Below are 72089 nucleotides of genomic sequence, written 5' to 3' on the forward strand. Positions count from 1 at the left end.
TGTGGCTGAGTTGACAAGTTTAAATTTTCCACCATAAAAATGGAGGCTACAAAGTTTGTTTCAATTTAATTAAGAGAAATAGAGAAACTTTCATTTCTTCACATAGTCATGTGAAGTGCTATAATTGTGACATTCTTTCTGAGTGTGTAGACTCTCAAGCTAGAAAATGGTATATTAGAAATTATCTCTTCTTTTCTGGTGCTCTGCTACGTATTTGGCATTTCTACACTTTTGTAACATTTTGATCCACTACTGGGGCAGGAACAGGACACTTCTCAGGCACCCACTAATGTCTATCTTTTAATCACATTCTCTAATATTCTTTTTTTAACATTGACTGATTGAATTTTTATTTAATGTTGGTGGAAAAATGGTAGGTACTTACGGCATCACACCTTCCCCCCATTGTATGAATTAAGGCAGGGGTCCCCAAACTACGGCCCGCGGGCCACATGCGGACCCTTGAGGCCATTTATCCGGCTCCCCGCCGCACTTCCGGAAGGGGCACCTCTTTCATTGTTGGTCAGTGAGAGGAGCACATTGACCATCTCCTTAGCCAAAAGCAGGTCTATAGTTCCCATTGAAATACTGGTCAGTTTGTTGATTTAAATTTACTTGTTCTTTATTTTAATTATTGTATTTGTTCCCGTTTTGTTTTCTTACTTTAAAATAAGATATGTGCAGTGTGCATAGGGATTTGTTCATAGTTTTTTTTTATAGTCCGGCCCTCCAATGGTCTGAGGGACAGTGAACTGGCCCCCTGTGTAAAAAGTTTGGGGACCCCTGAATTAAGGTATAAACACTGTGACTAAATGTTAAAAGTTTTCTTTCTTTTATTTATTTATTTATTCATTTTAGAGAGGAGGGAGGGAGAGAGAGAGAGAGAGAGAGACAGAGAGAGAGAGAGACAGAGAAGGGGGAAGAAGCAGGAAGCATCAACTCCCATATGTGCCTTGACCAGACAAATGCAGGGTTTTGAACCGGCAACCTCAGTGTTCCCAGGTCGACGCTTTATCTACTGCGCCACCAGAGGTCAGGCAAAAAAAGTTTTCTTTCTTGATATTAAAACTCAAACTCTTGGGATTGAGAAAAAAATGTCCCCTGTCCACCTCCCAAATACTTGGCTTTTGCCATTGAACTCTATAGCTTTTTAAACTTTCTCTACTATATATTTACAAAATCGATTTAGCCACTGACTTCTTGTCTTTGATTTGGGTCATACGCCCTCCCTGTGAAGCAATGACAATCACATACTTATAGGTGGGTACTACTGGCACCAAGGAAGTGTTGGAGAGAAAATTCCCTGATAGAATCTGAAAACATGTCACCTAATTGACATTAAATGTCCCAGTCTCTTAACCACATTGGCATGTGAATTAGAAAACCCCAAGTGGATGATTCTAACAATTAAAACCTAGTCTTCAATTCTTATGTCTATGTGAGCTTGCTAAGTTTAAGAAAATCCCTTAGGTCAATGGCTCCATTTTCTACTTTGTTTTCTTATGCTCTGAAAGCAGAGCCAGGACAAGGTCAGGGGTAAATGAGGCCAGTCAGTTACTCACCTGGGTATAAAATTTGAAGGGTACCAAAAAATATAGTTATTGAAATAAACCATGACATGACCAGTTAGCTCAGCTGATGAGAGCATCATCTTGAAGCACAGAGGTTGCCTGTTTGATCCACGGTCAGGGCACATACAGGAACAGAGGGATGTTTCTGTCTCCCTCACAAATCAATAAAAGTTAAAAATTAAAAAAAAAGATAACTCAGATTTTAATGCAGTATTTAAAATTAAAATTAATGTGTCTGACCTGTGGTGGCACAGAGGATTAAGCATTGACCTGGAACACTGAGGTTGCCGGTTCGAAACCCTGGGCTTGCCTGGTCAAGGCACATATGGGAGTTGATGCTTCCTGCTCCTTCCCCTCTTCTTTCTCTCTCTCTCTCCTCTCTCTATAAAAATGAATAAATAAAATCTAAAAAAAAGTTGTTTAAAATAAAAGAAAATTTAAATTAATATAAAAAAACTCACCATGAACAAAATATCTCAAGTTTAAATGAAAACACAATTTGTATTACTAATTTTTCCTTTTGCTGGAGGCTCCAGTGGGCCTGGGTAGATAGCATTATAGCTGATCCTGGGACTCTTTTCCCCTCGTATTGTCAAAAAAGCCACCGAAAGTGTTCTTCATGCCTGTGGTGGCGGGGACAGCAGTAAGAAAGCTTCCAACACTGATGTCTGAGTGCACACAATATTTTTTTTCCTTCTAGTTGTCTTTGTGGCTTGACTAGTTTCTAATCTTCTTAAGGAGTAAAAGATTAATGGCATATATATATATATATATATATATATATATATATATATATATATATATATATATTTTACTTGCAATGTGTGCCTGCTTTCTTCATACTCTTTGTCCTATGCAATTTTGGCAACTAAAGATGTTTTTCTATGGGCTTTTCTACCTTATTACTACTGAACAAATGGAACTTTCCCCCTCCTTCTACTTTGTAATAGAAAAAATGGCCTTCTCTTGAAAGGAGAGTGGTATTTCCATGATTCTCTTACCAAGTTAGCAATAAAGAAAACAAACAAACAAAACCATTAATAGCATTGTAATATTAGAAGCCAGTGAGGCAGCTAACATATTGGAGATAATCATGGGGACATTACACTATTTCTTCAAAACTGAAACCAACTTTGGTGGAACTAAGTGTTTTACGACTTGAAAATGGCGCATTCTTTCTTTCCTAAACATGGGCCTTCTAAGAGCATTGAAACTGAAGCTTGGAGTTGGACCACTGAGACTAGAAAAAAGGTAAGTAGGCAGTAATCAATAGGAAATGACATTTTCCCTCCTGTGACTTTGACCCCCGGGACCAAGCCTGAGGACATCAGGAGGTAGGTTGGAGGAAGGGTGCAGAAAGAGAATGTCTCAACTGGGAGCCAGGCTCCTGGCATGACCCTGATCAAGGGTCCCAGATGCCCAGTCTGACAGACAGCAGGGTGGGAAGAGGCTCCGCCCACCTCACCTTTGTCACAATAGCTTTTTTATTCCAGTACCATCAGGGACTGCTATTGAGAGTGTTTGGATAGATGGCATTTTCTGCAGTGTTAGTAGTGGGAGGAGGGGGAGGAGAATCTATTTGCTGCACAGGCAGTTTCTGTGATTTTAACGAGACTCTCCCACCCCCTTCGAACCCAGCCCTGTGAGACAGAACACACACACTCGCTTGTTACCACTTGCCTCTTGGCCTCTGAGATTCCTTTCTCTTTAGCTGTGTTTCTCAATCCTTTGTATCTCTCCAAGGCAGAAGTAGCAAAAACAGCAGGAAAATGGCAAAGGAATACAAGCCTGTGCTGATTCTGGAACACACTGAGCCTGTGTCCACACTCTAGAAGCAGAAATTCTACCTTAGGAAAAATATTCCCCTACAGAGATTGTTGTTGGCTTTCCAAAGCACACAGAAACGGATTCACTTAATAATATGCGGGCACCCAAATGCCTGACATGTAGATGACCCTGCCTAGAATGACGATCCACAAGATCAGGATATAGAGGGGTCCTCTGTAAAGAAGAGTGGTTTATCCACCTCCCCAATCGGGACACATACGTAACACATGGAGGGTTATATTAAAGTTTCTGTTTCTTCTAAGGGTAATTCCTTCCCCTCTTCTCCTATTCATCAAAGCATTTCAGAGTCTAAGTAACGGAGACTCAGATTTTTAAGACTATGCACTTGATTTGGTCAATAGTTTTTAAAAAGTAAATCAGTTGCAATGTTCAGTATTTTTACTATTTGCAGAAAACATTTCTTCTAGCACACCTCGCTTCTAAGGCACACCCTTCAGTGTGTTGAGAGACCCTGTCTTGGGGACTCTACCCAGTATTCTCTTCTCTAATATGTTCGTTCATACACCCATTTGATAATGGGTCATGTGACGCCCATACGTTTGACACTATTTTGAGGGGGCATTGGAAAGCAAGAGATAGGCAATTTTTGAAAAACACATTTTCATCTTTTCTGTGATGTCTTGCAGGACCAGAAATATCTGCCTACTGAAGAGAGAGGGATGGATGGTGCATGTTTTACTCCAATTGCTGAGAACGGATGAGGCTTTTTATTGGGCTACTTGGATTACTCTTCTCTGACAGACGGAGCCCAGTGAGTTTTATTCAAGGCACTAGTGGGTTTTCTTTTTCGAAGACACACAGTACAAAGAGCAATTACAAATTCTCTGAGCGAAAATCTGTATGACCCTTTGCAAATACATTACAAAGGAGTTCCAAGAAAATCACAGGAAATTCACTAAGTGAGCATTACGAGCCTAAGCATGCAATCATCATCTGCTCAGTACTTTTTCTTTTTCAGTAAGAGATTGACATTTGTAGTCTGATGCTTTACTAGAGCAATAGGTTGAAAAGGAAATTGTTTCCTTTCCTATATTTTAAGAATGTTCCCTTTTGGCAGTACATAATCTCTTAAAAATGATCTTGCTTTCAGATAGCTACAAATATATCATTTAGTGCTTTTTGTATGAATGTGGGGCTGATAGATTTAGACACCCCGGATGGATTGCAGGTTTTTCATGACCATAAATCCCGTGTCACATCAGCAACGTGATGGAAGCATTTTGATAGATAACGTAAACTCATTAATCACCACTCTCTTAAACTAAGTACCATAGAAAGAATTTTAGATGTTCCACATTCCAGCCTTCGTGAATGCCTCCCCATTTAAAAATGCCATCCTTTATTAGTTCATGCTGTTTAAAATAGCTTGAGTTAACTCCATGAAAAAAGACTGTATCAGGGAAGAAAGGACTGGAAAGGGGGAGGGGGAAGGGAAAAGAGGCAAGAAGATTAAATTCCGTCTTAAATCCAAACACGGGCTAGATTGCATGCTAGCATTAATGTCTTCGTCCTCTCCCAGAGAATGTTGGCAGACTTCCAGTTTATTAAAACAACAATCCAATGCTGATCTTCTCTTTGTATACACAATTCAAGGATGGATTATTTACTCAAACAGAGCTGTTCACTGAGGTATAAAAGCAAAAATGCATCTTAGGAGAGGTTGTTTATGACTATTGGGTAAAGCACTACACTGCTGTGTTTCATACAAGTAATCCTGATCATTATTAAGTGAAAAGAGAAAGCCACATTGTTATTCTAAAAGCAGTAAGTACAGTTTGTGTCCAGGCATTTAATGATGCTGCTGAAGCATGTGAAACCGTATGAAATACAGGTATGTGTTCCTTTAAGAAAATATTATACCCGCCAAACAGATGCAGTCTGGAATGAGTATTTTTTTCATGAAATGTTCCCCCCTTTGCCTCCTGAAACAACGCATCACAGAATTAATTTCACCGATGAGTTTTCCTACTGCACTTAACACTTAGAGAATATCTGTGAATATTCAACTTTCTTGGCACACATTTAATGATTAAAATGAGGTTTATCTGTTCACGCATTCATTGCCAATATATGGGTGTTTATACAAGAACAGTAATGCATGCCCAGACTTATATCTTAGTGTAAGAACACTGTCATGTTCCTTTTGTCACATAAAATTATGTAATCCAGCCAGCAATTTTCAGGGTTACAGGTTCTGCTGGGTTCCCAAAGAGCAGTGACAAATGTCAGACAAACAGACTTCACACTGGAAGACCCATCTCAGGCAGCAGGGCTGGCCTAGGGGCTAAGAGCCTGTTAAGTGGGCTTTGTTTCCAGGTAGCATTTTGTAAATCCAAATCTTTGATAATGACACAGTGGATTGAATGGTGACTGACTGAATGGTTGTTGAACTTTTAAGATATGATTCAGCACACCACTGTGAGAACAGAGCACAATAACATTAAACACCAGATGGTATTTCAAAGCCCATCAGATACACAGATTCCTCTTTCTTCTCAACAAAAGATCGGCAAGGCCTCTCGTCTAAAAAAAAAAAAAAAATTTTTTTAAAGAAAAAAAGTAAAAAAGGGGGGAAGCCCATTAAGATAAATGGGATGATTTGGTTTTGTCTTGCTTGACTATTATAGGAAAGCCATCTGAATGGGTCACATTACAAACTAGACTCTAGATCAAAGGATAACTACTACAGCGGTGGGTCAAACGGATCTGATCTGTGTCAGCCAGATCAGCATGAAACCCTAAACTGTGGGCCAAGAAAACATGTCTCTCTCAGACTGAGACTCGACCATGCCAATTAACCAAGGCATTTGCCTCTTTGCTTCAGAGGAAATCTGAGAGGGTTTCATTGGTCAGACCACTGTGTGGATCCATATGAGAGAGTAGGATTCCTGTAATGTAGCTAATATTGTTGGGTTCATGAGTCAGATTTAACTGTCCGCCAAAGAAGTCACCCAAGCAGCGGCTGCTCCACCGGTAGCAATGGCGTGAATAAAGAGGTGAATGAAACGTTCTTTGCACACATGTGAAGCTAGAGAACACTGAATTCATGTAGGCAAAAATCAGAGCTTAGGTCATTCTGAGTGTGTAGACAATAGTATAAAAGGGAAGTGTGATTAGTTAATTTTATGTGACAACTTGGTTAGGCCACAGTAGACAGATATTATATCAAATATTTTTCTGGATGGTTCTTAGAAGGTGCTTTTTTTGGATGAGATTAAAATTTAAATTCATGGATGTTAAATGAAGCAGGAAGCCCTCCTTCACTCAGTTGAAGGCTTTAACAGAACAAAGACTGGCCTCCCCACATAAGAAGGAAAGGCCTATGGACTCAAACCATCACTCTTTCATTCATCTCCAGCTTGCTGGCTTTACCGTGTCAGATTTTGGACTTGCAAGCTTCCACAATCCTATGAGCCAATTCCTTAAAATTAATTTCTCTCTCTCTCTTTCAATATATATACCGTATATATATGTCTTCTGATGTTTCTGTTTCTCTGGAAAGCCCTGATTAACAGAGAGAGGTAAATAATGGAAGCTCACGACACTATTGCATTTGAGAAATGAATAAACCAGTCTCAGTGGTCTCAGAGATGTAGGTCTGAGACTCTGGGATAGCTGATGACTGGGGTAGCGCAGTATAGTGTTTAAGGGCTCCGGCTCTGGACGGAGACAGATTTGGGTTGGAATTTTGGCTCTGCCACTTACTAGCCTTGCACACATTCCTCAGAATTTTTAGGCTTCCGTTTCCTTATCTGTAACATAGGACAGTAATCGATACCTCTGGACTCTCTGAAAGGAGGAGGATACAAAGAGAACAAAGATTTCAGAAATTGTAAAACATGGGCAAAGAGATATAAACCACAAATGATTCCCTTCCCCCATCTTTTGTGAGAAGAGGTTTGGTTATGAATTTCAGGTAATCCAACACAAGAAGTTGTCCTAAACTTACAGCTACTTGAGAAATAGAAAACATGCTCAATGCAATGGCTCCACCAGGCCTGGCTCACCCCTGGCTCCCACCAGCAGCGATGGGGATGTGGGAATCTACACGGAGAAGCTGCGGGTTTCTTAGATAATCTGGGCTTAGAAGGGTAGAAAGTTAAGGAACTCAAACAAGATGTTATGGTTTAATGACACAGATCCAAGAAACACTGAGAAACTTGGACTGCTCATGACAGAGTGCTTTTGTCCTAAAGAATTCGTCTCTGATAGTTCATAAATTGGTCACTTATTTGGGTTATCAAATCTCATATTTCTACAATAAAGATACATCTTTGAAGTTCAAGGAACTCTTTTGAAATTCCTTTAGTTGATTGAGGGCACCTAGAGATGGACAGATGAGACTGGGAGATGCAGTATTTTCAGAAAGTAGAGCACTTTGAAGGACTGCAGGGTTGGCCTGGAGTGGTGACCGGGAAGGGGAGGCTGGCGCTCCCACAGGCTAGGGTGTGGTGGGCGTAAGGCGAAGGGAAAGGGGCCTCTGTGGTAGGAAAGACTGATAGAAGGAGCGTAGAGAATGTCCAAACCATATTCTATTTCTTTTTTTTTTAAAATATTTTGCTTATTCATTTTTAGAGAGAGAGAGAAAGTGAGAGAGAGAGAGAGAGAGAGAGAGAGAGAGAAGGGGGAGGAGCAGGAAGCATCAACGCCCATATGTGCTTTGACCCGGCAAGCCCCGGGTTTTGAACCAGTGACCTCAGTGTTTCAGGTTGACACTTATCCACTGTGCCACCACAAGTCAGATGCCACACTCTATTTCAAAGTTCTGCCCAGGACGAGCGCTGGATTCTGTTCTTCCTCCTGGCCGTAGATCAGCCTTGCCACCGGGATCCAGGATGAGGGTGGTATTCACCCAAGACTGTTACATACATTAACATATGATAGAGCAGGGGTCCCCAAACTTTTTACACAGGGGGCCAGTTCACTGTTCCTCAGACTGTTGGAGGGCCGGACTATAAAAAAAACTATGAAAAAATCCCTATGCACACTGCACATATCTTATTTTAAAATAAAAAAAAACTGGAACAAATACAATATTTAAAATAAAGAATAAGTAAATTTAAATCAACAAACTGACCAATAGTTCAATGGGAACTATGGGTCTGCTTTTGGCTAATGAGATGGTCAATGTACTCCTCTCACTGACCACCAATGAAAGAGGTGCCCTTTCCGGAAGTGTGGCAGGGGCCAGATAAATGGCCTCAGGGGGCCGCATGCAGCCCGCGGGGGCCGTAGTTTGGGGACCCCTGTGATAGAGGGTTTGTGGCCAGCGTGGGGCACTCACCACTGCCTTCCAGTTCATCCAATGGAAAACAAGTTCCCAGTGCAATATGGACTTATGACTTTAAAACAACTGCCTGATGGGTATTTACATAAAAATAAGAATTTACCTAACAAAAACCAGAAGGTTAATCACAAAAGGACACTTCAATGCAGGCTTGGATTTATCATAAAACTCACTTAAGAAGCAAATATTTTGAGATTTAAAATGTGATTTATGATTTTTATGAAAGTTTCCACATGGCAATATTCATGATAAAGGAGAAAAATTACAGAGTGGCTTCTAGGAACCAAAGGTTTTATGTTTACTTAATTTAATCTTCACAACAACCTCATTAAGTAGGTATTTTAATCCCTGTTTTACAGATAAGGAAATTGAGGTTCAGAAAAGGTTAGTCATATTATTTCAGGTCACACAAGCAGAAAATGGTGTAGTATACCTCTCCGTCTCCAAAACTTAAGTTATTCTTATTCTACAATTTGTGTCCAAGTAGTTTCCTATAATTGAAAACTCATAGTAACCACAGGTTCCCATTACTTTTTTCCTTTTGTTCCTCAGGGTAGGTAGTGGTTATCCATGCTACTTAAAAATATAAAAATGTGGTGGTGTACAGCCTAACAACAAAAAAGTAAACAACCCAATGGAAATATGGGACAAAGAACTTGAATAGATATTTCTCCAAATAAGATATACAAATAGTCTGACCTGTGGTGGCGCAGTGAGATAAAGCGTCGACCTGAAACACTGAGGTCGCTGGTTCAAAACTCTGGGTTTGCCTGGTCAAGGCACATATGGGAGTTGATGCTTCCTGCTCCTCCCCCTTCTCTCTCTCTCTCCCCCTCTTTTCCTCCCCCTCTCTCTCTCTTCTCTGAAAAAAAATTGAATAAAGTCTTTAAAAAAAAGATATACAAATAGTCAACAAGTACAGGAAAAGATGTGTAACCTCATTAGTCACTAGGAAAAAACAAATCAAAATTACTGTGAGATCCAACTTCACACCCATTAGGACGACTATAACCAAAAGAAAAAAGAAGTCTAGCAAGTACTGGTGAGGATGTGGGGAAGTTGGAACCTACTTACATTGCTGACAGGAATATAAAATAAGGGAGTTCTGTGGAAAACAGTTTGAAGTTTCCTCAAAATGTCAAATATATTTGACCCAGCAATTCCACTCCTAAGTATGTACCCTCAAAGAATTAAAATCAGATACTCAAGCAAATACATGCACATACATATGTATAGCAGCACTACGCACAATAGCCAAAAGGTGGAAACAACCCAAATTCATTAACAGATAAACAGGTATACGAATCATGGTCTATCCTCATCGGGGAACATTATTCAGATATAAAAGGAATGCTACAACATGAATGAAATGCAAACATTATGCTAAGTGAAAGAAGCCAGACACAATAGGTCACATATGATGTCATTCCATTAATATGAAGTATTCAGAATAGGTAAATCCAGAGACCGAATGCAGATTATTGGTTACCAGGGGTTATGGAGAGAGAAGAATGGGGAATAACTGCTGTATTTCTCCATGTATAAGATGCACCTTTAAAAAAAAATTGGGGGTCTAAAAACTAGGTGCATCTTATACAGTAGTTGTAGATGTTTTTTACTTGCATTTCCTGCTTTTTTGGGCTCACTGCTGAAAACAGTGATGCGTTATCAGACACAGATGAGGACAAGCTAATGGATGCGAGTTTTGACAGTGATGAGGAGTTGTATGAATTTTATGATGAATAAAACTTGAGTTCAATAACTTTATGTAATACACTTTTTTTTCCCTCCAAATTTCGGGCCCCAAAATTAAGGTGCGTCTTATACGTGGGAGCATTTTATACTTGGGGAAGGATATACAGTACTTAATGGGTGGGGGGTTTGGTTTTTTATTTGGTGGGGAGGAAAATGCTTTGGTATCAGATAGATGTGACGATGGTTGTACAACATTGTGATGTACTAAATAACACTGAATTGTTAATTTTATGTTATATTATGTTAAATTGAGGTTTATTTTATCTCAATTAAAAAAAAATCTAAACTCTGCTGAATGTCTTGGTTATATGAGGCACAGAACTGGGACAAGAATTATGCGATCAGGGCTCCAGCCAGATGGAGGCAAATAGCCATAGCAAATCTGATGAATTCGCCATCCAAGTGAACCAAAGAAAGCGTGCCTCTGTCCACCTGACCAGAGACCCTGTTTCTACATCTTTCTCTGTAGATAGCCTGAAATAACATCCAGGGTAAAGCCGCTCTAAAACATGAAGTCCTCAGCTCTGCGTGTGTGTTTCTCCCCACACAGCTTGTCCTGTAAAAACTGAACGGGCTTTCTTTGCTGACCACGCCCCTCATTCACCAGCGTCCTCTCCTCAGTAAGGGGCTGGATCTGGTTACCTCTGGGCCTGCTTAGAATGCAAAAGATGCATGTTTTGGTGTTTGATTATATAGCAAGGGCTGCAAGCATTGAAGATTTTCTGTGGGAGCCAGTGGCCCAGTTTGAGGTAAATAATAAGCTTTTTACTTAATGCGGTATCTCTCTTTTCAGCTGCAAACATTCTCCATCCTTTTTTGCCCCCAGGGCTGGGCACACTGAAATGCCACTTTCAGAAAGATGATTCCCCAGTGATTTCTAACGCTTGTGGAGCACATCATGTAGGAGCAATTTAGGTGACAAAAAGAGCTCTCTTCCATCCAGACTACACTGTGTCCCTATTCACCGCCACATCAGCAAACATTAAAAATGCCTTTCCTCAGTAATGAATGGTTTCTGAGTGAGTTTCTGGGCTGGCAGGAGGTTTGAAATTCTATAGAGTCAGGCAGGGAGACGGTGACTGGGGTGGACTTACAGGAAAGGATCAATGGGGGGGGGGTACAGGCTACACATACTGCTCCACTGTTCCCTCAGTCACTCGACTGAGGGCTCACTGGTTTTGCCTCCAGGGCTGTACTTTTATAACTTAGAACAAGCCTCTTTAAACAAATCTCCATCAGGCAATGTGTCAACACTTCATTGGTTTCAATAGAATTAGTTTTCTAAATGCTCTTTTCTGAAGCAATTTTTGTACTTGAAAATGCATTACAAGGAACATTTACTATAACTACAGTACAACGATACAGAATATGACAAGCAGGGTTTTAATCAGTGCGTGCTGCAACACTGATCACGTTCCACCCCGATCGCCCCTCTTCCCTCAGCATCAGTGTTAATAAACCCAGGAACTTGAGGTTATTTTCCCTGGTATTTGCTGTAAATAACAGCCAGGACCTTAATTGTATTTGCCCAGAACGAACTAGGCTAACAGCCTCCTTCCAAAGATGCCCAGGCAAGTTCTGATTTAACAGCCTTACATAACTTGGGTCCTTTATGTGCCCCAACGCCAAATAAACCACAAGACTGTTCTGTTCGCCGAGAGATAACACGCCAGGGCCTGAACAAAGGAGGGGAAACCACACGTCAGCACTCCTTTAGGCCTGCCCCGGTCAAACTCAAAGCACAGCTAGAAGCGGCCAAGAGTTACTAAAAATCTAACACCCCCAATTCCAGCATGTTCTGCAGGACACGCTCTCTTGGTAAGATGCCTATAAATACGTGCCGCATGAGGGCCTGCAAAATGGCAAAATATTTCCTTTATAGATTCTTCTCATTAGCCTCAGCATTTGGTTTGCTGGCCATTAAAGAACATTCTCTAAAAGGGAAATAGAGGAAGAATAGGGCCTTTCAAGTGCTCTAATAGTAAGAGACTGTGGTTCTTTATTTAAAAGAAGTATCTGCCTTTGTTCTACTTCAATCTCACCTCTTTCTAAATGTGGCTGAAATGGGGATGAAAGGGTGGAGGCCACTGTGCCTGTGATGTGTTAGAGTCTGCAGAGAGTGGTGCTGGTGGTAGATGAATCCCTCCTGTGTGTTAGGATGGCCCAAGCATGTGCTCCTGGACTTGCTGCAAACAGTACAGTAGAGACAAATGGCCTCCCTCCTCCTGTTTCCTTCTGAGACATCTTACCTACTTATCTTCAAGGCATGCAGAGGATGTAACCAAAAGTGTAGTTTAGGGTGACACAAGCTTAAGGCAGAATCCTGGCCTTTCCATTTTTGATAGTTGTGTGCACATAGATTAATTATTTAAATCCTCTGAGCCTCAGTTTTCTCATCTGTAAAACCGGCACAGGACCTCACTTGTTAGACTGCTGTGAGGATCACAGATGATGATGCCAGCTACCTAGAATATCAGGTATTCAACAAATGCTAGCAACAAGGGCAAGGTACAGGAAGTGCCTGACCCAAGTCCAAGCCACAAAGAGGAATCCCACCAGCAGCTTGCTTTAAGTGTGGCAGGGAGGGTCACTGGTCCAGGCAGGGCCCCTGCCCGCGGTGCCCACTGAGCCATGCCCTGACTGCAAGCAGCCCGGTCACTGGCAGAGCGATTGCCCCCTTTGGGCAACAGGCTCATCCTCATGCCTCTACATGGAGGACAAGCCACCCAAATGGGAGGCCAGGCCAGCCAGGTGGACCCACCACTCGAACTCCTAGACATCATGAACGACTGACACGGCCTGGACTTGGTGACCCCCTCATCCTCACCCACACTGAACCCAGGGTAATTCTGCAGGTAGTGGGTAAGTCCATCTCATTTCTTGTGGACATGGGGGCAACCTTCTCTGTTTTGCCATCACACTCTGGACCTCTAGTTCCCTCACAGGTCTTGGTTATGGGAGTGGATGGGACCCCTTCTTTTCCTCTTCCCACACCACCCCTGACATGCAGTTTGGACGGAATCCCCTTTTCACACTCGTTCTTAGTCATGCCATCGTGCCCTGTACCCCTTCTGGGTGGAGACATTCTACACAGTCTTGGAGTCACTATCCAGCTGACAGCATCTTCCCACCTACTCCTATCTCTCCTGACTAAAGACTCTCCCATTACCACAGATCACCCTAACCCGGTCACACCTCCTATTCCACCAGATGTTGTCGACCCTCAGGTCTGGGACACTTCTGCCCCTGTGGTAGCAACACACCACCCACCTGTACACATCCGCTTAAAGAATCTCTTCCCTGCCTGCCTCAAGAAGACACATTGCCACCCTTCTTAACTTCCTTGCCATGAAGGGATATCGTGTCTCCCCTACTAAGGCTCAACTTCACTCTCAGTCTGTAGTCTATCTGGGCATTGCCTTAACCCCACCACCCGAAGTCTCACCCTAAATCAAACTCAGACCCTCCGCAGTCTCCAGCCACCTACCACCGCTAGTCAGATTCTTTCTTTCCTCGGTCTGATAGGCTTCCTCAGACACTAGATTCCCAATTTTGCTCTCTTAGCCAAACCCCTCTATGAGGCTGCAAAAGAGACTCCCACGGGACCTCTTACATCCCCTAACACTGTCAAAAGGGCTTTCTGTACCCTTCGAGATGCCCTCATCTCCTCTCCCCCTCTCTTTACCTGACTCCAGATGCCCCTTCCATCTTTTCACTGATGAAAAGCATGATAATACTGTTGGCGTGTTAACTTAACCTGTGGGGTCTATGTACCTTCCCATAGCATACCTCTATAAACAACTGGACACCACTGTAAAAGGCTGGCAGCCCTGCCTCTGGGCACTGGGTGCAGCAGCTGAACTCACCAAGGAGGCTACTAAGCTCACCCTTTCCCAACCCATCACTGTCTTCTCCTCCAACAGGCTCACTGACTTCCTTTCGCACAAATCTCTTTCTCTACTAAGTCCTTCCTGCCTACAAGAATTTCACCTCCTGTTCATCAAAAACACTTCAGTCACTCTTTTGTCCTCTCCCCAACTCAGCCAAGCCACTCTATTGCCAGCTCCAATGACACTTCCGGAACCCACCCACTCTTGTACAGAACTAATAGATTTCCTCAACAGACCTCGAGATGGATGATCAGATTCTCCTTCTAAAAATCCAGATCTAATACTCTTTGTAGATGGGAGTTCTGTACAGGGACCCAACGGACGACTGTACGCCTTTGTGGTGGTCACCATCTCCTCCTCCCTAGAAGCTCAACAGCTGCCAGAGGGCACCACCTCCCAGAAAGCAGAGCTGATTGCCCTCACGTGGGCACTCACTCTGGCCCAGGGAAAACACATAACTACATATATTGACTCTAAATATGCTTTTCTTATCACCCACAGCCACTCTACCCTCTGGAAGAAAAGGGGCTTCCTCACTACCAAGGGTTCCCCCATAATCAATGCTACCCTCATTTGTAAACTTTTGCAGACATTACAGCTTCCCACTGAGGTGGCTGTGGTACATTGTAGGGGCCATCAAACCTCTCAAAATCAGATAGCCTTGGGAAATACTCGGGCCGACGTGACTGCTGAAAACCTCACCTTGGGAGCCTCCCCCTCTCCTCTCATGTTTCTCTCCACCTCCTTAAAACCTTCCTACACTCCCGAGGAAGAGCAGACCCTCCTGTTGCTCCTGTCCCTCCCACCAGGAACCTGCCACCAGAGTGAGCTAAAGCCGGGAGCAATGCTGTTCAGTAAGACTGGCCTGATGAGAGAAGCTTCAATTTCCTCAACTGTCTGCGAGAAAAATTAAGCAAGAATCTCTCCTCCTACAACCCGCTTAACTCCTGATAGCAGCCACCCATTCTTACCTGGGCTGCCCCTATCCTAAATCTTCTTCTAATTATCAGTGTATAACTCATATTTACTCTTCTTTTTTAAATTCTTACAGAACCGCATCCGCAGAATTTCTCAACTCACGGCCAAACAGATGTTCCTTATGACACCCCTCAAAACCACCACCTGCCAATCTCCCCCATCCTACGACACCCCTAATCAGCAGTAAATAGCCAGATGAATGAGCGGCACCCCTAATTAACACAAAAGGTCGGAGTGTAAGGTGGTCAGCAATGGGGTCGGTCACGTGAGGAACCTAGACTCTGGAACTTTGGCTGGAGCCGCCCACATCCAAGCACGCCTAAAGAAACTTCCCAGGAGTCTTTGGAAAAAGAGCGACTGTCCGTCAGCCAGTGAGATTTCGCCACATCATATTAGCTTGACCACCCTAGATGAGACCGTTTAAATATCCCACGCAAGGTTTCATTCGTGCAACTTCATCCAGGAAGCGCTCTGTACTCAATAAAGCCTTTACTATTCCACACTCCGTGGCTACGTCCCTTCCTTCTTCCTTGGTGGGGAAAATACCTTACAATGATCTCACAGCTTTGCTGGGAAAACAGGCAGGTGTGCATGTGGCTTCTGCCAAAAGTGGGAGTGCCACAGTCAAGCTAGGGCACCCATCCTAGTGGAGCAGGTGAACCTGGCCATGTCCTACTTTACAGTTCCTTGACATTGGGGCAGGTAAACTTGAAGGACTTCTTCAAATCAATAGCCTTAAAAAGGACTGTTCTCAGTATGGTGGTTCCTCAAAAAACTGAAAATAGAACTACTTTATGACCCAGCAATCCCTCTACTGGGTATGTACCCCAAAAACTCAGAAACATTAATACGTAAAGACACATGCAGCCCCATGTTCATTGCAGCATTGTTCACAGTGGCCAGGACATGGAAACAACCAAAAAGCTCATCAATAGATGACTGGATAAAGAAGATGTGGCACATATACACTATGGAATACTACTCAGCCATAAGAAATGATGACATCAGATCATTTACAGCAAAATGATGGGATCTTGATAACATTATACGGAATGAAATAAGTAAATCAGAAAAAAAACAAGAACTGCATTATTCCATACGTAGGTGGGACATAAAAATGAGACTAAGAGACATTGACAAGAGTGTGGTGGTTGGGGGGGGGGGAGAGGGGAAAGGGGAGGGGGAGGGGCACAAAGAAAACTAGATGGAAGGTGATGGAGGACAATCTGACTTTGGGTGATGGGTATGCAACATAATTGATTGACAAGATAACCTGGACATGTTTTCTTTGATCATATGTACCCTGATTTATTGATGTCACCCTAGTAAAACTAATAAAAAAAAAATTAATAGGAAAACTAATAGGAAAAAAAAAAAGGACTGTTCTCCATAAATTAGATTTCAACAGATTCAGAGGATTGATTGATTAGTACTTTTCCTCTCAATTTCATTACTTTTTTTTTCAGTACAATTTATTAAAAAAATTTTTTTTTAGAGCAGTTTAAAGTTCACAGAAAAATTGAGAGGAAAGTGCAGGGATTTTAGATATATGCTCCCCCCCCAACCACCACTATCCCCCATTACCAACATCCCCTCCTGGAGTGGAACATTTATTTTAACTGATGAATCTACATATGAGCTGACAAGAAAGAATTAAGGAAAGGGCAGTGGTCACTGTGCTTGTGCCCAGTTACATTAAGAACGAATCCTCCGAGTCTGACCCTTGTGTGAAGTTTGTATTCACGAACATGGTTTTTTCTACGATTTTTTTTTGTGTGTGTGAAAGAGAACACAGTTCCTTTTTTCCCCCTTTCATCTGAAAATTGGACTGAAGTTAGCCTTCCTAGTGGAAGGCAAAGTGGTTATCTGCTATGGTTCAATGACAGCAGTCAAAAGAGAGGACAGAGATCTCCACAGAAACACATGTACTTACCAAAACACTCAAGGTCCCATGCTCCTCTCCAAAAGTCGCACTTGATTTGATAGCTTCTGGTACCGGAGGGCCAGGGATGGGTCAGCTGTCTCCTGATCTGATTCTCATTACCACCTTAAGAACTTTTAATCATTAAGTATCTCTGATTCTTCCTGGAAAAAATAAAATAAAATACCTGCTTAATTTGGACCAAAGTGATCTGGATAGATACTTAGAAGTCAAACATGTAAAACTTAATTATCTGGTTGGACATTCTTGGTCCCTTAATTTTATCATCCCTTTCTCATTGAGGTTTTCTCTGATCCCTCTGTAAAAAATCACACCCCCCTCCTTCCTCTCTTCACTGCTTTATTTTTTTCCATAACATTCTCTGTTTCTCTCATTAGAGTGTAAGCTCCACAAGGGTAGGCATTTTTGTCTCTTTTTAAATGTTATTTTATTGCTGAATCTCTGGTTCCCAGAACAGGAACATTTAGGCACATTGAGCATTTGGGTATTAATGTGTGTCGAATGGTTGAAAAAAGTAGAGATTTATGTTGCGGTTGTAAAAGACTATAAAAAGTTACAAAAGGCAAGGCTCAGAGAATGGTCCTAAATGAGAAGGCTGCATCAGGGGATCTGAATTGCTTTGCATATTTAAGTAAAGGGAAAATTTCAGTTTTCCTGGCAGTTCCAGAGGGTAAAAGAAGAGTGGGGAGATGGGACTTAGGGAAGAAAAGGTTGGGCAACACAATGCCTAGTATGTATTCTCATCCTCAGTCTCTCGCTAGCCTGAGGACTCCTGGGACGTCCCTACTCACAGTGCTCCTGTTCTACAGCATGTGACCCCTAGAGGCAGATTAAGGTCGGTTGAGGCCCTGGGCGCAGAAGAAAATATTGGGCCCCTTAAAAAAAGAGAGAGAGACAGGGAAAATCAAAATACGTGTTTAGCATATTTTTAAATAAATAAAAAATATTATGTACTATTAATGTTAAAATTGCACATATGAAACCAAACTTGGTGTCGTTAGAAAAAAGTGTCAAGTTGGGGTTTTGTGGGGCCCTCTAGAAGTTGGGGCCCAGGGCACGAGCCTGGTGTTCCCGCCATTAAATCCACCTCTGGTGACCTCTTCCATAATCTCTGTCCCCTCTTATTAGACTTGAAAAAGGCACCTGACTTGGGGCATCAAGAAAGAGGCTTTCTGCAACAGAGAATCATCGGCAGACTGATTTCTGAGTTTGAATTTGAAGTTGTACTTTGTACTAGGGTATAATTAGTTAGTCATCTCCATACTTCATTAAATATGGTGGCACACAATAGCTAACTAAAGTTTGAGAAAATTAAGAAATATGTATTTAGAAATGATAGAAATAGAGTTGAGGAAAGAATGTAGAGCAACATTAAAAGGAGAAAGAAAAAAATATTAAAGAAAAAGATGAAACCTGGGAAATAAATTCAGAAGGTTCAATATTTGATTATTAAAGAATAGGGGAAAAGACCAGGAGAGAATTGTCAAAAAATGATGGAAGAAAATTCACTACAGTTGAGAAAATATAAGAGTATTCATTTTAATGGATTTAAGTGTGGACAAATGATCTAGACATTGTGTCATGAAATTTCAGTAAAGCAATGATTATGACAAAACTCTAAATGCTCCTAGAGAGAGAGAGAGGAAAAAAGTCTTGTGAAGTTTAATACTAAACAGATTGGTATCAAGTTCCTCTTTAATAACAATGAGAAAATGAGAGAATACCTTCAAAATTCTGAGAGAAAATTTTTTTTAAAGCTAGAACTATGTATCTAACCAACATTTTGATCTAGCATGAGGCCTAAATAAAGACATTTCAGGCAAGGTCACTGAAAGTTTCCTATTACATAGCCAACTTAAAATATATACTTGATAGTATGCTTTAGAACAGAGTTTCTCAAGAGCCAGTCCGTGGGTGGTGGTGGTGGAGAAAGAGTTAACCACCCCGATGGTGTAAGAAGATTATAAACTGATGATCTTAGTCGAATTCATTTATGCTCACGGTGCTTGCCACTTAGCAGCCTATATCACTGATGAAAATACTATTGAGGTTGTCTTAGATACCTTTGGAACTAGTAGGCTCATTCAAACAATCTTTTACACCATGCAGAGCATTTACAAATCATGAAATCATGAGCAAGAGACAAAAAGCATTCAGACAAACTTATGTAGTGTTCAATGCTACATAGAATGCTATCTAAAGGATGTACAAATGTTTCCAATTTTTCAAGACTTTTAATCGCTGCAGACATCAACTGGAAATTCATATGTAACATGTCAACATTTTTGTGTGTTAGTTCAAAACTTTGATCATTATTACCCTGAAAATGAGGATCCCTGTAAAGCAGTGATTTTCAACCTTTTCTGAGCTGCGGCACATTTTTTACATTTACAAAATCCTATAGTTAATAATATAGTTTCTAAATGTATTTATACTCACACCTGACCATGTCTCACAGCACACTAATGTGCCGCAGCACACTGGTTGAAAAACATTGCTTTAAAGGTAACCTCTGGATCAATAAACCATTCATGACGATATCAACTCCTGCTCCCTTAATCATTGAAAACAAGAAAAACGGATAGATTTATTTCCTGGTGTCACTCTGGTGTCCAAACATAAAATGCCATCATTATCACGATTTGAATATCACTGGAAGAATACCCGTTTCTTAGTTATAAAGTTATTACATTTTAAATCATATTTTCTACTATTTACTTTTGTATGAGAAGACTTTTTTGGCCCTCTCACTAAATACAAACCAAACAGAGAAACCGAGCTGATGTCAATGCAGTACTTCGTCTCGGAAACAAAACTGCAGCCTGGGTTGTCAAGTATCTTACAAAGCAGTATCAGCAAATTGCACACTAGCTTTACTTGAATTAAATATTATTCTCTAGAAATTTTAGTTGTATTCTAATAAAAAAATTATATTTTTAGCTGTTCATCTAGTTATTAAAGAGAATTTTCATTTAATAGTATTATAATTAAAAGATAATGCACAGAATAATAAGAATGGCTTTTTGTTTCTGCCTTAGCAATATCCAAAATAATTCTCTTATTTTCATTGATCGCCAAGATTAAAGAGGTTGAAACCACTGCTCTAGAGAAATGAGGTGGTGGTGGGGGAACCAAGTAATAGAAGACATGAAATAAAAGAAATGGGATGAACCTAAAAGTACACAGGAAAGAAATGTCAGAATGCCAGCTGAGTGGTACTGAAAGTAATGAGTTCTAGTTTGTCCAACATGCAATGGACCCCAAGAATGACATTAGGAACAATGGGATGGGTTTCCTCAATTGCTGCAAAAGCTAGAAGATTTTATTGAAGTAATGAGTAATACATATCTAAATACTGATAGAGGGAAAAATTTTAAAGGAAAATGTTGCCAAACATGAAGCAAACTTGAGATATAGCATAATTTTGCTATATTGATAGAATCTTAAAAAAAGAGAACTCGTCCTGGACAGATAGCTCCGTGGGTTAGAGCATCATCCCAAAGCACTGAAGTTGCCAGTTCAATCCCACTCAGGGCACATACAGGAACAGATTGATGTTCCTGTGTCTTTTTCTCTCTCCTTTCCTCTCTCTTAAATCAATAAAATAAATATTTGATCTTATCACAGAAAAATGTTCCTCAGGTCCCCTAGGATTCATTACATTAGATAAAGTAGAAACATATTACTACCACACAACATGGCTTTTCTGAAAGAAAAAATGTTTACATTGTCATAATACTAATTATATGTTTAAATATTGGTATTGACCTATAAATAGAGCATCAAGGAATTACTTATGATGTGGAGTTTTAATGAAAACAGGTTTTCTGATCTTAGGGCAAAGTATAGCTGAGAGAAGATAGCAGATGGGTACAGAGCAGGAGTATAGAGTGGGGCAGAGTCACAGAACTCCCACTACATATTGAAATTAAAAGACGCCATTGAAAGTTGATGGGAAGAGACGTAGAGTTTTAGGCGTATCATTTGTATTCTCAGCTCTAATGGATAGCCTTCCCTTACCCACCAAAGGCGACAGTTACCAGAAAGAAGGAGGGGAGTGCAACTGGGGGATGTCAATGTGAGCTAATTCTCCTCTGTCACGGTAGAGTACGTATGTATAGAAAAGGTTCAAAATTGATGAATTTTAAAAAAGGCCTATTTGTTACTTACTGCTGCATAACAAATTACCCTATCACTTTGAAGCTTAAAATAATAAACATTTATAATTTCTGTGTATCAGGAATTTGTAGTGGGTTTGGTTGGGGTGTTCTTGCTCAGTTTTTTTATAAGGTCACAGTCATCCTAAGGTTGTAAAATTCACTCCCCAAATGGCTCACCATCCCGGCTGAGGGCAGGAGGCCTCAGTTCCTCTCCACAGTTCCTCTCTGCCTTATTGTCCTCATGACATGAGAGCTGCTCTTGTTGAGGGACCCAAGGTCCCAATTGCTACCTAGCTGCAGAAGTTACGCACTAATCACCTTTGCATAGGTTACTCTTTCTAGAGGGAGACCTCACAGAGCATGAATATCAGGGAGTGAGTGTCACTGATGAGAATCTTGGGAGCTGGCTGCCACAGGAGATGTGAGCCTATTATAAAGAGCTGTCAAGTAACCAGCCAATTTATAAAATATAAAATGCTTAAAAGAAGTTTTGCACTATTTGATTTTTTCTTTATATACATAGTCTATATAAAAATTTACTCTAGAAATTTTTGAAACTATAAATAGATATTACCCCTAATTGTTTGACACAGGAACTGTTAATATTGTTTCTTTTCAGTCTTTGTTTTCTTTTCATGTTAAAGCATATATATATAATATATATATATAATTATATTGGATGTATTATTTAGCATGTCTCTTCCATTCAAAATTATTTTAAACCTTATTTATTCCATTGCATATTCTCTAAAAGTAATTAAAATATTTTATATGAACTAGAATAATAACATTTATTTTGTAATATTTAGAGAATTCCCACAATTCCACACTTACCTAGATCTGTTAACTTTTTGGAGACTATCTCATATTCTTATTCTCAATAGGGACATATATTTTGTTTAAAAGTGGGAGCATTCTGGAAAACCTGATTGTTAACGACTGAATTTTGTTTGAGTATAGCGGTATATCATAATTTAACTATACTGTTATGGGACATTAACTGTTTCTAATTGTTATTATAACAAGTGCTTTATAGCAATCAAAGTGTACATATCTTATGTCTTTCGGGTAAATTCTTTTTTTTGAGGGCGGGTAAATTCTTAAAAGTGAAAACACTGAGACGAAGTTTATGAATAATTTCAAGGCCCTTGAAAAAATACCGGGAACTGTCCCCCTGAAGGCCCGTGCCAACAGCGATACTGCGGCGCACGAGGCCACGTCTCACCGTGCCTTTCTGTCCTGCGTGTTTTTATCAATGCGTATGTATTGGAAAAATGGGTGGTTGCCCAGGACAACTTGGACCAAAATGAAAGAATTAGGTTCCAGCTTTGAGATTTAGTTTGAAGAGGGAAAAGGAAAACAAGCAAAGCAACAAAGAACAAAACTTGACTCTCTTCAGCTGCTCCCCTGGAAATGACCAGAACTACACACAGGGGCATCCATTGGAAGCCTTTTGTGTGATTAGTTCACAATTCCTGCCTTACACAGTAGACTCACAAACTCTTAAATTACATTTACCTTTACCGGGATAGAAAGGTCAGATGTAATTTGCCTAATAGAACAATTGATGGAAATCTATACAGCAGAAGAGATATTAAGCTTGAAAAGCTAAGAACATTTTGTTCCTGCCCGTGTGCTGCTCTCCGCGTGTATTAAACACGACCCAGCATTTGTTAACGGATACCACATGTCACCATCTTTAAATGACCTTATCCATCTTATCACCACAATTTTGAACTAAGCAAAAAAAAAAGAAAAAAGAAAAAGGCACTACCAAATGATCCTGAATGATGCTGCTGTCAGGTTAGCCGTCAGAAGCCTTGACATGGTCAGTAATTCTTGTAGATATTTTATCATTTGCCAGATTACATTGGAAATAAAAATCTCTTGAAAAAATCTCTCTCCTGAATTTTATCGTCTTGGCTCTCTCTATAATGGTAGTGAAAAGAAAGAAGTTATTTGATAAATGTGATCCTTCTAGATAAGCAAATCTAATCATTCACTTCTGGGAATGGACCAGGAAGCCCATGTTGTTCCCAGCGCTGCTTCTCCTGAGTTTTGCCCTTCAGCGGGATCCTGCCTCCCGCTCTCAGCTTCACTGAGCATATGCAGCAGCAAATATCTGTCTTAGCTACTTCTCAGAGTTCCTTTAAGGATTAAATATATTTTAAACTCTCATTTAATATATCATATATTAGGTTGGTGTTGGGAGTTAGAAGCACAATTTTTGCTTCACAGGTTTATTAAAAAGATTTTATTTTTCAAGCTTTAAGTAGCGCAATTGTCTTGAATTGTTAGTCACGTGAAAGGAGGACTAACGCCAGTTTGCTTTATATGACTGGCTTATATCGTTTTACATCTATTCTCTTTGGCAATTTTAAGGATTTTAACACTCACTTGGCCAAGAGTGCAAAATGGCTTAAGTTTACAGTGTTTTATAACGATAAGCATCTTCTTTTCTGGTCTCATGGGTGGTCGTCTCCCTGTCCCCCCTCTAATTTGTTTTATCTACATTTGAGCAACTAAGGACTTTTTAAACAGTTTGATTAAAGAGACTAACAATTTTTTTTTTTTTCTGAAGCTGGAAACGGGGAGAGAGTCAGACAGACTCCCGCATGCGCCTGACCAGGATCCACCCGGCACGCCCACCAGGGGCGACGCTCTGCCCCCCAGGGGGCGATGCTCTGCCCCTCCGGGGCGTCGCTCTGCCACGACTAGAGCCACTCTAGCGCCTGGGGCAGAGGCCAAGGAGCCATCCCCAGCGCCCGGGCCATCTTTGCTCCAATGGAACCTTGGCTGCAGGAGGGGAAGAGAGAGACAGAGAGGAAGAAGGGGGTGGGGGTGGAGAAGCAAATGGGCGCTTCTCCTATGTGCCCTGGCCGGGAATCAAACCCGGGTCCCCGGCACGCCAGGCCGACGCTCTACCGCTGAGCCAACCGGCCAGGGTGAGACTAACAATTTTTAAAATGTTTTTAACAATGAGCATTTATCCAACCTCAGCACTTCATCCAGAATAGATCATTTTTCCAACTCATTTACAAATAACCAAACAACGACACACACGATTATATGCCAATGTTAGCACCCAATACGACCTGCTAGAAGTCTGCCATTGCCTTTCTATCAAAGACAAATTCTAGCAGCCCAATCACTCATTTGATTGTCCAAAGACAGTATCACTGATTTCTCCGTGTGAACATTAACCCTGTCTCCAGTACCTTTTCCGGTGCCTTTAAAAAAGCCAAAATGCTCCAAAAACATTGGTTAACTATGTGCAATTTAGTAGAAATTCTGTAGGATTGATCCCATCAAATTAAACCTCACACCCACAGGTAACAAACCAACCTCCGTGAAAGGCAATTTTGCTTCTTTCTGTTTCTAGAGCTGCCATTTGTCTATCTTACTCACCTGCTCATGGGCCATATTTCCCCATGTATAAGACGCACCCTTTCTTGAAAACTTTGGGGTCTAATAACTGGGTGCATCTTATACAGTGGTTGTAAATGTTTTCACTTGCATTTCCCGCCTTTTTGCGCTTGTTTTTGCACTCATTGTTGAAGGCAGTGATTCGTCATCAGACACAGATGAGGACAAGCTAATGGATGGGAGTTTTGACAGTGGTGAGGAGTTGTATGAATTTTATGATGAATAAAACTTGAGTTCAATAACTTTATGTAATACGTTTTTGTTTTGTTTTTTCTTCAAATTCTGGACCCAAAACTTAAGGTACGACTTATACATGGAGAAATACACTAATCTTACTTTCAACAACTCACTGTACTTCCTCTAAAAAAAGTTCTTCTGTTAAGTTTTATTTACCCTGTGAGAAGTGGGGAGTTTGGGTGTAGAGACTGACCCGCCAGACCTGGTTTGTAAGGTCTCTATACTCAGTGTCCTCCTGGTTCAGCTTTGAAGTCCAAACTGAGCAGAGTCTCCTGTTCTTTCTGCTATAGTCACCCTAATTTTCTCCATGACTAAGGATACCTCTCTTTGAATAGGTAAATACACTGACATATGAGAAAGAAAAGAAGAATACTTTTAAAGAACATTATCATTATTTAGCTGGGATACGAGTAGTTTTATTAGGCAGGAAGTTAAGATGCTCACCCCGGTATACTAGAATTAAGAAGGGGGCCACCTTTCAAGACTTGACTTTCAACCTTAGGCATGACAGTCTGAATCCCCTTGATGAAAGATACTGGAGCTTTTTTGAGATCAGCCTTAACAAAAATTGGTCTTGCTTCTTAAAACAATTAATTGGCAAAGTGGCATGAACTGGAAATGTAGGGAGTAGGTAGAACAGCTAGGAAGGCTTGTAGCAGTCTAGGCTCCAGGTATGAGGAGTCCACAGTAATACTGGAGAGCAAGCGAGCAATAAGGAGAGTGGCAGTGATTCTGTGAGAAGGGGGCCGGGAATAAGATAGAGAGGGAAATCTGCCAGCCTCAAGAAATGACTAGATGGAGGAAAGGGGCACAAAGGGGAAGATAATTAAAAGTGACTGTGAAGGTTTGAAACTGGCCACCTGGCAACAGTGAAAATTGGTAAATTACATGGAACCAAACCGTGTAATGTTTTTGGTTCAGGCATATTGTTTTTCATGTGTCAGTGGGTTATCAAATACCTGTAGCCTATAAATAAAAATTATATTATTTGTATTTAGATTTCAGCTTTTTGCATGAAGGTAATCTACCACTGCATGCTAGAAATGTTCTGATTTTCTTTTCTTTTTTTTTTGCTCTTTCCTGTGCTTATCAGGTTTTCCTGCAAAAATAAAGCATCTGCAGCTTAAGGATACAAGTTGCTCATCTGAAGCAATGTCTGATTTAGGAATGCATGCTTTCCAGAACTGGAGTACTAACATCACCCAGATGTTTTAAAACTGTGGAGTTAAATTCACCCAGATGTCTTTAATTGCATCTAGCTATTGCATCTTAAGTTCTTTGCTCATCTTGTCTGTTCCATTCATTTAATCTGCTATAAATCAGTATAGCTTTGAATTTTTTAGAAGACATTTGCAGAGATCCAAAGATATGAATATGGAGAGAATAGACTTCATAAGGATATTCTTAGAACTCATAATAAAATAAGTCAGTAACTATCAGAAGATCCTAGAACTCTGGGACTGAGAGAATACATAAGTATAACCTAGTTCAGTTCGTTCATTTCACAAAGAGAAAACTTAGGTTCTAAGAATTTGGGAGACTTCATGGAGACACAGAGCAAGATGTTGCAGAACTAGGATTAGACACCAGGAATATTTGGTTTTATATTACATACATGGATTTAGAAAAGCAGGGTTTGTTTTGTTTTGCATCTTAATGAAAACAAAATATAGCAAAAATAGATGGATTCTTCTATTGCCTCTCCTTTGGCATCAACCATTTTCTCTTCTATAGGACCATTTAAATCAGTTTACAAATATACTCTTTTTCTTCTGTTAAAAATGTTTTTTATTTCCACTTGACTCTACATTCTCTATTAGCTACAGTCCTATTTTCTTATTCTCTTTTACAGCAAATCTCATACAGAAGATTTGTGTATATTTACTCTCCCCAACTTCTCTCTACATATTCTTTCTTTTTTTTATTAATGCAATATTCACATAACATAAAATTAAACATTTTAGAAGAATAAAAATAATATGATCATATTATTAGAGGCATGAAAAGCATATGACAAAAATCCAGCACCCATTTATAGTGAAAAACTAGCACAGTGGTAAAAGAGAAAACATATCTCAACATAATGAAGGCCATAAATGACAAACCCATGCTCAATAATGAAAAGGTGAAAGTTTATTCTTTAAAAGCAGGAACAAGACAAGGATGTCCATTTTTTTTTTTTTTTTTCTGAAGCTGGACATGGGAAGAAACAGACTCCCACATGCGCCCGACCGGGATCCACCCGGCACGCCCACCAGGGGCGACGCTCTGCCCACCAGGGGGCGATGCTCTGTCCCTCTGGGGCGTCGCTCTGCCGCGACCAGAACCACTCTAGCGCCTGGGGCAGAGGCCAAGGAGCCATCCCCAGCGCCCGGGCCATCTTTGCTCCAATGGAACCTTGGCTGTGGGAGGGGAAGAGAGAGACAGAGAGGAAGGAGGGGGTGGGGGTGGAGAAGCAAATGGGCGCTTCTCCTATGTGCCCTGGCTGGGAATCGAACCCGGGTCCCCCGCGCGCTAGGCCAATGCTCTACCGCTGAGCCAACCGGCCAGGGCCAAGGATGTCCATTTTTATTCAACATATTATTGATAGCCCTAGTCATAGTAGTCAGATAAGAAGAGAAAATAAAGGGTATCCAAATTGGAAAGGAAGAATTAAAACGTTATTTGCTGATGAAATGATACTGACTATACATAGAGAACCCTAAAGATTCTATAAAAAAAACTATTAGAACGAATCAATGAATTCAGAAAGTGGCAGAAATAAAATTGATATTCAGAAACAGGTTACATTTTTATATGCCAATAATAGCTTTCAGAAAGAGAAAAGAAGAACATAATTCCATTTAAAATTGCAACCAAAAATAAATAAATAAATGAAATACCTCAAAATAGATTTAACCACGGACGTAAAAGTCCTGTACTCAGAAATTATAAGACACTGAAGAAAGAAATTGAAGAAGACACAAATAAATGGAAGTATACACCGAGCTCATGGTTAGGGAGAATTAGTAAGGTTCGTATGTCCATATTATTCATAGCAATCTACAGATTCAATGCAATCCCTATCAAAATTCCAAGGGCTATTTTCACAGAGCTAGAACAACTAATCCTAACATTTATGTGGAACAACAAAAGACTCCAAATAACCAAAGCAATCTTGAGAAAAGATAACAAAGTTGTAGGTATCATGTTGTCTGATATTAAATACATTATAAGGCTATATAGTAATCAAAACAGCATGGCATCAGCATAGAAACAGACACATAGATCAGTGGAACAGAACAGAGAACCCAGAAACAAACCCACATCTATGTGGTCAATTAATCTATGACATAGGAGGCAAGAATATACAATGGGGTAAAAATAGTCTATTCAATAAATGGTGCTAGAAAAACTGGTCAGACACATGTAAAAGAATGACACTGGTCACTTTCTTTCACCATATACAAGAATAAACTCAAAATAGATCAAAGATTTAAATGTAAGACTCCCAACCGTTAAATTTCTAGAAGAAAACATAAGTGGTAAACTCATCATAGTAATTTTTTTTGTCTCCTTGGGCAAGGAAAACAAACAAACAAACAAACAATAAACAAATGGGACTACATCAAACTAAAAAGTTTTTGCACAGTAAATGAAACCATTAACAAAATGGAAAGACAACCCACTGAATGGGAGAATACATTCACTAATGATATATACATGCAATAAGAGTCTAATATTCAAAACCTGTAAGAAACATATAAAACTTAACACCCAAAAAACTAAGTCTGATTAAAAAGTGAACAGGAAACTTGAATAGACATTTCTTCAAAGATGCCATACGGATGCCAAAACACATATGAAAAGATACTTACTGTCATTAATAGACAGAGAAATGCAAATGAAAACCACGATGAGCTTTCACCTCATACCTGTTAGAATGTAAAAAGAGGGACCCCTTGTGCATTGTTAGTGAGTAAATTGGTGCACACTATGGAAAATAGTATAGAAGTTACTAAAAAAAATGGAAAATAAGACTACCTTATGATGTAGTAATTATACTTCTGGGTATTTATTCAAAAAATTCAAAACACTAATTTGAAAAAAATACATACACCCTTATGTACATTATTGCATTATTTATAATAGCCAAGATACGGAAGCAACCTTAATGTCCATAGACAGATCACTATTTTAAGAAGAAGTGGTACATGTATATAATGGAATATTACTCAGCCTTAAAAAAGAATAAAACCTTGCCATTTACAACAACATGAATGGACCTAGAGTATATTATGCTAAGTGAAATAAGCCAGACAAATACTGTATAATTTTACCTATATATAGAATCTAAAAAACAAGATAAATGAACAAACACAACAGTAGCAAACTCATAGATACAGAGAACAAACTGATGGCTGACAGATGAGAGAGGAGTTGGGGGACTAAGTGTAAAAGATGAAGGTATGATATTAAGAAATACAGATCAGCAGTTATAAAAAATTCATGAGAATATAAAGTACAGCAAGGAAAATATAGTCAATAATATTGTAATGACTATGTATGGTGCCAGATGAGTATTAGGTTTATAGTATTTAGATTAATATAATATTGAATGTCAACTGTAATTAAAAAATAGAACATAAAATTCAAGATTAAAAAAAGAAGAAATAGGCTTTATGCAAGCAGAGAATGTGTTGCATAGGTAGCAAAATTAAATAAAGCATGAGAAAAATTAAGTTGTAACAATGTTAAAAATCAACCATTTTAAGGTGTGTAATTCGGTAGTATTTGATACATTCAGAATTTGTGCTAGCACCTCCTCTACCTAGCTCCAAACACATTTATATCAGCCCCAAAGAAAATTATGGTCCCATTAGGAAGTTGTTCCCCATTTCCCCTCTTCCAGCACCTAGTGTTCTGTTTCTCCTAATTTACCTATTCTGGATATTTCATATAAATGGAATAATAACATATTTGATCATTTCTCATCTGACTTATTTTATGTAGCATACTGTTTTCAAAACTTATCCACGTTGTAACATGAGTCAGTACTTTATTCCTTTTTAGGGCTGAATAATTGTCCACTATTCTATCACTAAGCTGCAAATCCAATAATAAAATTTCAGTCTTCATTTTAACTAGGCTAATCAGTAACACATGATATAATTGACACCCTTCTCCTTGAACTGCATTCTTGACTTGGGTTCCAGAAGGACATATTTTCTGGTTTTGTTCTAGGATCCCTGAGCAGTCATATGGTTGCTTCTTATCTCTTAAACCTTAATATGGAATAATGCTTACATGTTCTGTGGACCCTCTTTCTTCTTCATGTATTCTTTTAGTTTTCTCACTCAATACTCATTTTAAAAATTTAACTTTCAAAAGATAAAAATAATGACTTTATTGAAAATATATTATGCATATTATGCTAAGTGAAATAAGTCAGAGAAAGACAAATATTGTATGACTTTATGTTCAATATTTTATTAAATTTATTAATTAATGAGAGAATCAGTAAGATATTAAAATTAGCTTGAAGAACATTTGAGGAGCTATGTCTTTATTGGCAATAATAGTGGAATATGTTGTTTAATAAAGAATTTGTCTGTTTTTTGTCACAGGCTACTGGGAGGGAGCTTTCAAACCCTGGAATTTCCTGAGTGATAGAAGAGTCTTTACTATTCACAGTGAGACCCTGGGACCACATCTGAGTTAATGCTAATGAAGTGACTTTTGAAAGGTCCTTAGATAATTCCAGGATGTGGCTGGACATTCTGGAATGTTGGGGCTTTGAGCCAGATGCTAACAGCCTGACCCCCAGGGAGAGAAAAGGAGATGAAGACTGAGTTCACGGTCAATGATTTGATCAAGCATGCCTATGTAATAAAAATCTCTGGAAACCTAAATTTGGGTGAGCTCTCCTGGTATGCCAGGAGGGTGACGCATCTTGAGGACATGAAAGCTTTGCATTTGAGACACCTTATGTGTCTCTTCATTTGGCTGGTCTTGATTTGCATTCTTTATAATAAGGCTATAATTGTAAGTATAATGTTACCCAAATTTTGTGAGTTGTTGTAGAAAATGATTAAACATGAAGAAGTAGTGGGAACCTCCAAATTTGTAGCCAGTTGGTCATAAGTGTGGGAGGTCTGAGAACCCTGGAGCTTGTAGCGGGGTCTGAAGTGAGAGAAGTCTTGTGGAGGATTGAACTCTCATTCTGTGAAGTATGTGATAACTCAGGTAGTATCTGAATTACATTGCAGAATATTAAGATAAAGTTTTAGGAGCTATGTAAAACAGGTTAATGTCTTATAACATTAAAAAAATTACATCATTTTCCACTAGACAAAAATTATTTGTATTGGTACTAGATAAAAGTGCAAGTTAGTGCACTACTTCTGGGACCTTAATAAAAATCTTAATACCCTCTGTGGAGTCATGGCTCCCACATTGTTTTTTTTCTAGCTTGTACCTGAGTTCCCATGATTAAACTAGTACTACTTGGCTGCCTGATAATCATGAAAACTTAATATATTCAGTATTAAAATTCCAAACTTCTTGCTCTAAATGTACTTATTCTATATTTTTTACCCATCTCTACATGGCCTGTTGATTTTTTTCATTCCTCATTCTTGGCTTTTCTCTTTTTATCCCATTTCATATCCAAATTCTGTTGGGTTCTAACTTCCAATTTCATTCTGAATTTGACCAGTTTTCATCAGCCCCCTCACCTGTTCCCCAGATTATTGTACTGCACTCCCATTTGGACTCCCCGATTCCTGCCTTTTGCATCCTTTAGTCTATTTTTAATGCAGCAGCCACAATGATCCTAATACAACACAAGGCATATCATGTCAAATCCCATAAATGCTTCCTGTCTCACCAGAATAAAGCCATAATCCTTACAATGATCTGTAAGAAGTTAGGTGACCTCACCTCTATTAGCCCTCTAACTTCATTTCCTGCTACTCTCTGCCTTGCCCTCATGACACCAGCTTCTTGACCACTGTGCTGTCCTGAATATGACATGTGTTCATTCTTACTGATCCCTTCCTAAGGCACTCTTCCTGCATGGTTTGTATCCTCTCGTCTTTTAAGTCTTTGCTCAAATGTTACCTTGGTGAGACATCCTCTGACTACCATGTTTAAAACTCTATTCCTGTCTCTACTCTTCCTACCTTGCTTCTTCTCCTGAAGTATTTTTCTTTATTGTACTTGTTACCATGTAAAAAGATATGCAATACACTTATTTTGTTTATTGTGCTTTCATCTATGAAAATATAAGCTTCATGTGGTCAAGCATTTTTAAAATTTGTATGTTTTATTCACCAAAGTATCCCTAGTGCCTAGAACAACAGTTCCTGGAACATAAGAATTCAACAATTATTTGTTGAATAATGAATTGTGACATATTGATAGTATTGAAAAGTAAAGAAATACATCACCAGCAACTTTATATGCAAATAAAAGCTGTCGATCATAGTAGTTTTGGGTGGCTATATAGTTATTTCCATGGTTTGGAATTGATTTAAGAGCCAGCTTGCAAGTCATTAATAATGTCAATTTAATTACTGTACAGTTACAGCTCATTTTGGATCCCAAACTGAATTACCCATCTTGAACACTACCTTATTCATCAGACTTGGCTCTGGTAATGACATGTTGATAACAGCCATTTGTTATTTTCAATAATCTTTTCCTTAGTTAATAATTTTACATTTGTAAGTAGCAATATACACTTATGCTATCAGGCTGATATAGCTTGTTCATATATTAATTTGCATATGTTTTCTTTGTATTTTCCCTTGGCAATTCTAAAAGAAAAAGGTAGTTGGTCTTTTGCTTTCCTCTGCTTTAGCTTGGTTGAAATGCAGGGTCAGAGTTGAAATACCCTAAAGTCAATTCTTTTCCTGCCTTTTTTTTTTTTTTTTTTTTTTGCTTTAGAAAGCCTAAACTCTTGACCCTAACCTCTTAAGGCAGGGTGATCTAGGGTAGGAAGGGTGAGTTGGTGCCACGGAGGAAAGAGTACAGACAGAGAGGTAAGAGAGGGCACACATACTGTTCTTGAGGTTACCTGAGAAAACCATTAAGGCTCCTGTGTTGTTCCCCAAGAAAGTGACGGAACCTTGGAAGACAAAGACTGTATGGTGCTTCTAGGGCTTGTCCTCAGGGAAGGGTTGTCTCGTAAGGTGTCTGTAAGGCCTGTGGCCACTGCCATGGCCGTGCAGGTTGATATCAGATTCAGGCAAATGGTAAATGAACTGTGGAGCCAGAAAATGGTGGGTCATTCTGTTTATTAGTCTCTTAATGGTGGATGAGCAAACAGGCAGGGAAAATGGTGTCCCTTTCTGCCTCCAGACTCACCTGGACTCACAGGCCCCACAAGCAAAACAGCACTGCCCAACCAAAGAGGCTGGGCCAAAATCAGGGCTCCCAAGCCCCTCAACACTCCCTCTCTCTCTCTAGACTCCCCGGCCAAAACAGGCTGGGGGAAAAAAAACCCTTTTCTGGCAAGCAATGGCAAACAATCGCCCTTCCCCACAGTGGTAGGCAGTCTGCAATTTGCAATCTGTAACCCTGAGGGCAAGCACCCACAGCCTTCCATAGACTATACACACATGACATTGCACCACCAATACAAGTGAGCAAACCTAAAAACACTTGTTTACCCAATAGTGTCTCACTAAATCCAATGGAAGTAAACATAGTTGAGCCTCATGAGGAAGTAGAGTTGGAAAGCATAAAAGCTGTCAGACACCAAGGAGAGAGTCAATGCTATCTTTCTTTCTGAAACTGAGTCTTCTCTCCCTCTTTGAAGGCTAGATATGTTTGCTCCAAAAATGTCTGCCCTAAAACTGGATTTATATTCCTGCTCATGCGAAGAACGACTCTGGCAAGAGTCAGTAAAGATTTCTTCTAGCATCAAGGCCTTTGAAATTGCTGTTTCCTCTCAAAGAGAGTTGTGAGCAGGAGCTGAGAGAGAAGATAGCAAGTCAGTGAATTTATTAGTATGTCACGATATTCTGAAAATCTAGTACTCAGGCCCTGTTATGATTGGTTTTTGGTTTCTAGGGCATAAGAAGTTTGGTATTCAAGATAAAACTCTTGTTCACAAAGCCTCTTTGGATGGGAGAGCAAAAATAGGACTAGTAAGATGGGATTGATTGGAATCTTCATCAGCAAAGGAAAATATAATTGTCTACTGATGATACTCTTCAAAGAAATAAGCCAAATTCACTTGTCGATTATTATTGGGAGGGTGTGCGGTCCATTTACAGTTACTTGTGAAAGGCTAAATAAAGCACTCATAACAGCAACCTAAGCATCTTATCTTTAGGTAGCTAAAACGAAAATACTGTCCCAGGGTCATGAATACAGACTCTTTGTAGGTTAGTAAGAGAAGGAAGAGAAGAGTAGACCATTTCTGTCTTTCTGATTTCCAAACACCTGGCTCTCAATTATATTAAGAGAAAAAAGATCAATCTGACTGATCATAATAAGTAGGTTGATTATATAAAAATGAATTGCAAACAAAGAAAGCATAGATGCTAGAACTATAAGAAATAACTGGTATATATAAATATTTACAAATAATTTAGTAGGTTGAAGTTTTATAGATAACTGGTAAATTATTAAGTACAATACATAAATAAACCTGTGTATAGAGTTTTATATTCTGATTGTACAGAATATTTGGGCAAACTTATGGAGATTTGCTCTGAAATTTCATACTTGGGTATAAGTTCTAGAATATTTTTTATAACATGAAATGTCTTAGGAAGCTTATAATCAAAGTGAAAAAGAAGCACAAGAAAGATTATCATAGATTGTTAGGAAAATCAAGAGCTAAAGTGAAGCACACATACAAATTGCTCAACCAATACTTAATAGGAAACAGTGATATTTTCTAAATAATTTGGACTCTTAAATTCTCTTTTAGTAATATCCTGACATATGCTTATGTACATTCAAAAGAAAAATAAAATAAATAATACAGTCTTATGGGGTTTTTTTGTTGTTGTTTCTCCTGCTATTCATTTCTAAAACTCTCATCTTCAAAGCAAGGAGAAATTTTGTTTTTAGATGCTGGGATAGGATATGTTTTCCCATGAGCATTCTGATGTCTGGGGGCAAGAAACCTGATTTAGCTACCCATTGCCATCCATCTTGGTCCCTATTGTAGCTCAGTAGATGAAAGTGCTGGTATTTTCCTCTTCTTGATCTGAGGGACTAAATTTAGTAGATGCATCTTTTTTTTTCTTAATTTTTAAAAAGACTTTATTTATTAATTTTAGACGAGAGAGAGAGAGAGAGAAGGGAGGAGCAGGAAGCATCAACTCCCATATGTGCCTTGACCAGCAAGCCCAGGGTTTTGAACCGGTGACCTCAGCATTTCCAGGTCAATGCTTTATCCACTGCACCACCACAGGTCAGGCAGTAGGTGCATCTTAAATTTAGTAAATAGTGTGCATGAGCAGTATAATTCTTCTAAGTTACGTAGAAGGCATGAAAGACCACTTCATTTGTGTATCTAATACGGAACTTGTTATATCATAACAAGTTATATCATAATATATGTATAAAGTTCCTTACCAGATTTTCAGTTCCCTAAAGATATTCACTGTCTCTTGTTCATCTTTGTATTTCTTGAGGACAGAGCCACACATTTGTGGTTACAAAGAAAATTAAATTAGAAGCAAGTCTCAATGGCACGAGATAAAAGGAATAAGACCTTTTTTGTTCAAAAAGCTATTTTTTTAAACAAGCTATTGTCATAAAAGTATAGCCCAGCTATTGAAGTAAAGTTCTCATTTTTTGCTTTGAACTTAAAAAGACAAGAGGTCCGAAAGAGCCGGTAAAGAGTGCTTCAGGTTCATAAAGGAATGGATATGAGGAGGTGGGCAGTAGACCAGCCCCTTAGAATCGGCAAAATGTGAGGGGAGGAGACGGGAGAGCTACTGAGCACAATCCAAATGTGAAGGCCAGGTTTGATATTCTATCCTTGTCTAAGACTGTATTTGTTTAAGTGAAATTAAGATATGTAATATACTAATACTTTCATATATTGTGGTTGGTTTTCTTCATTCTGTTTGCTCATCTTTCTACTGAAAAATGCCACGCATGGCAATAAATTTCTTAATAAGTTTAATCACTTAATCTGAGCTCATTTCTAGTGTTTAAGTATCAAGTCTAATGTTTAGAGCCAACCTAGTAATTTTCTTTAAAATTATCAAAATATAGCATGACTAGTGGTGGATATGTGGATAAAGCATCAACCAGGGAGGCTGAAGTCCCGCGTAGGAGATCCTGAGGTCACCAGCTTGAGCGCCGGCTCATTCGACTTGAGTGCAGACTCACCAGCTTGAGCACAGGGTTGTTGACTTGAGCGTGGGATCATCAACATGATCCCATAGTCGATGGCTTGAGCTCAAAGGTCATTGGCTTGAAATCCAAGGTTGCTAGCTTAAGCCCAAGGTTGCTGGCTTGAACAAGGGGTCACTGGCTGGGCAGGAACCCTCCTCCCCCACCGTCAAGGCACATATGAGAAGCAATCAATGAACAACTGAAGTGCTGCGATTATGAGTTGATGTTTATCTCCCTTCCTCTCTCTCACGCTAATATATATATATATGAATATATCTATTATAATATATATAAATATATCTTTTCAGATGTGTAAACAGTGCCAGCTAAAATGTATCTGCAAGAATTTTAAGTGCTTGAAAGATAACAGACATTAATAACATGTTGTGCTCATTAATTAAGAGATACATGTGACTTTGTAGTGAAAAAATGTGGCCAAAGGTTAATATAAAATGATATAGTTGCCATAGTCTTATTTTGAAAATTCATTTTTTTTCAACCATCAGTTGCCCAACCATTCTGAATTTTAAAGAATATAATATATATATTTATTCTACAAAGAATTATCAAACAATTCCTCCATTTCAGGTGGCACTATTCTAAGTTCTTGAAACAAATAAATTCCTAAAACATGGTCTTTGCTTTAAGAAATGAAAAGTAAAAAGCTTTGAAAAGCGTACCTGGTTATCCCATTCAATTGAGTTGAGTCACATCTCTTTTGAAGTAATCTTGTTTGAAACAAGAAAAGGCATTCAACTGGGATAAATGGTATTTGGGAATTTTGTCAATTCTGAAAGCTGAGAACACACGTAGTGGGTTTTAAACAAACAAGAGTGCACTTTCCAAACCAGAGACTAATGCTGGACCTTCCAGGCTTCCATCAATTTTTCCCGGGGTTCTTGGCAGTAAAATCATGTGTTGCAACTAGATGAATTTTTACAGCTCCAATAATTCAGTTTTTGTGAAACATTTGATTGACTGAAACTTAATCCTCCCTTTGCAAAGAGACTACATCCATGTAGGCTACTGTCTCAATGCCATCTGAGAACTCAGTCGTCAATACATTTTCCTGACCATTACCACAACTTATTTGGGAGAAAATGGCCTCCCTTAGGCTTTTATTCTCCCATGCATTTGGATCTGTAAGTAAATGTGAAGGTGCCTGGGCCGAGCATGGGAAGCCTCTATTAGACTGCTTCTTTCTGTTTAGGAGAGCGTACTGGAAACTTGACTGGGCTATTGAATAGGTGGCAGGGAGTCTCAGCGATTACTTTGTTTAACAGCTCTGTGGAATAGTTATAATTCTCCTCACTTTTTAGTAAGAGAAAACTGGCTCAGAATTTGCACAAATGGGCCAACTGTGGGTTTGTGTCTGTATACGACCCAATCTAAAGTCTTAAAACCAACACTAAAAGATCAGGACGGAAGAAAAACACTTCGCATTTCTTTTGAGTAAATGAGACTTGAGACATTTGCCTTCGCATGCATATATATGCCTGCATATCTAAGCATAAAAAATTCTAAGATTACTTTTTATATTTAATCTTTGCTTTAGACGATATAATAAAATACAGTTATAGTATATAAAAATTACATCTACCCCTATGCATTTTAACATTTTTGGGGAGAAATTATTCTGTGCATAATAGCTTATCATGATTTGGGTGCTTTGCTGAGGCTTAAGAAATTGTTAGTGCCAATTCCAATTTGCTTAGTTCATTTACTTTGCACCTAAGTTGTAAATTAATCATTGCTGGTAACATCAATTTAGTTGTAATTAATCATAGAGGGAGGAGTGAAGCAGTCGTACTGGTGCCAGCCATATTAACTGCCTTATCTGATTGCTCTTGTTTAATTTTCCAGCACTTTGATGAATATACAAGGCAAGAAATACTTTGGGGACTTCCAAGAATATTCATAGTAATATGTATTTGGAAATAGACGTAAAAGCACTATAAATAGTTGATTGCTGCTTTACCTAAATATATATTTTTTTGTGGCTATTAGGCATATAACTTTTACACACACACACACACACACACACACACACACACTTTGCCCTTGCTTTGGATAAATGATATGTTGATGCTTTCAGACCAGTTGAAGCTAATAATGGAGATTTTATTGGAATCAGGGCTGCATGTTGAAGGTTAAAGAGAAGTGGATCCTAACAAATAGCAAATATTGATGCTTCATATGCAGTTCCTACTTATCAAATAAATATTTAGGGGAAGTATATTTATCATTTGCAAGTATGCAATATTTATTAGCTTTTGACAAAATATTGATTTTTACAACACTACCTTCAAAATGTATGCATATGTTTGTTTATGCTTAACAGAACTTTAGGTTATCTAACAAAAAAAATAAATAATACAATGATTTAAGAGGAATGATATATTAAACTACTGCACTTTACAATCCCCATGCTGTGACTCTCTATCCATTGTATTAAGCCATTCACTATATTAGAGTGAGGACAAATTTCACCTACAACATAGAAGTTATAGTTTAGGATGGAGTGTCAAGATATACTACTTTTCAGTTCACAGCAAAATAATAGTTTTGAAAGCTATTCTCATTAAAGTAGGAACAGGTCTATGTTACAAACTGCCTTCTGGCTTCTTACTGGTCCCCATGGCAGAGTGGTTGATCAGGTCTAATACTGGGTATCCTGGGCTGGTGTTCCCTGCAGGTGACCAATCCTGCCGGGTTCTTTCGGCATGGCATTGGCATCTAATTCTGAGTTCGTGGTCTTTTGCCTTGAGTCTGGTCACACAATCCCTCTGCCCTCCTTGACACTACTTCAGCCTCTTTAGGTTCACAAGTTTACTCTGAACTTTTCTGTTCTCTGATCAGATCATGTAGGACGAGCTGTATCCTGAACATTACATTAACAGGCAGGGGATACGGGTGGTGCTATGTTAACTTAACAGCTTGGATGGGTCTTCGTGTTCAGGTACTATGATTAATATGGGATTTCCTAAGAAACATAAAATTTTCAGGCTATCCCCAAAGAAACTGAACCAAATCAAACCAAACCTAAACAAACAAGAAAATCTAACCTGGAACTTCCCCAATCCCATCTGGATATTTCTATTCATTCTCTTTGGATTTTGACCCCAAGACCATAAAGGACACTCACTTCTGAACTTAACTCTTTATCGTCATCTTCTCGTTAGCGCTTCCTCAAGCCCCATAATAATGTCTTTCTCCTTTTACTTCCTGTATTATAGGAATTTCCCTACTTTACATTCCCCCATGGTCTGCATGATATGGATGACAGTAAAACTTTATGACCTCAGTTTCCCAGGCTTGACATGTCGAGAAAATATTTTAATATTTAGAAAAGCTTATGTTTTTGCATCCAGTTACAAATGTGGGATGTAGGAGCGGAGGGAGTACCCTTGAATGGGAACAATGACCCTTCTTGGGATCCTGCCCTGGGAAAGGGTACAATTCATAATGTAACAGAAGGGTATGGTAAAAGACAGTCTTCCTCTTACCCATGTCCCTTAGGTACTCAGCTATTTTCCACAGAGATAATCACTGTCTCCAGTGTTTTGTACCTACACTCACAGAGGTATCCTATGCCTACTGTGTATGTATACATAGTTTTTTTCTTTTAAAAACAATTTGTAATATACTATGCACACTGTTTTGTATTTTCCATGTTATGCTTTATTAATACACAGTAATATCTAGAGAGCTGGCTTATTCTTTTAGATGGCTATGTAGTATTCAAATATAAAGAAGTAACATAATTAATTAAACTAGGCTCCCCACTTGGGTTGTTTCAATATTTTTCTTTTTGTAAATAACACTGTAACAAATAGCCTTCGATATGTTTTATTTTGAACATGTGCAAAAAATATACATATATATTTATTTTATAAAAGACATGGGCAAATTCTTTGCAATAGCACTGTTCTAACTTACAGTTCTAGCAACATAAATAGGAATGTCTGTTTCCCTTTGTCTTTGCCAACAGATTGTATCAACTTGATATTTGAATATGAAAAGTAAAAAAATGGTGCCTTCCAGGCACCATTTACTTTTTTTTCTTACCAGTGAGGGTGTTATGTAAATTTTAAGTTTTTTAAATATTAATTTGTTTTTACCCTTTTTCCATTTTTTCTATCAATTTGATGATCTTACTGATTTTTAGGAGCTTTTTATGAATTAAGAATATTGGCTCTTAATTCAGGATATGCCCTTTTATACTTTTATTAGTTTATTATTTGTCCTTTGGCTTATGTATGATATATTTTGATATGTAGAAATTTATTATTTTGCTATATAATTAATCACTTTTCTATTTTGTTGTTTCTTAGTTTTGTGGCATATTAGAAAAGCCTACTCCACTCTGAGACTATAAAAATAATTCTCCCATGCTATTAGTACTATTGTTTTATTTTTATGTTGAAATATTTAATTCTTCTGAAATTTATTTTGGTGTAATGTGAGATGAATTGGAATATTTTTCCAGGTGGTTACCTAGAAGTATTACCACCACTTATTAAATAACCCATTTTGTTTAACTTACTCAAAATATGAATTCTATAATATAATAACTATGTTATAATACAAATATATTATTATATAATATAATGATATAAATATATTATATAATATAATATTTATTTATTTCTGTAATTCCTATTTATTTCTTTGATCAGTTTGTTTATTTACTAGTACAGTATGACTTTAAATATTTCAGTAATTAATTAAAAGAAATGGGTTTCTTTTGTTCATGATATTGCATTTTAAGCTTAAGTGATTAAAACACCTAATTAACTAGAGCAAGTAATACTTCATCCAGAGAGAAAAATTACAAATGACAGCAATATCCTTGAAGAATAAAATTATACCACAGAACCAACTTGGAAATTAGTCTCATACATATTTGTCACCACTAACTACTGAGCACGGCTCATGTCAAAAGCCTTCAGAGTAGTCTGACAAATATCAATGTCTAAAGTGACATTTAAGAGAACAGCCACTGGTAATTGACATACTGTTTTAACATGGACATTCTTTTACTTGGAAGTGTGTTCCTGCTATTGAAGGAACAGAATGTTGAATTTTTTTTTTCACCTTAATATTCCTTAAACTAGTTTCTCTTAACTGAATGAAGTCAGAGACCAAGCAACAAGAAGAATTTAGAACTGGCATTAATACTATCTGGAGAACACCAGCTTGAGCCTGACCATTTTTAGGAAACAAGATCAAATCAGTACAACCTATTAACACTGACCAAGGAAAGAAAATAGAGGTTTTCCTGTCTACAAAAAAACAACAACCAATATTAGCACTATAAGCCATACCATAATTATCCCCTTTCTTCAATTACTGTTTTTAATATCACAAAGTAATAGTCAATCAAAGTTACACAGTACAAATGTGTCTTTCAAGTAAAACATGAGTCTTCTTCTCCAGAGTCCCTGGAAACAGTACTGTCATCATTCTGGAGAGCACTAGTTCAAAATTCATCTAAGAGAGTTTCTGTTACTTTGTTATAGCTTTATTGAGTTAAAGTTATATTATTTGTTTTGTTTTTCATCTTGATTTCATTACTTATTGTGGTGGACATATTCCCATGTCAACACATGGCCTAACTCATTCTTTTTTTTGACTTGTGTTAAATTTTGTATTGGCCATGTTCTCTTACAAATGTATTATCATCATTCTTATTTTAAATTATAGAAGTACACTCTTGAAGAATTCAGCAAAGCTGAAATTAATGGAATAGGAAATAACTCAGAAAAACTAAGAGTTAGTTTCACTCATCAAATGTGCAAAAATAAAAGGAGAGTAGAGAGAAATGGACATTCTCATACATTTCGGCATCACTTTTTGAAAGTAAAGTAGCTATACCTTTTGTAAATTAAACATATCCATACTGTTTGACTGAGCAATCCCATTTTAAGCATCCATATTGCATATATCAAAGCCCGAGAATACAAGGACATACGTGCAAGAATTAGTATAGCAAACTTTTCGGTGTAGCCAAAACTGGAAATGACCAGAAGGTCCATCAGGCATGTAATGATTGAACATATCACATGCTAAAATAATGTAGAACATTAAGTTTCTATTTAAAAGTATCTGTTTGAGCTATAGCTACTGAACTGATGTATTTTCAAACTTTTCAATAAAAATATCAAGTTGAGAAATAATGTGGAACAGCATGATTTTTTTTGAGAAAAATATTAATAACTACTCATATGTATACATATAAAAAAGTTTGAAATTATAACCTTCCTATTAAAATTTATATGAATACTGATATGATTATTAATAGTATATGATTTGATGATATAATTATGTTTCCCTTTAAAATTTATATATCATGGTAAACAAATATGAATTACTTTTAGAATTTAAAATAGTGAATAAAGAACTTAAAATGAAAAAAATATATATTTGGATGAATAACTTTTATAGGCAATATCTTTTGATTGTCATATAGGGTCTAATTATTTTAAAAAGATACTTTGGATATCGTTGCAATATTCTAAGTATTAGAAGTAATAATAATGGAATGGTATTAGATGATGCTCAGTAATATACTTTTTTATGGTCCAGAGATTGAAAATCTTTTCCTTCTTTTTACAAGGTACCTGGAAAAGATAAATGTTCAAAGGCTAAGGAAGATATCACTTGATTATTAACAGGGCATCAACCTCAACCCCATTGTAGCATTCCCTGAGCTGACCTCACCCACCCATAGCCTTTCTTTTCTTGATCCTATGGAGGTTAGAGCCAGGAATCAAAGCAGGCAGAAGATAAGGTGTGCTACCCTCTAAATCTTTCCTAGAGGATCAAGACTTAGCACGCCAATAGCACAAAAAGATGTCTCTGCCAAAACAAAGGAAATTGGGCTGGAACAGGGTCCTTTCTAAGTTTATTTGCATTTCCCGTGTTTCATGCATTAGAAAATATGGCTAACAGTGTCTTGATAGTTACCAGATTATCATTTTCTGCTCCTGGAAGATGGGCTTCCTAACCTTGATGTTCATGCATCTTTGAGTAAAAGAGAGGAGAAAGAAGAGAGAAGAAGAAAGGACTCCCCTTCCCTAGATGAACTAGATTAAAAACAAACAAAAAAGATATATTTTATTTAAAATCTAAAGTAACAACTGAAAAGAAATGGAAATTAATCTCCAACTAGTTTTTCAAACTTTGGGGGTTAATGAAAATAAAAGCCATACTTTTTTCCCAAACACTTCTAGGTTTCTCAAACCATCTGTGCTTCAAGGAGAATTTAGTTCATGTGTTTTTAGTTAATTTACACTTAACACTTAACTCATCAAAATGTTGACTTGTTATTCTAGCTATATGATGACTCAGAAATCATACACACATTTAATATATGTTCAAAAGTCTCTCCCCCATTTGGATAAGGAAGTCATCACTAGCCAGCAGTAAACAGAACCTGGAAAAGCTTAAGTCTGGTTCCAAACCAAGAACTAAGGAAATTCCAAGATTGAAACTTGGCAAATTACTTTCCACACACATGGTTACAAAATCTTTAAAGTAATAAACATAAGAAATGACAAAAACACACACGCAGACACACACACACACACCAAAATCATCACAAACATAAATGAAGTCTCTCAACTATGAAGATATTTAGTCAAGGGACATACAATATGTATCATATTAGTTCTATGTTTCTTAAATATAAGACCTTCAAGGTCAACATAAATAGCCTGTACTGACCCTTGTTTACCAAATATCATGCAAAAGCTGACAGGCTAATTTTTTTCACAAAGAAAGGACAAGGATCTTATTTAGAACTTTTGACTTCTTCTTTTAAATGTATTTAACACATATCTATTAAAAACCCTTTTGTGTATTTATGTAAGTGGACTGGAAACAATTTTTCTTCCTAGCAAGCCCCACCATTATTGATTGGACATGTTGCTAGACCAGAATATTTGAGTAAAAGATATCATGGATTAATGTTTGATTGTCTCATTTTACACCCCAGTAAAGCCTCAGTTAAATCTGAACCAGTTTTCATGATATTTACACTCAGAATTTTAGAGGTGTCTGATGCTTTTTGTGACTGAAGACAGAAAGGGGTTCAGAGGCTGAAAACCACAGAAGGTATTTTGGGACCAAATTCCACACAAGTTTAAAAGGAACCAATTCATGTCCAAGAATGGACGGTAGAATGAAGCCAAAGATTCAAGATTCAGAGAAGTGGATCAATAGACACATGAAATAGAAATGAATCAACAGGAACATGAAACAGAAAGTGCATCAATAGGAACACGAAGCAGGAGGGATTGGTGCAGCCAGGAGGTGGAGGCAATGCTCTGGGGCTGTGTGCCGAGTGGGGTGGGGGCGGGGCAGAACTTGAGGCGTAAGAAGGGCTAGAGTGGTACGCTTCTCATGGTCACTGAGCTCTCAGAGTGGCTCGGCTTGCTTTCTTATTTTGGGATAAATTTATAAAATAATAGAAGTATTGGGGCAGAAAGTAAGATAAGAATTGTCTCATCCAACGTTGTCAATTCTAACCCTCTCATTTTCATAATTGTGAATTTCGTTGCCCAGACTGGATGGGTAACACTTGGCCTCGCTTACCCCAGCTAGTGTCCGGTCTGGCGGCTGCTGCATGACCTCCCCTTCCTTATGGTCCAGCATTCTTTCTGTGTACCGCATCTCAAAAAAACCAGTCATTTCATTTTTTATTCCTTTCTTCTTCTTTTTAAGATATTTTCCTTCCCACTTGCCCCATTAACTTGCAGTCTAGTCCCATACTGAAATTACAGTGACCAAATGTCACTCCTAAAGCTTGACCGGAATTATTTTCGGGGTGGGAGTTGGTCAAGCAAAGCATGCTCGTTTTGTGAAGTTTCACGTTGAATCCCAGCATATGGGTTCATAGCTGTGAACCATCTTTGAACCTTGGGAACTGTGAGTCGAAAAGATGGGACTAATATATAAAAAGAAAAAAAAGGTTCGGGAGACTGTTGGATCTCAGTTCTCTTTTTTAAGACAGCATTTTGGTGAGTCGAGTGTAAATGAGTCAGAGACACACGGATTTTATTTCCCTTGCCATATGCACTGGTTTAAAAATTAATGAAAAAAAGCACTCGGCACATGTTTTGAATTTTATTGTTCTCTCCCCCCTTATGATCTCTAAAAGATGGAAGCTGAAGAATGACGAAGACAATGGAATTGAAAGCCATCGTGAGTTTTAAATGTTTATATATATGCTATAACACGTGACACTTGGTTAAACGGAATACTAAGACGATCCATATCCAGTCTGAGAACTCCTGTTCTGAAAGTCTTGTGATACTTTTAGTGTTTGACTTAATTATATTACTAAAAGAATTTTCCAAGCAGGTTTTATCTGAATTTGTAGTCTGAGAATCAGGGAGAGGACTGTGAGGAAGCCATTTTTTTATTTTTATTTTTTTAAGAAGTGTAATACTTAAGAAAAGGAGTATTATTGGGCAATTTGAATAAGAGATAGTAAAGGATTTAAATTTTTGAGGCTTTCCAAAAAAAAATAAAACTATCTATTGGATGACCTTTTATAAACATCATTTATCTGCCTCAGACATTTTACTTTGTATAGAATAATTAGATCTTTGTAGAATTCTGATTTCTATCAAGGAAAATAAACATAAATCTGTTTTTCTTTTTACTCTTTTTGACCAACTCAATAGGGGATATTTGGTAATTTTTCTATTAATATTACTTAAGTCCTTAATCCAATTCTTCTGTTTTGTTGATGAATGTTTATAATTAGCTAAGTAAATCTCAAATCTTCTGTATAGGCAGTGTCTCCAAACATATTTTTTTTTTTTCCTAACTTACATTTGTTCCCTGATTTTCCCAGGAATTTCTAAGAGAACATGCAAGTTTAAATAAACACTTCCTGGTTAGCTTGTGGTTTGGCCTTAAAACACCCTAACATGATTTAAATCAAACCATTTCAGATGCTAGAATTGGATGAAATCACAGCAAAGCTATGCTTGCAATTTTATTAAAATGATAGGTTGGTCACGACAAAAGTACTTAACGCTATCAAGTGCCAAGGTGGAGTATACTCAAATTTGCCTACCTATGTTGATGGAGCCAGGACATGTTATGCAGCAAGAGCACTTCACATATCATCATCACATCTGTCACTAACTATGTGAGTTTTCTCTGTGTGTGTGTTGTTTCATGTATTTTAAATAGAAGAAATACTGGGCTACATTTCAAAATTTAAATATAGTACATGAAAAGGCTTTGTTCACATTTAATTAAATTGATGTTTATGTGCCATATGTTTGATCAGACACTGCTTGTATCCCAGATGGAGGTAATGGGTGTAAAGTTTCTTCTTCCTTTTCTAGAAGTACAACGTACAAATTGAGACAATTTTCGAAGACTTGTCATCCCAGTGACAAACTCCTACGGCCACTGCTGTGACACAAGCTCTTAAATGATCACTTCGTGGCTCATTAACTCTCAGAACCGTAAAGATAACCTCTCTGAAGATAGATAGGACCCTTTGCTCCAGAAGACGTTACTTAAATTATTTTCAGGGCTGTTAGTACAAATTTCCTCAGCTATACTTCTGCCCTGACTTGCCCAAACTGTTTTCTTTAGGATTTCAGATCAGGTTTATTTTTAAATGTTAATAAAATATAAAGAGATACTCACTGTTAATTTAAAAATGTAAACCCAAGTCATGAAAGTATAAATTTAATAATATTTAACGCAACCTGGGTAGATACTTTTTGGATTTCCCTTCATTCTGGAAGCAGAATGCACTTAGCTTGCTCACCAAGCTCACGTGCCCTCTGAAGAGGAGGGGAAGAGACATGTTTACCGTATAAAGTGACACTGGGCTTTTCTTACATTTGCTGCTCTGCTGTTCTGTCGTATTTTTCTGAGTTCAACTCTCTAATCAGTTGGTAGAAATGTAGATTTAATGACATTTATTTTGAAATGCATGTTCTGCTCAAACATTTTGTAGTACTGTCAGCCATTTCATTCTAAAACTGGTGGCTGCTGAAACTAACACTGTGTCCACTTAAGCAGCTACTCAAATGTTTCAGTCAAAAGCATTTTGGGATACCAAAAGCCAGGACAGTATTTCTGGGTCTGCACACTTCTGAAAAGTGAAAGTATTACAGTAAGGGTCTTACCTCCTACCCCCCCCCCCCATACAGGTAGAACCTTAGAAGATGCTAATGTGCCTCTCCTATTGACGTATGTCACTGTAGCTACAAAATGCTCCTCTCTTTTTATTCTTAAGAAGAATAAGTAGAAATAGAAGAAATATAAGGATAAAATTCTTGGCTACTATTACCTGAACTTCTATAGTAGTTTTGTACCTCTGATCTCTAATCTATTCTCCACAGAACCGGCAGGAAAATTGATTTTTTAAAAAAATTTATTGATTTTAGAGAGAGAGAAACATCGAGTTTTTCCTGTATATGCCCTGACTGAGGTTGAACCTGAAAACTTTCTATATCAGGATGATGCTCTAACCAACTGAGCTATCCGGCTAGGGCAAAGGGAAATTTTTTATAATGCATGTCTGATCCCATCAGTCTGCTGCTTGAAATCCTTCAGAGACAGGGTCAAGGCAGACCTCCTCAGCATGGCCTGTGATGCTCTGCATCAGCTGGCCTCGCTTCTCTCTTCACCTTCATCTCGTGTAACTTCCCTTTTCTTCTCTTTAATTCAGCCACCTTGATCTTTTAGTTCCTGTCTCATAGCCTTTGCAAATGCTTTCAGTGGCTGGAGTGTTGCCTCTCAAACCTTCTCTTCTTTACCGAGTCACCTTTAACTTGTCCCTTAGATAGCTTGCCAACCCTCCCCTTCCTCTAGTCAAGTTCCATCTTTCTATTCACACTTCCTTAGTGCCCTGCTCTTTCCTTTAAACATACATAACTTTAGCGATGAAATACTTTTATTTTCTATTTTTCCTCTGTCAGAGCAAAAGCCAAGTGTGCCTCATTCATAACTCTGTGTGCAGCACAGGGCATGGAGCCTTTAATACACTAGGTACCTAATAAATCCTTCTTGGATGATAAAATGAATATTTCCTCTGTCACCTTCAATTAAGGCAAGAGAGGGGGTCATCTTACAACTCTGACAGTAGGTTTCTCTAAGCCAGCCCCTATGCCTTTTATCTTGTTATCCTCCGTGACTGCCACCGTGATTGCACACTATTAACAATGAGCTTACTGAATGCACACATTACATGAATGGTGACTGGGGAGGTCCTTAGCTATTAGGAAGCAGAATAACTTTCCACTACATAAGACCTAATGGTTTCAACTTCTAGGCAGATTAGGGAGCTCCATGAAAGAGCTTCAAATTATCTACATTTCTCTCTCCTTTCTCCAGATAACTAGAACCTATATACGTAATAGTTATTTATTACAAGGAATTGGCTCATGTGATGGTGGAGGTTGAGAAGGCCCACAATCTGCCATCTGCGAGCTGGAGACCCAGGGAAGCTGGTGGTGCGAATGGGAAGCCTGGGAGCTGGAGAGCTGCTGGTGTAGGTTCTAGTCCCAGCTGGAAGGCCTAGGAACCAGGAGCACAGAGGACAGCAGACATCCGTCCCCAGGTCAACAGGTAGGCTGAGAGCGAATGGAAACTTCTTCTACCTTCTTGTTCGATTCAGGCTCTCAATCGATTGGGTGACTGACACCTACCCTCAGTGGAGAGGGCCACCTGCTTTACTCACGTCACCAAAGCAAATGCTAATCTCATCCAGATACAGCCTCACAGACACCCCCCAAAACAAAGTTTAACCAGATATCTGGGCATCCTGTGACCCCGTTAAGGCAACACCAAAAATTAATCATCAAATGATATACATAGACCTATTAATTCTGAATATTTGTGTTTTGCTGTACCTTTTAGAATTCTAGCAACTGAGATTCTCATCTATTCCAAATCTTGTAGATCATTTGTGAGGTTCCAGTTGTTGAAAATCTCATGGAGACAATTCAGTGAATACAATAAATGTCACTCATAGATTTTTCAATGACAGATTTCACATGTATTACTTAAAATTACTCCAGAGATGCTTATAGGTATTACATAAAGCCACAAAAGATGTGTAAAAAGAAAACCAGCAGGCTTTGTAAGATGTTCTAATGTAATAGATTGTCTTTCAAAACACTGTTCATATTGGTTAAAGCTATTTCTAATTTGTTTTTAACCTAGCTGTGAACTCTCTCTCCCTCCTTCCCTTCTCTCTTTTTCTTGATATGAACTTTCAAAATGAAAGCTGTGCTCAGTAAGTTTAGTTATGTGCACAGTCTATCTAACTCTTCAATATCACATCAAAATGCCAGAATTTATTTCAGAGATATTAAATACACTTAGTAATTAGCCTCATCAGTGGAAGTACTGCATGCGAAAACGCACCATAATAAAAAAACAAGTTATACTAAAAAGTGAATAATTGGTATGAAAAGAGATAGTTATGTCTTAGGTTAGGGACATTAATGTGCTTCATCTGTAAATTATTTGCCAAGTAATTGGTGGTTAGAAAAGTTAAAGCATGATATTAGATGTTGGTGGTTTGCTTTGTCAGCCCCAAAGTTAGCCTGTCCCTGTATTTAGAGCAATGGCATAGAAAACAAGATTGGCTGAATCACTTGGTTAAATCCCCTAATTTTCCGTACCATAATTTGCTCTTCTATGTGCTACTGATAAAAACTTTTCATGTACATTTCATAGGCTGGTTATGGCTAACCACTTCCTCTAGTCTATCTAGCACAGTGACAATTCGTGAGAGATGGTGCACTATCAAGAAATGTGAACATCTCCTCCCATAGCATTACATATGCACTATTATTAGGATCATTGTAAATGCAAGTGGGAAAAAATACCACTTCAACTTCATCAAATCTATTGAGGGTTTGCACTTAAAATAAGCAGTTAATGTGGGAAATAGAGATATCACTTTAGTGGAGTCAATATGATGATTTGAAGGTATGGGCTAAATTTTAGATGTCATAGAATCAGTCCTGAAATAAAACCCCAAAATCTAGCCTAACAGAATTACAACTGTTGAGTAACAGTACTCTAGCTTTTGTTAATGAATAATGGAGTATTGTTTGATATACAGATAGTTGCCATTGACAATAATCATTTGTACAGCTTGAAATATAAGAGGAATAGAAGAGTAGAAACAGGTCTTTTTTTATATACATTATATGTTTTTATCTGAAACATTTTCAATATTTTTTATTTAATTAGAAATTACATTTCTTCAATCACCTTCAAGTTCAAGTATTAATCGCTTTAATGAATTAGAGAGATTCTGAGGTTACCAAGCTAGAGGTAGAGTATATAGATTCTACATATTATAATTTTCACTTATAAAACTAGGGACCTTGGTTGAGCTGACATAAGTAGTTACTGTGTTAGAGGAAGGTTCATTTTGCTCCTTTACCTCCACCAACCCTAGCTTCCCCGTGACTGTCAGTATTTCAACTTTGGTTGGTCTTCCATTTGGAAAGGAAGAAAGGTTGATTGTATATCAAAGTGTCCACACAGGATCTTGGAAATCATCAAAGGGCCACAGAGATTTTAGGAGAGGGTCTCAAGTCCAACACCCATTTTTGAGATGCGAACCTGAAAAACCAGGGAAATTTCAAGGCTTGTGAAGAGTCACGTGTCCAAGTACGTGGGAACCCAGTACATTATGGTGACTGTGAAGTAACAGGAGCTCTGAGGCAGTGACTTATTGACACTTGGCACCGATTTCAGTTTGGTGAAGTCACTTGAACTGTGGTTTTGAAATATTGCTTCACTGTTACCTTTCTTTGTGATTCTTGTATCCCCAGGAAAATCAAGCTCTTTGATTTCCTGTAGTCCCCATTATTTCTAGCACAGCGTAAAACACACTCAGTAAAATTTAAATGAATCCATTCAGTACGTTCTATGAATGCTATTAGATTCCCTGAGACTTTTAAATTTAACTTTTTTTGACTTGAAAAATCAATGGACATCTTATTCTTTGCCTTAGCTAGACTTTGCATATTTGCTGATGTTATAAACCCTGTGCACCTTTCATGGATTTCTTATGCCCAGCATTCTACCATTTATTCTATTCTAGCACAATGCCTATTAAAGACAGATGATACAATATGAATAAATATTTGTAAATTCTATCTGGACTCAGAGATTGAAACACTCTTTTTCTTCTCTTGAATCAAGATTACACACAACTGCTTTATTTCCATTCTTCTGATCAGCACCAGGTAAAGCACCTGACTTTTCAGCTAGAGGACAATTAAGTAAGAGATCCCTCATGATGCATTCTGGTGGCTCCAACACTGGCTTGGTTCTGTGCGTTATTTTCCAACGGGGACCTTCTGCAGGGCAGATCCAGGCTCTGGTTCCTATGCCCCTGCCTCCCTTGGCTGCTGTTCGCTGATATGTGGCTGTGGTTTTCTTATGCCATTATTTTCCTGGCTCTGACAAAATGACAACCACTCTTTTGGATTCCTCCACATGCTCAGCTAGCATATCCAAGTTCTGCTGCTTCAACAGGGCTGAGTGATCTGCCACGTTTGGAACTGCATTCAGGCTAATGTCATTTTGAATTTTGAGTCTTTGAGACATTTCAGAGTCGCTGATCCTTACTGGAAACAGGTCCCTGATTATTTCTTTGTGGCTTGCTCCAAAATGACATTTCACAGCCAATGCATGATGATGACTGAAAAAAAGATTCTATTGTCTCTTCCAAGCCTGCCTGCGCTGAGGAAATCGGGCCCTTTGCAAAACATTGGGGATTAAATGTTTTTTCAGCTTTCCCGAATAGAACTTCATGTCATAATCATAAGGTTCTTTTTCTTTTCTAAAGGTGAAGGAATTTAAATTTATGTTTGGCCTCAGGCTTGTTAACATAAACTACGTAACAGCCTGGTTTTTGAGGTCTTTGTGATTGTTCTGAATGAAACTGTCTCCTCTAGTTAGACACCGATGAAAACTGGAGAAAAACAGGTGGCCGAGGACCTGACAGCGCATTGTTAGCCCACGGAAGATTGCGTACAAGGCCCGGGGTCTTCCTCATCTCATAGCAAGAGGCTCTCTGTTCTTTCTTAATCTCTCTTTCCTCTCTCCTCTTATTCCCTCTGTTCTTTCATTTTTGTTGTCTTGCTTTGTATTTTTGCAAGCCCGTAATAGAAGAGGGCTTCTTTTACCACGTTGACTCGGGGTTGCCCAGGCTTACTCCTCAAAAGTCAGAAACTGTGTCTTAACAAAGGAGAGACTTTTTTTTTTCTTGAATAAAGACAAGTACATTGACCCTGTGTTTAAAAATTAATGGTGTATGCGACAACAATTTCTTCACGGGTGAACACAATGGTTTTAATCAGACGAACAGGTTTTTTCTTTTTCTTTTTTTCACTTAGAAAGCTATTCTGTTTAAAAAAAAAAAAAAAAAAAAAAAAAAGAGCCAAAAACCAAAGCTCAGGTAGTTTACTGAACATAGGTTAAAGACATTTTACCAAGACTTCTTTTTCTCCTGCAAAAATAGTTTATTTTGTGAATTTGAGATTCAAGCCATAGTCCTTGCTTTTTCCATTTTTAGTGTGACTGCCCACCTAGGCTGCGTGCCCTCCTGTATAAAGTAACCACATTTTAAAAGATTACAAATGGAGTCCATATCTAAAAGTAATTACAGCAATAAATATAGCTAGAATTCAACCCTTTCTTTTAACCAAAACACCCCTTATAAATCTTATAAGTTTGTGTCTGCGTGTATGCACTAGTTCCAGTTGTCAATCTATGAAGGTGCTTGCCTCTGGCTTTTATGTCGGATGATCAAAACCATATTCACATCCAAGGCCTTATTTTACTTCAATTGTATTCTGAAAAAGAAATTATATAACAATTTTTGTAATTCTAGGTTTTCTTTTTTATTGAATTTATTGAGGTGATACTGTTTAATAAAATTATATAGGTTTCAGGCATACAATTCTATACTATGTACATGATCTGTTTATTGTATTGTGTGTTCACTATCCCAAGATAATTCTGTTTTTTTTAAAAATATTTCTTTAAGAAGAAAAGTATACATATTAACCTTCATGAACTTAACTGATTGCATATATTGTAAATATTGAGCTACAGAGACATTCATACATCACAGAAGGCATATTCACACAACTCTTTTATGAATTCAATATTCTTATTACAATGAGTAAAGATGTTGTGATTGGCAGATATTGGTGCTATAATACACATAGCTCAGTAGCTACAGATGTAGTTTATCATATTCTCCACTACTTTACCACATTTTAGGATTAGAAGATCTGTTACAAAAGATTACTAATAATATCTGCTGTATAAAATTTGCTATCAATATTTTTTTCAACCAGAAAAAAGAAATCATCCACTACATTTCACTCACCACAATTATTTAGAAAGTTTTTTTATCAAAGTATTATTATTTTTTACTATAACTACTTAGCATAATGTGTAGAAAATTTGCAATGTGTATTGGCTTTTACTGTTTTTATTCAAATTAGTTGGTCTCTATTGACAGTATATGATAGAAACCAAGTCAAACTAGGTTCAGAAAAACAAGGCTTTTATTGGCTTGTGGAAAGTCAAGGGCACTGGCTTCAGGCACAATGAATTCAAGCATTAGGAATCTGTCTTTTTTCATATCTTTACTCTTCTTTCTTTTGGGTGGACGTGTTTCTGAGGTAGGCTTTATCTGCTAAGATGTTTGCCAGCATTCCCAGATAAATATCCAATTATCTTTAAGAACAGCAGGCAGTTTCTTTCATCTTGTATTTATTCAAATGTTTCAGGTTGTAGCTCATTGGTTCTGTGTGGCCTGACTTGAGCCACTTAATCATTTATGAGTAATCACAGCTGATTAGGGGATCTAAAATTCCAGTTAGCAAGGCCTGGGCCATGTTTCTGAGCAGCACCAGAACCATAAGGAAAGAGAACATGGGAATCAGAAGGATGAATGCATGTCAGCCTGGCCAAAACAAAGCAACAGATGTCTACTGCCTCATTGCACTCATCCACTAGACATTTCCTGTGTTTCTCCCGCATTCCCTGCACTGTGGGCATGAACACCAGAGTGTGTGTGGCTGCGAGTGGAGCAAGGAGCACAGCAGGAAGGAAGAAATTCATGAGACTTAATCTGTTCCCTCAAAGGAGAGACGGCTGTAGACTCTAAAAAAATGAGAAACAAGGACTCTGTGATGAACTTGTTGATACAGGTGGTAGAAATTCAGAGCAGGAGAAAACACTGTGATTAGAGACTGAGAAAACCCTTAGGGGATGGTCTTGAATGATGGAGCAGTGCAGATAGGTGGGAGGGCTGGCAGGACCTTCCAAAGGCTAGTGGAATGTTGGTGAGGGCTCACCGCTTTGATGCAAGGAGTGCACGGGTGAAACAGCAGAGAACCAGGGCAAGAAGCACCGAGGGGAGGGCTGCTGTGGAGAGGCAGGCCCCGCTGGGCGGGGGAGGATGAACGGGGGCACCTGAATGCCAGGTGGGGCAGAGTAGGCAGGAACTGATAGAGAGAGGCAGAGTTGTAACAGGAAGATGAATCTGGGAACACAGGCATAGAGTAAAGTGATGAGGTCTGAGAAGGACAGGTGGCAGTGGAGGAGAAGAAAAGATGCTAAAAGAAATTTCAAAGGGAAGATCAACAGGACTTTGAGGAGCTAGTGGAAATAGATGAGAAAAGAGAAGGTGTTTCTAAATGATCAAACCGGCAGGCCCAAGTAATGGAAGAATCATTATGGTGTAGTGACAGGAACCATCATTTCCTGGTATTTATAGTACTTTTCTCAGGGACATTTCCGCCTTCTACCATATACTTTAGCTATTTTCATGTATGTATTTCTTCAGGAAAGATTTCTGATTCATCTTTGTCTCTTCAATAGCATGAAGTTTGGTCTTTTGCACATATTTGAATCAATGTATATTTGTTAAATAAATTGCACAGAAGAAGAACAGATTCCTGGGGAGTTTAAACATTTGTCTACCCAGCAAGTTAGCGATAGAAAGGCAGTGAGGGTCATCTTTTCAACCTCTGAGATATTTCATTCTTTGTAAACCTTTTCTGCTACAGTTATTCTTCTTAGGATGTAGGTGCATCTCTCCAATACAAACTGTCTGGCAAAATATTGATGTAGGTATTTAAGTCCTGTCCTAAACAAACTTACAGTGTATTTCCAGATAAATCTAATTTATCCCCAATTTCTTTCAAAGTTAAAGAGCATCAGAAGGAAGTCTCCCTGTGACTTTTCAAAACTCTTGGTGTTTTCCATTTAGTTCTATAATTTTAAAATTTCTAAGACCATGGAGCTCTACCAGGTTGAAAGATCCCATTAGATTTTGCTTGTTTTACATACAAAGTGCAACACTAAGTAATGCTGCAACAGAGTGCAAAGATGTAAGTGATTATATGCCTGCAATGTTTCCCAAAGTGGGCAAATTCTGATACTCTGAAGTTTGAGAACCATTGGTCTTGGGCAACCTCTCCTCAATGACCTTTGGTTTTTAAACTTAACCTGATGGCTTGTTAGGACCCTGATTGCTGAGTCCACTCTTTGAGTTTCTGATTCAGGAGGCTTGGTGTGGGGTCTGAGACTCTGCACTTTAAATAATTTCCCATGTGACACTGATGCCTCTCTTTTGTGGGCCATTCTTGAAGAACCTCTGTTTTAGTATCAGATTACAATAGGAGTCCTCCCATGAAGCTCATATTCCTTTAAGAAAGATTGTTTCTGCCTGATCAGGCGGTGCTACAGTGGACAGAGCATCAGACTGGGATGCGGAGGATCCAGGTTCGAAACCCGAAGGTCGCTGGCTTGAGTATGGACTCATCCGACTTGAGCGCAGGCTCACTAGCTTGAGCATGGGGTTGCTGGCTTGAGCGTGGGATCATAGACATGACCTCATGGTCGCTGGCTTGAGCAAGGGGTCACTCGTTCTGCTGTTGCCCCACAGTCAAGGCACATATGAGAAAGCAATCAGCGACCAACTAAGGGGCTGCAATGAAGAATTGATGCTTCTCATCTCTCTCCCTTCCGTCTGTCCGTCCCTCTCTCTGACTCTCTCTGTCTCTGTTAAAAATAAATTTAAAAAAAAGAAAAAAGAAAGATTATTCCCCTAAATGCCCTTGAAACTCGGTTCTGAAAAAGCTGTAAAATTTCTGTAGAATCCATGTGTGTGTATACAGGACACAAAGACACCATCTGGTGAAATGTGCATTCCTGTGAGATACCAAAGCCATGAGGGTAGTCCCAGGAATATTAGCCAGACAGAGCATACCACTGAAGACTCATACCCCTTCCCTACAAGCACTGATTTGTGCTAAATTGCAAAATTAAGGTTGAAGCAATACTAAGAAATCCAGGGCTGAAAACTCCCTTCTGAATTTCAAATTCAGTTTAATAAAATGCCACAGCAGCACAAAGCTATAATCTGTTTCCACACACCAATTTGTGTATAGCGCAAGATCACATCAGGGAGGAGATGCTGCAACTCCTTATCAGGAAAGCTACAATTAGCTTGGTAGTCAATGCCAGGAATTCTGAATCACAATGACAAGGTAGCCTTCATCAGGTACCATCAGGTCAGGGTGGGCAGTGATGCCACTGGGTAAAAGGGATGGGATTCTTTGCCTGGAAGAACAGAGGCTCTGGAATGTAAATGAGTGCATCTGATAGATTTTTAATAGTTGTGTTTTCCCCTAACTCACTCACACCCCACACTCTAGTTCAAAGATAGCTGAAGTGTGAGATGGAGAGGGAATAGCTGGCAATGTTGGAGTGGCTGGTGACCTTGATGGGCGTGAAACTCTGGCCTCAGTTTTGCATCCTTCTTCGATTAGGCCCCATTGGGATGTGGGCTTAGAGTATGATGATTATAGCTCCAGTGTAATTTGAACTTCCTAGAATGACTTCATTACCCAAAATCCCCTTCGGAAGGTTTACTTCATTGGGAAAAGACATTGGCTCTCCAAGATTTCCATGAACATTCTCACACATGATTAGAATGTTATTTGTGGCCCTGGCCAGTTGGCTCAGTGGTAGAGCGTCGGCCTGGCGTGCAGAAATCCTGGGTTCGATTCCCGGCCAGGGCACACAGGAGAGGTGCCCATCTGCTTCTCCACCCTTCCCTTTCTCCTTCCTCTCTGTCTCTCTCTTCCCCTCTCGCAGCCGAGGCTCCATTGGAGCAAAAGATGGCCCGGGTGCTGGGGATGGCTCCTTGGCCTCTGCCCCAGGCGCTAGAGTGGCTCTGGTTGCGACAGAGCGATGCCCCGGATGGGCAGAGCATCGCCCCTGGTGGGCGTGCCGGGTGGGTCCCGGTCAGGCACATGCAGGAGTCTGTCTGACTGCCTCCCGGTTTCCAGCTTCAGAAAAAAAAAATGTTATTTGTGGTTTTGTTATTTTATTTGCTTACACATGTATTCAGAAAACACTTAGAAGCACTCATTACCTTCCTGATATCATTCTGGGCCAATGAGGAACGGGTTCTCCCTCCAGGGCCATCTTCTGATCATATACAATGGTTAGTGTTGAAACTTGTCATTTCACTTAGATTCTTTCTCTTTAAAAAAACACATGACTTTCCTCATTGTACAATATATCCCTGGTCAAAGATCTACAATATACTTTTCAAATTTTATTTATTTTAAATAATTTATTTATTTTCTATATCTTTCTTGAATTTCTTGGGGTTACGTTGGTTAATAAAATTATACAGATTTCAAATGTATAATTCTATAATGCATCATCTGTATATTGCATTGTCTACAATACTTTAAAAAAGAGTACAACAGTTACCAAAAGATGAAATTTTACCTTTTAAAGGTTGGAAAGAATACTTTGAGAATTGCTATTAATTTTCTGCTTTTAAAGATGAAAATATTTTTTTTAATGTTATTTTTTATTTTTTTTTATTTTTTTTGTATTTTTCTGAAATTGGAAACGGGGAGTCAGTCAGACAGACTCCCGCATGCGCCCGACTGGGATCCACCCGGCATGCCCACCAGGGGGTGATGCCCTGCTCATCTGAGGCATTGCTCTGTTGCCACCAGAGTCATTCCAGCACTTGAGGCAGAGGCCATAGAGCCATCCCCAGCGCCCGGCCAACTTTGCTCCAATGGAGCCTTGGCTGCAGGAGGGGAAGAGAGAGACAGAGAGGAAGGAGAGGGGGAGGAGTGGAGAAGCAGATGGGTGAGGTTCCTGTGTGCCCTGGCCGGGAATCGAACCTGGGACCTCTGCATGCCAGGCCGATGCTCTACCACTGAGCCAACCAGCCAGGGCAAATATGTTCTTTATTTTAACAGAAGTATCAGAATCTGATCTTTTCATCCATTGACTTTAAGAATATATACTGAGAGGCCATTTTCTGTGAAGCATAGCTACAGATCCTTGGGAACAAGACAGACAAGTCTCTTGTCTTGGTGGAGATCACATTCACGATGGAGTAGAGAAGCAATACTCTTAAATAAGTAAATTACGTGGTAGTGGTGATGTTTGCCAAGGGAAGAAAGACATGTATATGGGAGAGGGGATAGGGAGCTGAAGGGCCTGTTGTAGATGTGAATATATAGCATTTAGGGTGGGGCAAAAGCAGGTTTACTGGTGTTCATATGGAAAATAATACAATAGTTAATGCATAATAGCACAAGAATGAACTGTTTCGTGTACTCACGACTGTAAACCTACTTTTGCCCAACCCTGTGTATTCCCCCACTGTTCTTGAATAAAGCTTTGGCATCACCATCACCTTGAGAACAGAGATGAACCTTGCAATGTTATTTTTAGCATTTCAAAGCAGGTATAGCCTCATATGTTGAGACCATTTAAAAATATATATTTCATTTGGACTCACTGTAAAAATGATTGTTTTTGAGGAGATATGTGTGATGCCCCAGTATTGTAGCACGAAGTGTAAGCTCTTCACTCATCCAGAGGAGAGATTGAGGAGGACTCTGGATGGTTTTGGCAGAGACCTGCTTGGACAGGGGAGCATGTCTGGTATGATTCAGCAGAGAGGACCCCAAAGCTTGAGAATGTGCAACTACTGTCATTCCCTCAATGACAGTAGAGATTTGAGTTTCCTACAAAATAATTGAAAGTTCTAGCCTTGGTCAGGAAATGCGCAGGCATCTTATGGGGAGGTAGGGAGGCCGCTTTTCTTTCAGGGGAACATGCAGTTAGGGGCCTGCATTCTGAGCTTCAGGAACACCTTGTGGTATATAATGGTGATATCAGGTCGCAAATCTAGGTAGTAGAATATTACAATATGTTTAAACATGAGAATCTATTTCTGATTAATAGCTAACAGAATGCTTAAATATTAAACATTTGAGGCATTTGTTTATTCTGTAGTATAGTACTCCAAGAATGGTCAGTATTACTATTTCTTGTTCTATTCTGGAAGTTCTCATCTACACAGTAAGACATGAAACAAAAATGAGTGGTGTGACTACCATTAAAGATAATTATTACCTAGACATGTCAAAATAGCTGAAGAATCTTATAACTTTAGACTCAGCAGTATCTAAATACAATGTCATCCAAGTATCTAGAGAGCTCCATTACACAAACATTATACAGTCAGAAAATATGACAAAAAGGAAATTCCATTGATAATAAAAATAAGAACCAGTAACCTTCCAGGAATTGTCTTCCTAAGAACATGTGGAACTTCTATATAAAAAGTGACAAAACGACTCTAAGAAATGTAAAAGAACTAGACGGGAAGCCAAACTTGAGTTCAGGACTTGGGTGAGTGTTGTTGCTAAATGATGTGTATACAGGGGTGGTGAAAAGTAGGTTAATATAATTAATAATAATAATAATAATAATAATAATAAATACAATAATACTAGAACGTATAAGAATGAACTGTGTCATGCACTTACAACTATAAACCTACTTTTGTACATCTCTGTGTATTAGCTCATCTCACATTATCATGTAGGTTTAATGTAATTATTTTCAGGGGATTGCAGTATAAAACTATGTTATAGTACAGGGTACAAAGGGCCTAATCCAGTACAAATGAGTTCTATTTTTAGGAGGCAGAAAATAAACAATAAAGTGGATGCATTTCACATGTCTCTACACTTGTGCCTTTAATAATCACTGAGACAGATCCTGGGATATAGAGCAGTGACCTGAACCTATAGAGTATGTTCTTGAACTAAGAGTCACCCACCAGCTTTCAGAAGCGTGTTTATTTATGAGTTCTTTTGTCTTCCCCACACTGAAGGCAAGTACATCTTTAGTGCTGTTTCATAATAAATATGAGTTTTTGGAATGGTAGCTTCCTTTGATCCCACAAGAATTCTATGCCAATCCAACCCTAGTTGAATTCCATAAAATGATAGCAGCAAGTCAGGAGGAAAGCCGGCTGTAATATTCAATTGTCTGTAACCAATGTGTTAGGAGCCACTGTCTTTTATCCAGACAGTACAGTTCCGTTTAAAAAATGGCATCTATTACCACATAAGAGGCAACCCATAACAGTCCCTTAAAGAATGTTTGTCTCAATTGTGGTTATTTAAAGTCATTATACCAAATTTCAAAGTGTTCTTATGGTAAACAGACATAATAAAATACTAGATGAATAAAAGCTCATTTTCAAGTTCTAAGAAGTCAATGCTCTTTCTCTCTCTCTCTCTTTTTAAATTTATTTTTCATTTAAAAAGTCTCCTCTTTCCTGGACTTATGAGTTACAGAGTTTTCTCCCTAAAGGAAAGGCTTTCTTAAGTCCTATTATTTAAGGAGGTAAAAGTCAACTGACTCCATAACACATTTTCCAATTTTTTGACATAGCTCTTAAATGGCTAAGTTGTCATGCACATATATTTTTAATAAACTTATTGTAAAGAGAAAAAAATATATATATGACTTTCACACACATGCAAAGGCACGCTTATGTTCCTCAGGTTAAAACTCTTTATTACGTTCTGGCTCAGAGCAGATTTAAACAGCTGAGTTATAAATCCACGAATAAAGAGGTCAGACTGCAGATGCTGACAGACTCTTAACGCCAGCAGCACCAGCAGGCATGACTCTCAACATGTAGCAACTACAGGAGACAGCGACGTGTATCTTGGACCTGGTCCTAAGCAGTTAGAAGGGGCTGGGGATTATTTTATTCCAAACTGTGGTTACATTTGTGGTTTCTAGCTATTTGTTAGCTTCTTTTCTATAGTCACAGGGTGCAGTTATAATGATATGCAAACACAATAAAAAATAATTAGCAATATCTTTTATGGTTCTAATTTAACAATATTAAAACGCCACAGTATTGCTTTGGAAGAAAGTGGTAGAAGGCGAATGCTCTTAAATAGAAATTAATACCAATATGCTGGTGGTATTATCCACACAGCTTGGCTAGATTACTTTCTGCATCCCAGCCACCTGGAAGCCATGTATACAATGACTGAAGAAATCTAGAAAAATATCTGATGTTCCTGGAACTGCTTTGACACTTTTAAGAGTTGAAGTCTGAGGAAGTACTCCTACACGGAGCCTTTTACACACCAGGCATTCAATATCTGTTGTTAGGAACTCCAGGTAGGAGAACAAACCAAAGTACTTAAGTACTTTCTTGGAAGAGCATTCAGCAAAACACAAAAGTAACTCTACATAATGACAAATAGTGACTCCAGTGTTGGTGTCAAAAATATGTCACCAACTTCAGCAAAAAAATAAAGGAAAGGACAAAGTAAATGTGTTAAGATAGTGAATAACTGCCAGAAACACTGAGGTTTATTGTACTATTATTTTTACTTGTGTGTATTTTTGAAAAAAAACTTTTAAGATAAAGGTTAATTTTAAAAGTCATCACCTCAAGAATGCATTGTTCGATAATCTCTTCACTTCATATGTATTTGGGGCTGTGTTAAGCCCAGTTCAAACAGAGCTACAAATATCTTCAACAAAATGTCCAGTTTTTCTTTCTTTGCACCTGAGTCTCACTGCATTGCAAACTGCTTGAAGGGAGTGCTTTGCGGATCCTTTCTACAATGGCAATACCCGTGTAGCACTGGGGTTTCCCAGTTTTGATTATGGCCTATGCAAGGAAAACTCCCATCTGTAAATAACCAAGGGGTTCCTTCTTAGAGTGACAAGACCACTTGAAGCTGTCATCACACTCTGAGGAAGTTTAGAATACTGCAAACATTGAGTTGCCCTGGATGTGAGCTAAGCAGAATAGTCAACACAATGGACAGATTTGTAGGAACCTAGGAGAGATGGGAGATTTAGAGATGTCTTTGTAAACTAGACAACGCTATTGAGACCCCGATTTCATCCGGCAGAACCTCTGTTTTTAATCTTCTTAACTCAGAATGAATTATCTTAAAAGTCTGTAGTCATTTTACACTCTTTTTTCTGTACTTGGCACAACCTAGCTGGTTCAAATCCAGCTCATACAAATCCAATTTAAAGCCTTGGCGAGTTGCTTTGTTCCTCTCTTAAACCAGTGAACAGGCAGATGCCCAAATTCCAAGATTCTTTTTTCCCGCTGCTCTACTGCTGGTCTGTACCTGAGGGAGATGGGTCTGTCCCTTCTGGGTGTTGGTTTCTCTCCTTTCTATTTCTTACAGGCCCGGGATCACTATGCCTTGTCTCACTGAGTCTCTCAAATAACCACCTGCTTGGCCAACTGTCTCACTTTGTTCCTGCCAAGTCCTTCCTATTGGGACAGATTTCCTGGAAAACCATCTTCATTCTGTATCTGAAGCCACAATCCGGTTTTCTAGATTGGAATCCCCCTTTGCATCCTTCCCAAACTGCCTGGCCTTGGGAAAATTTTGCCACACTGGCTGGCTACTGTGTTCTCTCCCCTAGGTTTGGTCCCATTCCAGTCCCGGCCTGCCCTCTGTGGAGGCTTTACACTCTGTCAGGGGGTAAAACTCTGACAGAACCCATCAGTAACAGCAATAGACCAACTCAAAATGGTACTGTCCTGTTTCGAGTAGCTTTTCAGAGACAATGGACCATCATCGCATGCCTGACAGCTGAAGCAGATTCAGAGGAGAGAACTTTCTCCTCTGGCTGAACCAGGAACCAAAGTCTCATTCTCCCACCCCCACAGAACCAAACAACCAGGGCATAATCAAAACTTGAACACCAGGACACTTTTAGAGGTGATGGTCCATTGCCAAGGAAGATCTAGTAGTGAAGCCCTTACCAGAAATGGCCAAGTTCCAAGGTCCTCCAATTAAAACCTGTCACCCCATCCAGCACTTCCACATACCTGTTCCCTCCAACTTCTTAAAAAGCCACCCTGTGCCTGAATGCGGAAGCAGATTGGGGCTTTCTCCTGTCTTCTAGCTTGTCTGCCTCCCAAAATAAACTCTTTCCTTATTGCATACTCAAGTTTTAGTAATTGGTCTTACTGTGTATCGGGCATACAAGCTTGGATTCAATTACACAGACCGCTATGTGGTATCCTATATTTTGAATAAGCCAGTTTTCCAAAAATTGGATATTTATGGCATCTGATGGAATATAAATATATGTGTGTTAACTTCCATCTGCACCTGAAAGGTAGTCATGTGTTTCAAGCAGGAATTCCCAGGACTGAATGGTCAGCTGACATCTAATCAGAAGGTCCTCTTCACATAGGTGGTTACTATAAGTGCTTTAGCTCCTTTCAGAATTGATTTACACCAGAGATTTAGAAAATTTTCATAATGAAAGTAAGAATTAGCTATCCATGGTGAAATTAGTGGACTGTTAATTAACAAATAGGTATTTGAAGTAGGTTCTCACTGGTAAATTTATATGGATTTTAGGTATTGTAGAAACACCTTCCCACCCTCATCTCTCCAGCCCCAGGTATAAACAGAAGTTAAAAATTCAATTGGGTGACCTAGACTTGATCTTTAATTAATCCAGCATCCATCCACCACTGATTCAAGGAAGTTTTTATCTTTGAACTCTAATATATGACTATCTGCATCCTACAGCTATAAAATTATCACATTTGCTTCAGATGAAGATTTTATGAATTTTTCTTTTAAGTACCAAATAGAACATAGATATTGGACTTTATTAAGGTTGCATAACTTCTTTTGTGCCTACTTGCTAATAAATCTAAGAGTAGCAGAATTCAGTCAGAATTATTACTTTCATTATAATCTAATTAGAGGGATTGTGAGCAATAGGTCAACCATATGCAACTACTAACATCTTACCAAACTGGCTTATGTTGGTTTATAACAGGGTGCAATATGCATATTTTATATATTTACACAATTATATATTTACCTACCTACCTACCTACCTACCTACTGAAATACCAAACTAAGTTTCATGATTTCCAAAACCTTCATACCCAGGAGCTGGCAAATCATGGCTCATAGGCCAAATCTGGCTTACTGACTACTTTTGTAAATGTTTTGTTGGAACACAGCCAAACTCATTTATTGACATTGTCAGTGGTTGCTTCCATGATGCAATGATAGAGTTGAGTAGTTGTTACAGAGAATATATGGCCTGCAAAGCCAAAAATATATTTACTATTTGGCCCCTTACATTAATATGTATGAATATTTACATATCAGTTATTAAATTTCTTCCCAGTTTTATGTCAAAAGACTCAAAGCTCTCATACATAGGAAAAAGCACTCAACTTAGGAGAAAAAAAATGTCCCATGTTCATATTCTATTAGCATTTCAGAATATAAGTATTTCCTGTGTTTTAAAATTCTTAAATATCAAATTAAAGTAAGTATGATTAAGGTTTTCTTCACTGTTAACAATACTTTGATTTATTTTTGCATGTGTTTGTTGCATTAACTGAACACTGGCAGATTTAATTTAAGAATCCCTCAAGAGCTCATTGTTATATTCTATAAATCATTACACATCTATATCTAATAATTTTAGTTTCAGAAAAACAGAGTGGTAGCAATTCTGACATTTGTTTTTTAAATCAGTTGTAAGTAAATGTGGAATGATTACTGTGTGCCCAGCTGTGTGCTGGCGCAAATAAAAGAGAATTAAACATGAGGAGAAGGATATCATAAACTAACTTATAATGACTGGAACGAGTCTCATCAGAGGGAAGCCACGGAGGACAAGGCAATCCCATTCATAGTAATGGGGACTGGCTGATAAAATCTAAGATTGAATTTCTGATGCAGTGGATAATCAATATACAATGCTGTGAAGTGGAATGTGCATCAAATAAGAAAGAATGTGTGAAATGTTTGAGGTGAACAATTCAGTATGTGATTTGTTTGAATTCTGCAGATAATAAGTGGAAGATACTTCAACTGATGTCAACCCACCATGATAGACCATAAAATAGGAAAAATATTTAAGCCAGCAGGGTTAAACAGATCCCCCTGCCTCATCTTTGTACAGTTATGTTATGTTTAGAAATAAAAAAAATAAAAAAAGAAGTTTGGGAATTTGTATAGCATTTTTTAGTTTATTTGTTACTGAAGAAAATTGTAAAATTCTGTGCAAAGAGAATTTTCAGAAAAAGATTAAATCATTTCTGTCATACAGACAAAAAAAATGAACATGTATTAAACATTTAATTCTATTTATTAATGAGGAACTAGGCAGATGTTCTAGTTGGTTTAAAACAGAAACTTATGAACAGAAGCATTTGTAGTTTAAGGATATTGAAATGTATGTGCAAATGGAAAGAAAACCTTTCTGAAGTTTTAGAGAGGGAAGTCTGTTATCTATCGGACAGAATTGGCATGTCTATAAATAAGAATTCTTTTTATTTGCTGCAACACATTTATAATTAGTTGTAACAACTGTAAAATTGCTTTAGTGGATGCAGAACCAGATAACCCTGAGTGGTATACTTCAGAGGCTAGAAAATGGATCGTTTTTTTCTAAAGCACAGATTCCTTCCTACCATTCTACACATGGAACCAGAACACTTTTTTCCAGAATGCTTAAAAGTCATCAAAACTAAAATAAATGGCTCAGTTATATAGTCAAAAAGCTTTCAGTATTTAAAATCCTGTTTTAAATGAGTAACTAATATGGAGAATGAAACATAAGTACATTATAATATTTTTTTGAATATTTATTGCTATAGGAACACTGGCATAAGGGAAAAGAAAAAAAATCAGTTAAAAACACTAGATATGATAGACTTTTCTTTAGCAATTGTAGTAAATCCTATAAAGCAATGAAATATGTATTACCTTATCTACCAATAAAAATAAATAAAAAGTAGATAAAAATACAATTCTATATAGTAGTAAAAATGAATAAATCAACCACACACACACACACACACACACACACACACACACACACACACTGGATAAATTCTGAAACAAAATATGGAGCAAATACTTCCTACCTAACCCTGCTGGGTTACAAGTGAGTGAGCTGAGCCACAACACTCTCCTGCCTCCTTGCTAAGAAAAGCTGGAATGAGAAGTCTGGACACTGACCCACTGCCTTTCTGAAACCAAGAGCATGGGTAGTTACAACATTCCAGCATTCTTCCCCCCTCACCCATGGGGCCAGTGAGCACTAAGGGTCACTGCATTCTCCCACTCCCTAGCAAAATTCTGTAAGTGTGAGTGATTACAAATACTGTCAGTCCATCTCCCCACCTGCTTACCTCCTGGCTGAAACAGGTGAGTGGTAGTGGCATTCTCACACCCTCAGTCAAAGGCCAGTGTGCAAACAAAGTCCCTCTCTAGCTGCACTGCTGAAGCCCTTGGTCACACACAATCCATATAGGTGACACCCCTTGACTGCTTGACCTTGGTGGCCAAGAGGGCTAGTATAACTGAGCTCCATAGAACTATAACAATCTGAAAGACAGTTCTTGGCAAGACACCACCACCAGGGAACTGCAATACAACCCTAGTCCTCCTATGAAAAAGGGACTATTAATTTAGCCTGTAGTTCCAGGCTTGGGACATACCTGGAGGCCAAAGAGGTATTCCCAGGGACCATCATTTTACACCACCTTGGCCTCCTCACAGCTTGATGAACCTTCCTAGAAAGGAGCTTTAACAATAGTCTGGAGTCCAGATTTTGGCAATTGTCACCCAGTGGAAATATCCAGATGTTCTGGTCTGGAAGCCAGCAGGGATCATAATTGAGCCCTACAGGACTGTATAAATTTGCATAATATAGAACTTGTTTTCTGAGCTTCTGGCTTCCAATCAGCCTGTAACTAGGTGCTAAATGAGGTTTCTCTCCTTAGAACACTGACATGTCTCAGCAGTTATCAAAATTACTCAGGCAGATTAGACATTCATTAAGGTTTGAGAGACAACCAAGAGTTAGGACAAGGTGAATAAGAAAAATCATCATCTACACAAGGCCACTTGTGCAAGACTGAGAAAGACAGCTATTTTGCCAAACATACAGAAATAAAAGCAGAGAGTCAACAAAATGAGAAGACAGAGCAATACAGTAGTCCTTCTTATACACAGTTTAACTTTCTGCAGTTTCAGTTACCTGCAGATAACCATGGTTCAAAATATTAAATGGAAAACTTCAGACATAAACAATTTATGAGTTTTAAATTGTGCACTCTTCAGATTAGCATGATAAAAACACACACTGTCTTGCTTCATCTCTTCTGGGAAGTGAAACATCCTTTTGTCCAGAGTATTTATGCTGTATATGCTACCCACCTATTAGTCATTTAGTAACTGTCTTATTTATCAGGTTTACTGCTGCAGTATCTCATGTTCAAGTAACTCAAATACTAATAATGGCCCAATATACAAGATATGCTAAAGAGAAACTGTAAAGTTTATGTATGTATAGAAAAAGCATGGTATATATAGGATTTAGTACTACCTGTGGTTTTAGGCATCCAATGGCAGGTTTATTATATATCCCCTTCATATGAGGAGGGAGTACTGAATGTTCCAAATGAGAGAACAAGATGAAACCCCATAAAAAAACCTTAAGGATATGGAAATAAGTAATTTATCTGATAAATATTTCAAAATAATGGTCATAAAGATGAATACTGATTTTGGGAGAAGAATAGATGGACACAGTGAAAACATCAACAAGACAGAAAATATAAGAAATACCAAACAGAAGTTATAACTGAACTGAAGATTAAACTGGAGGAGTTCAATAGCAGAATGGATAAAATAGAAGCACAAATCAGTGAGCTGGAAGACAAAGCAATTGAAATCATCAGACTTAACAAAAAAATTAAAAAGGGAGTGTACCTTAAGGCATATCTGGGACAACATCAAGTAGAGTAACATTAGCATTATAAAGAACCCAAAAGAAGAGAGAGTGAAAGGGTAAAAAATTAAAAACTATTTGAAGAAGTAATGGCTGGAAACATTGAGAATAAAGACATACAGGTCCAGAAAGCCTGGACAGTTATGAATAAGATGAACCAAATAGATAAACACAAAAAGCAAGACATATTATAATAAAACAGTAAAATAGAGGAAGATGGCAGCAGAGTAGGCAGATGCACAGTCTCCCAGCTCTCTCCATCAAACTGGAATACAAATCAATTTAGAAACAATCAGCATGAAAAACCAACTCTGGACTACAAGAGCAGCTCTCAAAAACCAAGGAGCAAAGAATAAGCCACAACAAACCTGGTAGAGAGTGCCTGAATCTCCCCTGCAAACAGGAACGGAGGGTGGGGTGAGGCTGAGAGCCCAGAGGGGATCTAACTCCAGGGAAAAGAGCAGAAAATACTGCTCACAGCCACTTGCCTGGCGACCAGGGAGTGAGGTGTGTTGAAAGGACTGGCTTGTATTCCAAGAGGAAAAGGGAGAGAGAGGGACAAATGGTGAGGGGCAGAGGAATGCAGAAGATGACCTAAAAAGCTGATTCATCCAGTTCTGGAGGCAGCCATAGCTTGGGGAGGGACTGATCCTTCCACATAACACAAGATACAAGTGCTTCCAGATCACAGTTGTCTAGACATCTCTCCAGTTCAAATCAGTTCAACAAGACACAGTTGAAAACAAGAAGTGGGGAGGAGGGGCAGTAACTCAGGTCTCCATGGAGATCTGAGATACACCTCACCCTACTGAAGCTGAGAAAACACCCTGCCCCCAGAGAGATTATCTGGTAGTAGAGGCCTTCAGACTCTCATGTTGCACCCGCCACATTCCCGGATACAGTTTCAAGAAAGCCCCCTGCTGAGATCAGTAAACAAGACCATCACCTGTTAAAAAAACAAACAAATCAAGACTTCAAAGCAGCCCAAATCCGAAAGTGGATTACAAATAATAGCTGATGCCAACCCAATAAGACATAAAAATAACACAATTGAAAACTGGAGGCAGACAACACCAAGCATAGACTCAACCAGCTCTACAAACAAAACACAGACATAATCAGAAGACAAAAAAGTGCAATCCAAATGAAACCACAAGAGAAACCTTCAGGAGATGAACTGAGTGATATGGAAATAACCAAACTTCTGGATGCAGAGTTCAAAATAATGATTGTAAGGATGCTTAGGGATCTTAGAACAACAATGGATGGTCATTATGAACACTTAAATAAAGAAATAGCAAGTATGAAAAAGGATATTGAAATATTAAAAAAGAATCAGTCGGAGATAACAAATAAAATATCAGAAATGAAGACCACAATGGAAGGAATTAAAAACAGGATGGATAGAGCTGAGGATCAAATCAGCGAGTTGGAGGACAACTTGAATGAAGACAAGAAAGCAGAGAAGAACAAAAAAAAGAGACTCAAAAAGTCTGAGGAAACTCTTAGAGAGCTCTGTGACAACATGAAGAGAAATAACATCCATATCATAGGGGTTCCTGAAGAAGAAGAGAAGAACAAGGGATAGAGACTTTGTTCAATCATATCATAGTTGAAAACTTCCCTAACTTAATGCAGGAGAAACTCTCACAAGTTCAAGAAGCACAGAGAACTCCATTAAAGAGAAACCCAAAGAAACCTACACCAAGACACATCATAATTAAAATACCAAAGCTAAGTGATGAAGAGAAAATATTAAAAGCTGTAAGAGAAAAAAAATCTATCACCTACAAAGGAGCCCCCATAAGAATGACATCCGACTTCTCAACAGAAACACTTGAGGCCAGAAGGGAATGGCAAGAAATATTCAAAGTAATGCAGAACAAGAACCTACAACCAAGACTACTTTATCCAGCAAGGCTATCAATTAAAATTGAAGGAGAAATAAAAAGCTTCCCAGACAAAAAAAAAAAACAACTCAAGGAATTCATCACAACCAAACCAATGCTGCAGGAAATGTTAAGGAGCCTGTTGTAAACAGATCAAAATAGAAAAAGAATATAGCAAAAGAGGAATACACCTTTAAAGAATAAAATGGCAATAAACAACTACATGTCAATATAACCTTAAATGTTAATGGATTAAATGATCCAATCAAAAGATATAGGGTAGTTGCATGGATAAGAAAACAGGACCTGTACATATGCTGTCTACAAGAGACACACCTTAAAACAAAAGATGCACATAGATTGAAGGTAAAAGGATGGAAAAAAAACCATTTCAAGCAAATGGAAATGAAAAAAAAGCTGGGGTAGCAATACTTATATCAGACAAAATGGACTTTAAAACAAAGGATATAGTAAGAGGTAAAGAAGGTCACTACATAATGATAAAGGGAGTAATCCAACAGGAAGATATAACTATTATAAATATCTATGCACCTAATATAGGAGCACCTAAATATATAAAGCAGACTTTGATGGATATAAAGGGCAAGATCAACAGCAATACTATAATAGTAGGGGATTTCAATTCCCCACTAACATCACTAGATAAATCCTCAAGAAAGAAAATTAACAAAGAAACAGCAGACTTAAAGGACACACTAGATCAACTCGATTTAATAAATATCTTCAGGACCTTTCACCCTAAAGCACCAGAATATACATTCTTTTCAAGTGCTCATGGTACATTCTCTCAGATAGACCATATGTTAGGGCACAAAAGTGGTCTCAACAAATTTAAGAAGATTGAAATCATATCAAACACTTTCTCTGATCACAATGGCATGAAACCAGAAATGAACCACAACAGAAAAGCTCAAAACTCTCAAAGACATGGAAACTATATAAATAGCAGGTTGTTAAATAATGAATGGATTAAGAATGAGATCAAAGAAGAAATAAAAAAATTTCTAGAAACAAATGACAATGAGCATACAACAACTCAAAATTTATGGGACACAGCAAAAGCAGTACTGACAGGGAAGTTCATAGCAATACAGGCACACTTCAAGAAACTAGAAAAAGCTCAAATAAACAACTTAACCCTGCATCTAAAAGAACTAGAAAAAGAACAGCAAGTAAAGCCCAAATGTAGTAGAAGGAAGGAAATAGTAAAGATCAGAGCAGAAATAAATGACATAGAGGCTAAAGAAACAATACAGAGGATCAATGAAACAAAGACCTGGTTCTTTGAAAAGGTAAACAAGATCGATGAATCTTTAACTCTACTCACCAAGAAAAAAAGAGAGAGGACTCAAATAAATAAAATTAGAAATGAGAGTAGAGAAATAACAACTGACACAACAAAAATACAAATATTGTAAGAAAATACTATGAAGAACTGTATGCCAAAAAACTAGACAACCTAGATGAAATAAACAAATTCCTTGAAACATACAATTTTCCAAAAATCAATCTGGAAGAA

The sequence above is a fragment of the Saccopteryx leptura genome, chromosome 4, assembly GCF_036850995.1.
Source record: "Saccopteryx leptura isolate mSacLep1 chromosome 4, mSacLep1_pri_phased_curated, whole genome shotgun sequence".
NCBI lineage: Eukaryota > Metazoa > Chordata > Mammalia > Chiroptera > Emballonuridae > Saccopteryx > Saccopteryx leptura.